We start from the raw sequence: 66,281 nt of genomic DNA, 5'->3' as shown, positions 1-66,281 counted from the left end.
TCTCCCAGAGCAGCCTGCACCTCATCCCTCTTATGTTCTCTCCTCCTGCACCTCATCCCTCCCATCTCACCTCATACCTCCAATCTCACATCTCTTCCTGCACCTCATCCCTCCCATCTCCTCCTGCACCTCATCCCTCCCATCTCCTCCTCCTCCTGCACCTCATCCCTCCCATCTCCTCCTCCTCCTGCACCTCATCCCTCTTATGTTCTCTCCTCCTGCACCTCATCCCTCCCATCTCCTGCACCTCATCCCTCCCATCTCACATCTCCTGCAACTCATCCCTCCCATCTCCTGCTCCTCCTGCACCTCATCCCTCCCATCTCACATCTCCTGCAACTCATCCCTCCCATCTCCTGCTCCTCCTGCACCTCATCCCTCCCATCTCACATCTCCTCCTCCTGCACCTCATACCTCCCATCTCACCTCATACCTCCAATCTCACATCTCTTCCTGCACCTCATCCCTCCCATCTCCTCCTCCTCCTGCACCTCATCCCTCCCATCTCCTCCTCCTCCTCCTGCACCTCATTCCTCCCATCTCACATTTCCTCCTGCACCTCATCCCTCCCATCTCCTCCTCCTGCACCTCATTCCTCCCATCTCCTCCTCCTCCTGCACCTCATCCCTCCCATCTCACATCTCCTCCTCCTGCACCTCATCCCTCCCATCTCACATCTCCTCCTCCTGCACCTCATCCCTCCCATCTCACATCTCCTCCTCCACCTCATCCCTCCCATCTCCTCCTCCTGCACCTCATCCCTCCCATCTCACATTTCCTCCTCCTCCTGCACCTCATCCCTCCCATCTCACATTTCCTCCTCCTCCTGCACCTCATTCCTCCCATCTCACATTTCCTCCTCCTCCTGCACCTCATTCCTCCCATCTCACATTTCCTCCTCCTCCTGCACCTCATTCCTCCCATCTCACATCTCCTCTTCCTCAAGACGCGCCCCCTGGGCCGCGTGGGGAACTCGGAACCGGGCCCTTTTGTGGGATGCTGGGGGTTGTAGTCACCGTGGCGGCGACCTGGTCCCGTGGCTCAGGGTGGTCAAACCAGTGGCAGTCAATTTATGGGGTTTTTGTGGTTTAATGTCCGACTACGCCACCCGTGGATTGCGGTTAGTGCGAACCGTCGCTGCAAGGCAGACCGCTGGGGCTGATGGTGTATGCAGCTGAGGTAGTGTAACTCCCCACGGGAAGAGTGCAGCCCCAGGGCAGTGTAGTAGATGGTGGGGGTGATGGTGCGGGCGTCCCAGCACTAGTAGTGCTGTATATGGTGAGAAAGCACAGAGACAAGGTATTGCAGTTCAAGTTCTTTACTCACAGTTCTCATCCAGGTCACTTGTGCGCAGGTAGGACCGCCCGAGCCATGCTGCATCCACCAGGCAGGGGGCTCGGTCAACCCCCAGGTAATTCCGGAGTGTGGCACAGGACTCCCTTCTATCCCTTCGTCTGCCGTGCCCCACCAGTGACACTACCTCTGTCCAGCTGCCTCGGGTCTTCTCCTGGGAGGACTGGGTGTCCACTTCCCTGACCCTATGTGGTGTGCCTTTCTGGTAGGTGTAGTGAGGGGTCGCACCAGTAAATGGTCATGACCGCCGGTCCTTGGTTAAGGATTAGTCGCCTCCACCAATTTGGGATCCGGTACCCTGTTCTGCCAACCCGTCACCCGCAATCTCCTGGGTCCTTGGGGTTCCTTCTGCCCTCGTGTCTCTGGGCCTCTCTTGGTGTTCTGCTCCTTCTTACTTTCCTTTCTGTTTCCATTCCTCTCCTCTGGCTCTGGCCTCCACTCTAGGCCTGCCTCGTGGAGCTTGTCCCAGACTGAGCCACAGCTCCCTGTCAGCCCTCTCTGGCTGAACTCCTTCTCTCACTCCACTGACTGAACTCACCCAGAACTAAGATGGTGCCCACCTTGTATACCTCCCTCTCTGTGTATGAGCCCAGGTGACTTGCAACCAATGGGCTCCTACCTATGCCCAGAAACCGTCCCCTCCTGCTCCTACATCACTGGGTTTTCCTCCCCCCTCCCCACTCCAGCCAGGGACAGATTCTGTCGTGCCTGCATTACTGTACTAATGGGAGCACCCTTGAGCTGTCCCCCGGAAATGGGGTGTGTGTGATGCATGCAGCTAACCGAGCCCTGGTCCACACACCATCCTTACCCGGGAGTGGGATATCGCACCTCTGGTTGAGGTGCAATACCTCTGTAGCGACCGAACCCTCGGGGCGCTACATTCCCCCCCGGTAAACCACAGCATGTCCTCGGGCTGGAAAAGAGCAAAGACATTTGATTACCAGACATGCAAAACTTTTTCAAAACATTTTTACAGTAGGAAACGGACGACATTGTTCAATTCCCTTTATGGGAAACATTTTCCTCTTCTTTAACACTTTTCTTTCATTAGATATTGTCAATACTACTGGAACTCTTTTGTCATATAAAACATTTGCATTATCACCTAGCAGCATATAAAGCTTTTCCATATAAAACACTTTCAAGCAAAACATATTCTTGGATCCTGGCCGCGGTGCAACTTGCGACCAGGTGTTCATTCTTCTTTTAAGTGCAAAAACTTCAGCAAACTTTTAAACGTGAGGAACTCTCTGTCCCGAGGTAGACGTTGCAGTCTTTTTATAAAACCAGTAGGGGGCGCTTTAGGAAGCGCAACTATTTACAGGGGCGGCCGCTCTCAGTCCTCGGCCAGATAGGGAAAAGGGATGGCTGTTCTCAGTCCCCAGCCAGATAAAGGATATAGAGGGCAACTTTCAAACAGGTAACAGTCTCATAACAGTCCCAACGGGGACCACTCTCTCAGTAGAAACAGCTCCACAACAGTTCTCATACCCTGACGGGTAACTATTTACAAAGGCGCTTTCTCTCCTTTACTGCAGGCGACGTCCTCCATATGCGCCTTGCTCCTCCTGGTAGTCTTCAGGCCCGTCCGGACCCTCTTGACTTTCTCCACAGTTGTATTGTAGCTCCTCCTCTGTGAGCCGGTGGACGTGGAGGGCATATAATCCCTTTACGCCCTTGTGCCGGGTGTAGGTGACCACGTCACCAGGGTACAGGTCACGTCCGTGATGCCCCTCTGGCAGGTGACTCTCGACGTCCCTTCTTGTCACGAAGACGTCGTTCGCGGCCTCCGGGTCTCTAATTAAGCCCCAGCCCTGCTCCAGCTGAAACTTTACTACGGTCCCGGTGGCTCGGGGACCGCGGGCGGCTTGGGGATCCTGACGGGCTCTCCGCTTCTGTTCTGCGCTCCGGGCTTGGAGTCGCTCCTCCCTGATACACCTCTCCCGCCGCTCTGTCTCAAAGGTCGCCAGCTGCTGACAGCAGGACTCCAGGCGACGGGCTGTGTCCGCCCGGGTTTCCTGGGAGAACCCCATTAGGTTTTCGCCAGTAGGGTCCCACTCGAACTGGACATCCTGTAGTGAGGGCTGGGTGACTTCCACAGGCTCCGGAGCCGGTATCAGGGGCTCGCGTGGGGGTTGCACTCTCTATGGGCGGCCGCTGGTCAGCTCGGCCGGCCACACCAGGGGCAGTCCATCCGGGCCGGTGTGCTGGGCGAACAGATCCGCGCCCAGGGGTGGTATGGCAGGGGGCCCCGGCTGGGGAGCAGCGCCCAGGGGCACTCGGCCTTGCGACCAGGCCGGTGGTCGCCTTCTGGTCGTGCCCGGGAGTGGTGCAGTCAAGGTAGGGGGCGCTGGTGAGGCAGCGACGCCCGGGTGCACTAGGCCTTGCATCCCGGCCTGTCACGTCTCTCTCTTTATTGCGCCCGGGGTTAAAGGGCACGGTGCGGGGTGGGACGTAGCCGCGGCTCTTGCCGCCTGAGGCCTAGCTGGGAGTAGCAGAGGCGCGGCGGCAGGTACGGTTCCCGGGGCTTCGGGTCCCGCAACGGGAGGCGGGGGCAGGCTTGCGGCCTCAGGGCTTGGGGTGATGATGTCCCCGTTACCTGCCTCGGTCCTTGTGGCCTCCTCCGCGGCGGCGTCTTCAGCCACCGGTCCACCTTCACCGCCCTCGGAGACGGGCGTGCTGCTCGGCCCTGGTGATGTCTCCTGCTGGTAGGTTACAGGCCGCCGGGCCAACTCCTCCTTCCACCCGGCAAACACATCCCGCTGAGCCCGGACCATCCTCCGGTCCAAATCCTCCAGCGCAGCTCGCGCACACTCCGGGTCTCTGGGGAGCTGTGCCAGCAACTCTGTTAGGCTGCACGGTGGTTCAGCCTGCAACAGGCTACGGGCCAGGGTGCTGGTGGGGTTCGTTGCTCCTTCCATTCCCGGGTGCGGTATGTCCAGACTGATCCAGACCGCACCCTGCCCCACGGTTTTCTTTCCTGTCCGCCCCCATTGGGGGTGCTCCTGGGGCCATCTGCTGACAATCACTTTCAGGGGCAGCCCCCCCACGCTGATAGACATCTCTACAATCGCACTCATGGCTGTTGGGGGCGGGCTCCTTCTTTGGCGCCATTCTGGGACCTGGCCCACGATGGGAGGAGGCTTCCTGCTGTCTTTTGGCGCGCACATTATGGCATCCGTTCTGCTGGGGCGGGCGCCATTTTTCAACACAGTCCATTTCGATTAAACAGTTTCTTTCTCTTCAGGCGCGCAATACCCGTTTGTGGCGGGTTGGTAACGATCCTGTAGACTACGCCAAAAGTTGACGCGCCCCCTGGGCCGCGTGGGGAACTCGGAACCGGGCCCTTTTGTGGGATGCTGGGGGTTGTAGTCACCGTGGCGGCGACCCGGTCCCGTGGCTCAGGGTGGTCAAACCAGTGGCAGTCAATTTATGGGGTTTTTGTGGTTTAATGTCCGACTACGCCACCCGTGGATTGCGGTCAGGGCGAACCGCCGCTGCAAGGCAGGCCGATGGGGCTGATGGTGTATGCAGCTGAGGTAGTGTAACTCCCCACGGGAAGAGTGCAACCCCAGGGCAGTGTAGTAGATGGTGGGGGTGATGGTGCGGGCGTTCCTCTCCTCTGGCTCTGGCCTTCACCCTAGGCCTGCCTCGTGGAGCTGGGCCCAGACTGAGCCACAGCTCCCTGTCAGCCCTCTCTGGCTGAACTCCTTCTCTCACTCCACTGACTGAACTCACCCAGAACTAAGATGGTGCCCACCTTATATACCTCCCTCTCTGTGTATGAGCCCAGGTGACTTGCAACCAATGGGCTCCTACCTATGCCCAGAAACCGTCCCCTCCTGCTCCTACATCACTGGGTTTTCCTCCCCCCTCCCCACTCAAACCAGGGACATGGTCAGTCGTGACTGCATTACTGTACTAATGGGAGCACCGTTGAGCTGTCCCCCGGAAATGGGGTGTGTGTGATGCATGCAGCTTAACGAGCCCTGGTCCACACTCTATCCTCACCCGGGAGTGGAATACCACACCTCTGGTTGAGGTGCAATACCTCTGTAGCGACCGAACCCTCGGGGCGCTACACTCACATCTCCTCCTCCTCCTGCACCTCATTCCTCCCATCTCCTCCTGCACCTCATTCCTCCCATCTCCTCCTGCACCTCATCCCTCCCATCTCCTCCTCCTGCACCTCATCCCTCCCATCTCACATTTCCTCCTGCACCTCATCCCTCCCATCTCGCCTCTCCTCCTCCTCCTGCACCTCATCCCTCCCATCTCGCCTCTCCTCCTCCTCCTCCTGTACCTCATCCCTCCCATCTTGCCTCTCCTCCTCCTCCTGCACCTCATCCCTCCTCGAGATGCTCCAATCAGACACAGCCGAGATGTTCTTTGCGATATGGTCACACTCGCCCGTCAGGCTGGTTTTACAACTACAACCTTCGAAGCGGTCATGATTGTGGAGCTGTCCGTACTGACACAACCCAGTCTGTTCTGTTTAGAATGGATTTTGGGTTGAATAATTTTAACATCTAATAATTGCCGTCTAGATAAGGCGAGCTTATTGAAAGATTTGTAACGTGTTTTTTTTTTAATTATTTTTTATTACATTTTTCTCCAAACCACCCCTTTTACCTCTTCATCCCCAGGCAATTTTTACATTTTTTTCCTCCCTTTCTTTCAAGTTCCGTAATTTTTTTTCTGTCCTCATAGCCATATCAGGGCTTGTTTTTTGCAGGACGGATTGTACTTACCACAGTGTACTGGAAAATAGGGGGAAAAAATTCCAATTGAGGTGAAATAGTAAATAAAAATAACAATTGCGGAATTGCACTTTTTTTTGGCAATGTTCACTATATGGTAAAACTGACCAGGCAATATGATTCTCCAGGGTCAGTACAAGTACACAGATGCAAAACTTAAAAAAAAAAAAAACTATGCAAGTGATGAGAAACTTTTGGAGACCTGTAAAGTTTACATTTTTCGTGATCTGGGGCTGGGTGACTGCTTATTTTTTTTTGTGCCCTGAGCTGATGTATTTACCCCAAAATGGTATCAATAAATACGATGTTTTGATTGCAATAAAATGCAGTAAGAGGCAATGTTGCAGCCAAAAAACACAAATTCTGGCTGTTTTTTTTTTTTTTTCATTGTCATTCATCGGTAGGATTCATTTATTCGATATTTTGGTAGATTGGACATTCCTGAACACAGCGAAACCAAAAGTGCATTTTTTTTTTTTTTTTTTTTAAAGGGACAAAAAAGGGAAGATTTGAAGGTGTTTATTCATACTTTTAAAATAACTAAAAAAAAATCACTATTTAAATCCCTTTAGGGCAGGGTTCCCCAACTCCGGTCCTCAAGGCCCACCCACAGGTCATGTTTTCAGGATTTCCTTAGTATTGCTCAGGTGATAATTGTATCACCTGCACAGGCAATAATTCCACCACCTGTGCAATACTAAGGAAATCCTGAAAACATGACCTGTTGGTGGGCCTTGAGGACTGGAGTTGGGGAACCCTGCCTTAGGGGACTTGAAGCGGCGATTGTCCAAGCTATACATAGCAGGACTACAGCACTGCTATGAAGGAAATAAGTATTTGATCCCTTGCTGTTTTTGTAAGTTTGCCCACTGACAAAGACATGAACAGTCTATAATTTTAAGGGTAGGTTAATTTTAATAATGAGAGGTAGAATATCCAAAAGAAAATCACATTGTATAAATTAGATGCATTTTGCAGTGAGAAATAAGTATTTGATCCCCTACAAACCATTATGAGTTCTGGCTCCTACAGACCAGTTAGATGTCCTAAATCAACTCCTTACCTGCATTCAAGACAGCGGTCTTACATAGTCACCTGTATAAAAGACTCCTGTCCACAGACTCAATTAATCAGTCAGACTGTAACCTCTACAACATGGGCAAGACCAAAGAGCTTTCTAAGGATGTCAGGGACAAGATTATAGACCGGCACAAAGCTGGAATGGGCTACAAAACCATAAGTAAGAAGCTGGGTGAGAAGGAGACAACTGTTGGTGCAATAGTAAGAAAATGGAAGATATACAAAATGACTGTCAATCAACATTGATCTGGGGCACCATGCAAAATCTCACCTCGTGGGGTATCCTTGATTATGAGGAAGGTGAGAGATCAGCCTAAAACTACACGGGGGGAATTTGTTAATCACCTCAAGGCAGCTGGGACCACAGTCACCAAGAAAACCATTGGTAACACATTACGCCATAAAGGTTTAAAATCCTGCAGTGTCCGCAAGGTCCCCCTGCTCAAGACGACACATGTGCAGGCCCGTCTGACATTTGCCAATGAACACCTGGATGAGTCTGAGTTATTTGGAGAAGGTGCTGTGGTCAGATAAGAGAAAAAATGAGCTCTTTGGCATTAACTCAACTCACCGTGTTTGGTTGAAGAGAAATGCTGCCTATGACCCAAAGAACACCATCCCCACTGTCAAGCATGGAGGGGGAAACATTGTTTTGGGCGTGTTTCTCTGCTAAGGGCACAGGACTAGTTCGCTGCATCAATGGGAGAATGGATGGAGACATGTACCGTAAAATCCTGAGTGACAACCTCCTTCCCTCCACTAGGATATTAAAAATGGGTCGTGGCTGGGTCTTCCAGCAAGACAATGACCCAAAACATACAGCCAAGGCAACAAAGGAGTGGCTCAAGAAGAAGCACATTAAGGTCATGGAGTGGTCAAGCCAGTCTCCAGACCTTAATCCCATAGAAAACTTATGGAGGGGGTTGAAGCTCCGAGTTGCCAAGCAACAGCCTCAAAATCTTAATGATTTAGAGATGATCTGCAAAGAGGAGTGGACCAAAACTCCTCCTGACATGTGCGCAACCCTCATCATCAACTACAAACAACGTCTGACTGCTGTGCTGCCAACAAGGCTTTTGCCACCAAGTATGAAGTGTTGTGTGCCAAAATACACTGCTTAAAAAAATAAAGGGAACACTCAAATAACACATCCTAGATCTGAATGAATGAAATATTCTCATTGAATACTTTGTTCTGTACAAACTTGAATGTGCTGACAACAAAATCACACAAAAATCATCAATGGAAATCAAATGTATTAACCAATGGAGGCCTGGATTTGGAGTCACCCCCCAAAATTAAAGTGGAAAAACACACTACAGGCTGATCCAATTTTGATGTAATGTCTGTAAAACAAGTCACAATGAGGCTCAGTATTGTGTGTGGCCTCCACGTGACTGTATGACCTCCCTACAACGCCTGGGCATGCTCCTGATAAGGCTGAGTATTGTGTGAGGCCTCCACGTGACTGTATGACCTCCCTACAACGCCTGGGCATGCTCCTGATGAGGCTCAGTATTGTGTGTGGCCTCCACGTGACTGTATGACCTCCCTACAATGCCTGGGCATGCTCCTGATGAGGCTCAGTATTGTGTGTGGCCTCCACGTGCCTGTATGACCTCCCTACAACGCCTGGGCATGCTCCTGATGAGGCTCAGTATTGTGTGTGGCCTCCACGTGACTGTATGACCTCCATACGCCTGGGCATGCTCCTGATGAGGCTCAATATTGTGTGTGGCCTCCACGTGCCTGTATGACCTCCCTACAACGCCTGGGCATGCTCCTGATGAGGCTGAGTATTGTGTGTGGCCTCCACGTGCCTGTATGACCTCACTACAACGCCTGGACATGCTCCTGATGAGGCTCAGTATTGTGTGTGGCCTCCACGTGCCTTTATGACCTCCCTACAACGCCTGGGCATGCTCCTGATGAGGCTCAGTATTGTGTGTGGCCTCCACGTGCCTGTATGACCTCCCTACAATGCCTGGGCATGCTCCTGATGAGGTTGCGGATGGTCTCCTGTGGGATCTCCTCCCAGATCTGGACTAAAGCATCCAACTCCTGGACAGTCTGTGGTGCAACGTGACGTTGGTGGATGGAGCGAGACATGATGTCCCAGATGTGCTCAATCGGATTCAGGTCTGGGGAACGGGTGGGCCAGTCCATAGCTTCAATGCCTTCATCTTGCAGGAACTGCTGACACACTCCAGCCACATGAGGTCTGGCATTGTCCTACATTAGGAGGAACCCAGGACCAACCGCACCAGCATATGGTCTCACAAGGGGTCTGAGGATCTCATCTCGGTACCTAATGGCAGTCAGGCTACCTCTGGCGAGCACATGGAGGGCTGTGTGGACCTCCAAAGAAATGCCACCCCACACCATTACTGACCCACTGCCAAACTGGTCAGCTGAAGGATGTTGCAGGCAGCAGATCGCTCTCCACGGAGTCTCCAGACTCTGTCACGTCTGTCTCATGTGCTCAGTGTGAACCTGCTTTCATCTGTGAAGAGCACAGGGCGCCAGTGGCGACTTTGCCAATCCTGGTGTTCTGTGGCAAATGCCAAGTGTCCTGCAAGGTGTTGGGCTGTGAGCACAACTCCCATCTGTGGATGTCGGGCCCTCATACCACCCTCATGGAGTCGGTTTCTAACCATTTGTGCAGACACATGCACATTTGTGGCCTGCTGGAGGTCATTTTGCAGGGCTCTGGCAGTGCTCCTCCTTGCACTAAGGCGGAGGTAGAGGTCCTGCTGCTGGGTTGTTGCCCTCCTACGGCCCCCTCCACGTCTCCTGGTAGCGCCTCCAGCCTCTGGCCACTACGCTGACAGACACAACAAACCTCCTTGCCACAGCTCGTATTGATGTGCCATCCTGGCTGAGCTGCACTACCTGAGCAACTTCTGTGGGTTGTAGAGTCCGTCTCATGCTACCACAAGTGTGAAAGCACAACCAACATTCAAAAGTGACCAAAACATCAGCCAGAAAGCATTGGTACTGAGATGTGGTCTGTGGTCCCCACCTGCAGAACCACTCCTCTATTGAGGGGGTCTTGATAATTGCCAATAATTTCCATCTATTGTCTATTCCATTTGCACACCAGCATGTGAAATTGATTGTCAATCAGTGTTGCTTCCTAAGTGGACAGTTTGATTTCACAGAAGTTTGATTCACTTGGCGTTACATTCTGTTGTTTAAGTGTTCCCTTTATTTTTTTTGATCAGTGTACTTATTTCTCACTGCAAAATGCAAATAAATTTGTCTAATTTATACAATGTGATTTTCTTGATTTTTTTTTTTGGGATAGTCTAGCACTCTATGTCAAAATTAACCTACCCTTAAAATTATAGACTGTTCATATCTTTGTCAGTGGGCAAACTTACAAAAACAGCAAGGGATCAAATACTTATTTCCTTCACTGTATAGCAAAAATCACAATCTATGAACGCCGGCTACGGGCTAGCTTTCACAGGAGGAAAGACAGGCACGGGGGTGTCAATATGTCCATGCACTGACAGCTTTATCTACAGTCCTCTTACATGCTCAGTATAGGCCCCTTGACAAAGACTCGTGACAAAACGCGCGTCAGGGTTGACGCACAGGTTGTGGACTCTCCAGTGGCAGGCACGTGAAGCAGGTATTTAACCATCAAGTTTTGTTATGTGCTCCACTGTGTTCTAGCCTCCATGGCCTTTATTTAGGACCATATGATCAGTTTGAAGCCCTGGAGTGGTCGTGTATATATACATATACACAGGTCTAACTGTACCTTTACATGGGAGACTAGATAGAATTGGAACATATATGTATACTCCTTCCCGCTGTGTTGATTCTCTCACATGTGAACTGTTTGTACGTGTCTTTATCCCTTCAGCCGTCTGTATGAATTTTTATAATAAAGTTTTTCATTGTTTACATTTATGGACGTTTTGATCAATCAGGTTTCCAGCCTCGGAGGAGTGTCCATGATTATTTCCTCCAAGCTGTCAGTGGTGTTGCAGCTCAGCCGTCATACCAGACACAACCAGGAGACTGGTGGAGGTGCTGTTTCTGGAAGCAAGTGGCCATGTTTTTCTACTTCCCCTTTAAGGTGTCAGGTCACATGTCTGACCGCAGTGTGAAGCTTAACTGCTGTCTGTTGCCCAGGGCAACTGGAAGAATTTTTGAAAAGTTGTGAAATAGCTAAAAAAAAAAAAAAAAAAATTTTTATATATATATATATATATATATATATATATATATATATATATATATATATATATATATATATATATATATATATAAAAATAAATAAAACACCCTAAAAGTGGAACAAAAACAAATATGTTTGTAAAGATCTTCCAGTTTCGATGTCGAGTGGATCGGAAATTTAGTAGACATCATAAGAAAGCGCATAATTATTTTTTTTTTTGCCCTCTTTAAAGTTTAACCCATGCCCTTCTCTTCACTAACTTAAACATCCTTAGACCTCATGCAAGAGTCATTAATGTGGAGAGCGGGAGGCCAGGACTCCTCAGGGAGGCCAGGACTCCTCAGGGAGGCCGCCTTTTCTCTTGGGGTTTCACTCTTGACTGTTGAGGAAAAAAACCCTTTAAATTTTCCATAATAATCCAAAAAGTTGAACGCGCTCCACCTCAGGATTCATCTGGCTTGAGCCTTAAAAAGTGGATATCTGTATATCAAGCTCTGTGATTATCTCTGCATCAAAAAAAAAACCCACACAGTAACCCCTATATATTTATTAACGAGAAATCACAATAATTAGGAAAAACCCCGCCCCTGAGGAGCACCAGAATCAGCCGCTAAGTGCCTAAAGGCTACATGTACCCCTGTAACCATGCATGATGGACATGCCCTTTCAGACCAACGTAACTTTTTAAAGTGTTTTGTCTTCTCTTTAAACAAACCTTCAACACGGATGTAATAAAGCTTCTGTCCGCTCTCTAGACAAATTAAAGTGGATGTCCAACTCCGAGAGAACCTGTGGCCGTCATCATGTATAACATACGAAACAACAAGAGCTTCCAGAATATTCAACGAGAGTGGAAAAAAAAAAACAATGTAAAGTGGCCCTTAACAAGAGGCTGCCGAATCCGCCAACAGCCGCAGTATTCCTCGCCCTCGGGCTTTGCTGATGGGGGCCGGGGTCACCCCCCTCATTCCCTGAAAACTTTCTCCTGAAAAAGATGAAAAGAAGAAGTCGATTACATCCTCCTCCTCCTCTGGGCAGAAGCCGTCTAATCATATAGGATAATAATGTGACATCTGAAATACCTCCGGCGGCGCCTAGAAGGTCTTCATTCTCACCGACAAACTGATGATCCGATTTTTTCTGCAAAATATCAAACAATGAGACAATGATGATGATATAGAGTGGAGGAGGGGAGCAATGTACTAAACAGAGAAAATCACCGCTCTCTAGTGAATGGATAGGCCGCATTCTCAGTGATGTCACTGCTCTCTAGTGAATGGATAGGCTGCATTCTCAGTGATGTTACCGCTCTCTAGTGAATGGATAGGCCGCATTCTCAGTGATGTCACCGCTCTCTAGTGAATGGATAGGCCGCATTCTCAGTGATGTCACCGCTCTCTAGTGAATGGATAGGCTGCATTCTCAGTGATGTCACCGCTCTCTAGTGAATGGATAGGCTGCATTCTCAGTGATGTCACCGCTCTCTAGTGAATGGATAGGCTGCATTCTCAGTGATGTCACCTCTCTCTAGTGAATGGATAGGCCGCATTCTCAGTGATGTCACCGCTCTCTAGTGAATGGATAGGCTGCATTATCAGTGATGTCACCGCTCTCTAGTGAATGGATAGGCTGCATTCTCAGTGATGTCACCGCTCTCTAGTGAATGGATAGGCTGCATTCTCAGTGATGTCACCTCTCTCTAGTGAATGGATAGGCTGCATTCTCAGTGATGTCACCTCTCTCTAGTGAATGGATAGGCTGCATTCTCAGTGATGTCACCGCTCTCTAGTGAATGGATAGGCTGCATTCTCAGTGATGTCACCGCTCTCTAGTGAATGGATAGGCTGCATTCTCAGTGATGTCACCGCTATCTAGTGAATGGATAGGCTGCATTCTCAGTGATGTCACCGCTCTCTAGTGAATGGATAGGCTGCATTCTCAGTGATGTCACCGCTCTCTAGTGAATGGATAGGCTGCATTCTCAGTGATGTCACCTCTCTCTAGTGAATGGATAGGCTGCATTCTCAGTGATGTCACCTCTCTCTAGTGAATGGATAGGCTGCATTCTCAGTGATGTCACCGCTCTCTAGTGAATGGATAGGCTGCATTCTCAGTGATGTCACCGCTCTCTAGTGAATGGATAGGCTGCATTCTCAGTGATGTTACCGCTCTCTAGTGAATGGATAGGCTGCAGTCTCAGTGATGTCACCGTTGTCTAGTGAATGCATAGGCTGCATTCTCAGTGATGTCACCGCTATCTAGTGAATGGATAGGCTGCATTCTCAGTGATGTCACCACTCTCTAGTGAATGGATAGGCTGCATTCTCAGTGATGTCACCGCTCTCTAGTGAATGGATAGGCTGCATTCTCAGTGATGTCACCGCTCTCTAGTGAATGGATAGGCTGCATTCTCAGTGATGTCACCGCTCTCTAGTGAATGGATAGGCTGCATTCTCAGTGATGTCACCGCTCTCTAGTGAATGGATAGGCTGCATTCCTCAGTGATGTCACCGCTCTCTAGTGAATGGATAGGCTGCATTCTCAGTGATGTCACCGCTATCTAGTGAATGGATAGGCTGCATTCTCAGTGATGTCACCGCTCTCTAGTGAATGGATAGGCTGCATTCTCAGTGATGTCACCGCTCTCTAGTGAATGGATAGGCTGCATTCTCAGTGATGTCACCGCTCTCTAGTGAATGGATAGGCTGCATTCTCAGTGATGTCACCGCTCTCTAGTGAATGGATAGGCTGCATTCTCAGTGATGTCACCTCTGATCTCTAGTGAATGGATAGGCTGCATTCTCAGTGATGTCACCTCTGATCTCTAGTGAATGGATAGGCTGCATTCTCAGTGATGTCACCGCTCTCTAGTGAATGGATAGGCTGCATTCTCAGAGATGTCACCGCTCTCTAGTGAATGGATAGGCTGCATTCTCAGAGATGTCACTGCTCTCTAGTGAATGGATAGGCTGCATTCTCAGTGATGTCACTGCTCTCTAGTGAATGGATAGGCTGCATTCTCAGTGATGTCACCTCTGATCTCTAGTGAATGGATAGGCTGCATTCTCAGTGATGTCACCTCTGATCTCTAGTGAATGGATAGACTGCATTCTCAGTGATGTCACCTCTGATCTCTAGTGAATGGATAGGCTGCATTCTCAGTGATGTCACCGCTCTAGTGAATGGATAGGCTGCATTCTCAGTGATGTCACCGCTCTAGTGAATGGACAGGTCGCATTCTCAGTGATGTCACTGCTCTCTAGTGAATGGATAGGCTGCATTCTCAGTGATGTCACCGCTCTCTAGTGAATGGATAGGCTGCATTCTCAGTGATGTCACCGCTCTCTAGTGAATGGATAGGCTGCATTCTCAGTGATGTCACCGCTCTCTAGTGAATGGATAGGCTGCATTCTCAGTGATGTCACCGCTCTCTAGTGAATGGATAGGCTGCATTCTCAGTGATGTCACCGCTCTCTAGTGAATGGATAGGCTGCATTCTCAGTGATGTCACCGCTCTCTAGTGAATGGATAGGCTGCATTCACAATGGCATCGCTGTAATCTATATATATTATATATACACACACATTAGATATGTGGGATTATTTCACCTGCGGTGCTTTACAGTTTCGTTTTTTTGCCATCGCAATTCAGCAGATGTTTTCTATCAATGTTAATCCGTAACGACACTGACCTGAAATCTCTTCGCATCGAGGATAACAGTTTTACTGGTTTCAGACTTCTTGGTCTCGTTCGCCAGCAGATTGGGTAAGTGAGCGGATGTAAGGACCACATCATACACGGAGGCCAGCGCTCGGCTGATACAGTAGCTACAGAACAGAAGGCAGAAGACAAAGAAATAACAGATCTACATCAGCAAGATCAGCCCGATTGTGGAGACGAGAGGCGTAAGTGCCGGGATCGGAGATTTCTCTGATCCCAGGTGATGCGGTCGGGGTATTGCTGTGTATTTCAGAAAAAGAAAAATGGCGACTAACATAATTCTTTCAGATCCGTAAACTATTTTTTTTTCTGTTGAAGGACCTGAGTGAGGATTCTTGATTTTTGTGGGTCACAAGCTGGCGTTTTTATTGTTAACACTTTTGGGTAAATACAACATTTGGACAGCTTTTTATTTCATTTTTTGGGAGAAGCGGGGGAAGGAATAAAAAGATGGCAGCTACAGGAAAGCCATAAGGAGTCCCATGGGTGTCGAGTCAACCCATCAGCGCCCTGCGATCCTGACACTGACGGGTGCGCAAGCCATAGTCATTTAAATGCCTCTGTCTGTGTTAGATAGCGGCATTTAAGTGGTTAAACAGCAGCGAGCGGAGCCCTTTCTGATTGCAGGCGATAAAGTTAGGCGTCGGCTGCAAGGCTACCATCCAGATGGCCAGAGACTACTGACCTGGACGAAGTATCAAGGTCCTTCTAATCGATTCGCTCATCTTTACTGATGACCTATCAGTGTCATAAGATGGGAAAGTGCATTTTATCCATCATGACCGCCTGCTCCCGGCAAATCCTCACAGAGTGCGCAATGTGAGGATTCCCAATTGTACAGTCACAGATTGACTACAGACTTGTAGCTAAAGGCCGGACAACCCCTTTAAACTATTCTACAATGTTGCTAACATAAATCAGAAACATTTCTATCATTTTTTGCTTCAATTTGCAGCTGATGTTCCCTTCCTCTGGCCAGAATCGGCCTCCCCCCTCCCCCTTTCCCCGGCCAGAATCCGTCCCTGTCAGGCATCACCACAGCAACAACAGCGGGGAGATCACGCAATATCTCGCTGTTGCTGTCACGCTGTCAGTATTTCATCCGGAATCGCGAGCACACGATCCAGACTACTCACTACGTAGCTATCAGCAAGCGACCAGTGAGTGTATGGTGTCACACCTCTGGGTTCCAAAGCATGGAATCCGTGTTTACGCCCTCTGTACGGTCACTGTCAGCTTCACGATAGCCCAATTATTATTATTGTCTGCCACACCGGCCGAGTTTCAAATATATTATAGGCCTGGCCGGACGCCTGCGCTTTGGTAGCATATATGGCTTCAGGGGAGGGAACGATTACAGGACAAGAGAAACCGAACTATTACATTTTATATTTAATCCAAAAGGGAGGCAGCGTTTAAGAAAAATACATACAAGGATGTTATAAAGAAGACATTAAAATACATAAGCAGTTACTTAAAAAACAGGATAAAAGAAGATAACTTACACTATAAAGATCGCTGCAACAATTCAATATAGGTGGAGGAGGGGCTCCCCAGTTTGACTTGAGCGTTATCGAACGCGATCCTTGCTTATAATCCTTATACCCCCCTGGCAATGGTCTACTGTCCATGGGTTCTCTTATATCTAAGGGGAGATCTGTCCACACGCCCCTTGTGGTGAAATCATGTGGGCCGGTCTCCAGCCTGCACATTTTTCTTAAAAACGCCAACTTCTGCAATAACTCATCGCTTGTTGATCGCAGAAGCTTTCAAACGATGCCATTTTTTCCGTTATGATTTTACCATCATTTAGAGACCACACATCGCATAGCTGCAGTCTGCTATTCTGGGGTTTTTGCGCTACAGCTCCCCGATTCTGCTTATAGCCATGAAAACTATGGATACATTCCTGGGCTGATTCTGCCACTAAAAAATATAGGTCCCATAATTGCCGGACGTATGGAACTCACAATATTTCATATTGGATTCGGCGTGTCTATAGATTTCTTCTTTGAAGCTCAGGAAGCAAGCTCCAACAGTTATACGCAAATTATTGCAATCCTGCGACTAATTACCCCCTGCGTCTTTCAGGGACAAGATGCTGGCATTCTAAGTAGCTTGGTGGCACCTCTTGGCTGCCATTTGTTTGTGTAAGCTCTTACTCATGGCTGTGTTAATTGGGGCTTTGTGCTGGGCAAAAGGGGAATGAGGGAGGAGGGTGAAGAGAGGTTTGGGAGGAATGGTCAGTATCTATGACAGACTTTCAATATTTCCCCGACAGTCCCCTTTCCCCTCTGACCAGAATCAGTCCCCTTCCTCCTCTGGCAGATCAATTAAGAAGAGGGTCCAGAGAGAGAGAAGACTAATTTCTTTATTTACATCTTCTCCAAATATCTCACTGCCGTTAATCCTAATTCTTGTCAGGTTTTTTTTCTCCTGGAGAATAATTTTCCCTGACATCCGGTCATGTAGGACGATGCGAAGACCAATCAGCAGAGATTTACCTTTCTATAAGATTTAAATTATTCTTTGTTTTTAAAAGCTCGAACAAATAATAAAATGAGAGTACAAGCGGTAATCACTTACGTGATCTTCTTGCAGCTGGCGAGTGCGCAGTACCACATGTCATTGTCCTCGTGCCATTTACACCTGTTAGGAAAGAGGTGCAAGTTTTTATTACTGAAGGCCATCACACGGACACATGTACCTGGTAATATAAGGCTGTGTGCCCACGATGAGTTTTTTAAGCGTTTCCGCAGCAGCAATACCGCCGTGGAAACACTTAAAAAATGCTTGGTGGAAGGTCCGCAATGTTCCCCAATGATAATCCGCATGTGCTGTGCACAGGCTGCGGAGATTTGCGCTGCGAATTATGATTGCTGAAAAATCCGCAGCACTACCATTAATTTTGCGTAATCGCAGCGGTTTCGCTGCCATTGACTTGCATAATATCCGCATGACTACATGTGCACATGAAGATATTAAGCGATTCAATGTGCGGATGGTACCCGGGTCTGGAGAAGGGGAGACTCTCCTCCAGACCCGGGTACCATAGTACCTGTAAAAAAAAAAAGAATTTAATTAAAAAACATACATATACTTACCTTCTGATGGCCCCCGGTCTCCTTAGCGATGCGCCCTGGCTCCGCGGTGGCTCGCGATGGTCTAAAAGGACCTTCCATAAAGTCATTTAGTCATGTGACGTTGACGGTCGCGTGACCTGTCACATGACGTCATGGAAGGTCCTTTTAGACCACCGCGAGCCGCCCAACACACCGGACAAGGAGACCGGGGGCCATCAGAAGGCGAGTATAATGTTTATTTTTTACCATTCTTTTACTATTAACTTGGTCACACTATATAAATCCATGCCGTTTGCATGGATTTATACAGTGTGACTGTCATGAAAGTTAGCCGCCATCTTAGGTATGATACGTCATACCTGAAGATATTCCCTATTGTCATTTCTAAAAATCCCTCACACAGCTCCTACCATGTCACAATTCTCCAGCCCCTGGTAAACAGAGCAATTCGCCCCCACCTCTGGAGATCAGTCTCAAGGAACTTCTTGGATATGGTAAATAGATGGGCCAGCTCTGTTGTGTCCAAGCAGGACAGAGTCAGCGAGACCCTAGGGGGTAATTAACACCTTGATGTCACTTGAAACCAGAAGCAAACCATTTGTGCAAGCCTGCAAACCTCTCCATTGTCCCAAGGAACCATGTGCTTTCTTTGTGGAAAATGGCCACCAAAAGTTACAGATACACTATCAATTCATAACCACACGATACAAGTTAGGGAACCCAAATAAAATATATCATGTGGGTAAGGTGCCCGTGGACACAATCACGGGACTTATAAATCCATGAGGGCCCTGGAAAGCTAGATATTTAGAAGAACCATATACAAGGTCCCAGGGGAGGCATGTTTAGAGTCAATGGCTTCCCCAGAAGAGTGGGATCACGACGAGACCTCTGGTGATACGATGAGATCTCCCCAGGGAAAGTTATGGGTACTTTTCCCAAATGGAGCCAAAACTGGCATTGGTAGGGGGGCGGGGCTTAGTAAACTGACATCACTAAGAGTGGGCGTGACAGGACTTTAGTATAGCCGACAGCCAGAAACCCCCTCAGTTTGGACCCAGGAGATGATGTGAACAACTCCCAACGTCGGGTCCAGGTCTCTGAGTGGGAGGAGCACCTTTGCCATGTGCTACTGAGGCCTGGATGACTGCAACTAAGCTTGAACCTGTGGGATAGCAAATCCTCCCTTGCACCACAAGAACGGTAACTGATTTATCGTGGTTAGTCCTGTGTTTTGTATTTCTAATTGTTATATCTCTTATTCTGGCCAAATACCGTTGTATAGTTAATTGTATAGCCTTGTAATCTAGTGTATTCTTATAATCGATTAAATCATAAATTAATCGTGGGCTGTATCCTTTACTCTGCATATACGAATCCATTGGTCCGGAAACGCTTGGCTGAAACGCTACTGGGTTGGTTCCTGACCCGATACAAGTCTATTAACGGACCGGGCTTGTATCAAACGAGAACTGGTGGCAGCATACCATCTGGGGGATTTGAGGAAGGCTGGCAGTGACGGTCGGAGGTGTGGATATATATTACTGGCGCAGCCAGGGAAATATATACCGCCCTCACTGCAGAGGGCCTCGAATACCCAGTGGGCTACAGGACGGCCTCTCCGGCGACCACTCACTCTAGGTGCAGTACCTTGACTGACCTGAGAGGCAAGGGGGCGCCAGAGAGTTGTGCCTGTATCGTGGCGTCACGGATTGGTGACGTGTAAGGGACAACACACCACCGTGTTTTCCCCCGCTGGTAGCAGCTTCCTGGCACTACTTACTCTAGGTGCAGTACCTTGACTCACCTGAGAGGTAAGGGGGCGCCAGAGAGCTGCACCCACCGGCCGGCATTTCATCATATTGGTGGCAGAGCGGTGGGATTGCAGAGTATAGTGTACGTGGGATCCCTACTCACAGACACTAAAGACTGTCAGTGGTAATTTCCACTGCTGCAGTCTTAAGGTCAGCCCAACACTAGACGGTCAGAGTAAAATTATAACAAGGTGTGTGCAAACTCAGGGTTGCAGCGGTGTCAGTGACCCAAGGTTACCAAGATGGCGGAAGGCACCAGGAACAAGGTGAAGGAGAAGACCAATGCTTTGGTCGGTGAGCAGGCAGGGGAGGACAATGTTACTCATGGCGGGGAGGAGCTCAGCTCGGGCACCTCAGGGAGCCAGTCCCCAGTATCTGGTCCCGCAGTGGATTGCCCACCACCTGCCCACCACAGCCTGTCCAGCATGGATGCCCTCCTGCAGGCGGCCCTGGCCAGTCAGCGGTCTGGGGACACCGCCACTTTTCGGCTCCTCATGGAAGAATGAGCTGCGGAGCGTGCAGAACAAGGTGCGGAGCGTAAGCATCACCTGGACCTGGCTCAGTGTGGATTCCTTCCAGCACCTCCAGCACAGCAGGAGGCGAAGACCTGTAAAGTCCAAGCTGAGGACTTCCCCCTGCTTGAGAAAGATGGAGACCTGGACTCCTTTCTGTTGGCATTCGAAAGGACCAGCCTTCAACACCAACTGGCCCGGGATCCGTGGGCAAGATACCTGACCCCCCGTTTGAGGGGTAAGTCCCTGGATGCCTTGGGGGACTTACCTGCCGGGGACGTACAGGACTACGACAGCATCAAGTGGGCCCTGATCCTGCAGTACAACCTCACTCCGGAGTCGTACCACCAGAAGTTCCGGAGCCTGCTGCGTGGCCCCAAGGAACCCTGGACCGATCATATGCGGGCGCTGTGGAGAGCCGCAGAGCACTGGACCTCGGGTCTAGCGCTTACTACCTGCCAGGAGGTCCAGGAACTATTAGTCACGGAGCAGTTCTTGTGGAACTGCCCAGAGGACCTCCGACAGTTCCTCCGTGACCGCAAACCAACGGGGGCTTCTGCTACAGCCACCCTGGCAGATGAGTATGCCAATAACAGGGCGCCTGAGCTGAAGAAGTCTGCCAGCAGCACCTGGAGAGGGGGTAAGCCCAATCCTGCCCGTTTCCCCAGCCCCCAGAACACAAGGGGGTGTCCCCCTGTTGCCCTCTCCAGGCAAGGAACAGACGTAAGACGTTGTCATCATTGCAACAAGCCAGGACACTTTAGGGCTGAGTGTCCGCAGCGCCAAAAGGCCCCATCCCAGTCCCAGAGAGAGCCCAATGTTCTGTGTGTGGGAGGGGGTGGTGGTAGGTCCCTGGACAATATCCAACCCGTCACCATAGGCCGTTCTGCGGTCATGGGACTGCGGGACACTGGCACTGAACGAACCCTGGTATGGCCTGAGGTGGTGTCCCCTCAAGACTTTGTACCGGGAAAGACCCTTTCCGTCTCCGGGATTGGAGGCGTGGAGCCGGCACTTCCCGTTGCCATGGTGTATTTGGATTGGGGTGTTGGGAGGGGGATGCGGGAGTAACACTAAATATTCCCGCAAATGTTTTATTAGGGTCCGACTTGGGGCGGCTAGTGTCGCAGTATGTACCCACTGAATCCCCAAGTTCGGCTCCCCCAGAATGTCTTGATTTATCTGCTTCTAACGCCAATAATGTGTATGGAGTGTGTCTCCTGCGGAGGAGGAGGGAGTGGAACCTGAGTGTAACACAGACACAACACAAACAGGATTGTTAGTGAGAGCAGGTGAGGAAGGTGAGGATGCCCCCAGAGGTGCTCAGCCAGCGCACAGGGACCTCTTGTTCTCCGGTGAGGGAGGAGGGGGGCAGGATCCTGTAGAGGGAGGCTCAGGGATGGAGAGGAAGGTTGCTACCGGCAGTGTAGGGCTTCCAGGAGAATCCAGGCCGCTGAGTCTAGGGCCTCTGCAGGGGGGAGAGTGAGCCATGGGGGGTGGGGGCGTCCCAGGAGAGGAACCGCCAGGTAAGACCCCAGAGCAGGAGTTCCCCACGTCCGGGATGTCGACAGGCCTAGGAAGCCTGCCTGATCTGGTGGCTTGGTCAGAAACCCAGGGGAAGCGGGCACTACCCACGGTCACAGCGGTCATAGCCGCTGTCACCAGGAGTGGGAGCACGGGAGCCCAAGTTGCCTCGCAAAGGTCCGAAGGCTTCCCCATTTCTGACCAAGTGGCTGCCGGGTCAGACAGCGGCCAGGAGACCTGTCCGGAGGCGCTGACGGAAGATGTGGCAGTTTCTTCGATTCTTGCCCCATCGTGTCAGGAGTTTCGGGCAGCGTTGGAAGCCGACGACAGCCTGAAAGCGCTCAAGGAGCGGGCGGCACAGCCTCCCCAGGACTCAGACGGCGAGCATGTGGTCTGGGACCAGGGACGGCTGTACCGGATGACGGTCCAGCAGGGTTCACCGGAGGCGTGGCCCAGGGACCGACAGTTAGTGGTACCCTATCCGTTCAGGGCGGAATTGTTGCGGCTCGCATACGAGTTTCCGATGGCCGCACACCTGGGGATCGCTAAAACCAAGGCCAGGATAGCTCAGCATTTCTACTGGCCTGGGATGGGAGCCAAGGCGACGGCCTACTGCAAGTCGTGTGTCACCTGTCAGAGGGTGGGGAAGTCGGGGCGGCGCTCCAAAGCCCCACTGATACCTCTGCCAATCATTGGAGAGCCTTTCTCGAGGTTGGCTGTGGATCTCGTGGGACCCCTGCCCACTGGCCCCCGCGGGAAACGCTTCATACTGACTGTAGTAGACTGCGCCACCAGGTACCCGGAAGCGGTAGTTTTGTTGTCCACTAAGGCCGACAAAGTGGCAACCGCTTTATTGGAGATTTTCTCCAGAGTAGGATTTCCCCAGGAAATGCTCACCGATCAGGGGACCCAGTTCATGTCGGAGCTGATGGAGTCCCTATGTAAGCAAATACAGGTGCAACACCTGGTGGTCAGCCAGTATCACCCACAGACTAATGGCCTGTGTGAGCGGTTCAATGGCACCTTGAAACAGATGCTTAAGATGTTCGCAGACTCCTACGGGAGTGACTGGGAACGTCTTCTCTCGCACCTGCTATTTGCTTACCGGGAGGCTCCACAGGCCTCAAAGGGGTTCTCCCCCTTTGAGCTCCTGTACGGGCGACGTGTACGGGGACCCCTTGCTCTGGTGAAGGAAGCATGGGAAGGGGATTTAGCCACCTCGGAGGTGTCGGTCATCGAGTATGTCGCGCGCCACCGGGACAGGATGATGGCCTTGGCAAAGCTGGAGCAGGACAATATGGCCCAGACCCAGGCCGACCAGAAGCGGTGGTACGGCCAGAATGCTTATGAGAGGACCTACCAGGTGGGTCAAAAAGTGTGGGTACTGGTCCCCTTACCACAGAACAAGCTTCAGGCAGCCTGGGAAGGTCCATACCTTGTGCACCAGAAACTCAATGCTGTCACCTATCTGGTCACCCTAGACCACGCCCGTGGAAGGAGGAAGGCCTTCCACGTGAACATGATGAAGGCTCATCATGAGCGGGAAGCTTATGCCCACCCAGTGTGCAACCTTCCCGAGGAGGGAGAGGTAGAGATGTGAGGGTTGGCCACCAGCTCACGGAGGACCAACGGTCCCAGCTGGAGGCCACCCTGCACTCCGTCAGGGAGCTGTTCAGCAGCCTGCCCGGAAGGACTGAGATGGCTGTCCACGACTTGGTCACCGACGATCACCCCCCCGATCTGGCGTTCAGCATATCGGGTCTCTTTCGAGGTGCAGGAAAACCTGAGATAGACGAGATGCTGAAGCTGGGGGTGATCCAACAGTGGGCCTCACCTGTAGTCCTCGTTCCTAAAAAGGACCGAACTACGCGGTTCTGCGTGGACTACCGGGGGCTCAACGCGGTGACGGTCCCCGATGCGTTTCCCATACCACGCATCGATGACCTGCTCGATCGTATGGCCGGGGCCAAGTACCTGACCATCATGGATCTGAGCTGGGGATACTGGCAGATTCCCCTGACCCCCGCGGCAAGGGAACGCTCTGCTTTTATCACCCCTTTCGGACTATACGTGTCCACGGTGATGCCATTCGGCATGAGGAATGCCCCTGCCACTTTTCAGCGGATGGTCAATACGCTGCTTGAGGGACTTGGAGGGTACGCGGCTGCGTACTTGGACGATATTGCAGTCTTCAGTCCCACCTGGGAGGATCACCTAGAGCACCTGCGGCAGGTGCTCGGTCGGATCCACCGGGCAGGCTTGACCATCAAGTCGGAAAAGTGCCAGCTGGGCATGAGTGAGGTCCTCTACCTGGGTCACTGGGTAGGCGGGGGTGTTCTGAAGCCAGAACCTGGAAAAGTGGATGCCATCGCATCCTGGCCCACCCCCAGGACCAAAAAGCAGGTGCTGTCCTTCTTAGGGACTGCCGGGTACTACAGGAGGTTCGTTCCACACTATAGCACCTTGGCCAAGCCCATGACGGACCTCACCAAGAAGAAGCTGCCTGTCGCAGTCGACTGGACTGTCGCCTGCGAGAGAGCCTTCAGGGCACTCAAGACCGCCCTAAGTAGCTCCCCTGTACTTCAAGCTGCCGACTTCAACTGGCCGTTTGTGGTACAGACCGACGCCAGTGACTTTGGCCTCGGTGCTGTGCTAAGTCAGGTCAACACGACAGGCCAGGAACATCCTGTCTTGTACCTGAGCAGGAAGCTACTGCCACGGGAGGTGGCCTACTCCATGGTGGAAAAGAAATGCCTGGCAATTGTATGGGCCCTACTTGTACGGGAGCCATCTCACTGTGGAGACGGACCACAACCCCCTCAGCGGGTTACACACGGTCTCTGGGTCGAATGGAAGGTTGCTACGCTGGAGCCTCGCTCTCCAGCAGTATGTATCACTTCTCCATTCGCCACAGAAGAGGCCGTGACCACGGTAACGCTGACGGGTTATCCCGGCAAGGGGAGGGTGCAGAAGGACGCATGGGAGAACACAGGAATGTGTTACCCCCTCGCGCCATCTTATAAGGGGAGGTGTCATGAAAGTTAGCCGCCATCTTAGGTATGATACGTCATACCTGAAGATATTCCCTATTGTCATTTCTAAAAATCCCTCACACAGCTCCTACCATGTCACAATTCTCCAGCCCCTGGTAAACAGAGCAATTTGCCCCCACCTCTGGAGATCAGTCTCAATGAACTTCTTTGATATGGTAAATAGATGGGCCAGCTCTGTTGTGTCCAAGCAGGACAGAGTCAGCGAGACCCTAGGGGGTAATTAACACCTTGATGTCACTTGAAACCAGAAGCAAACCATTTGTGCAAGCCTGCAAACCTCTCCATTGTGCCAAGGAACCATGTGCTTTCTTTGTGGAAAATGGCCACCAAAAGCTACAGATACACTATCAATTCATAACCACACGATACAAGTTAGGGAACCCAAATAAAATGTATCATGTGGGGAAGGTGCCCGCGGACATAATCATGGGACTTATAAATCCATGAGGGCCCTGGAAAGCTAGATATTTAGAAGAACCATATACAAGGTCCCAGGGGAGGCATGTTTAGAGTCAATGGCTTCCCCAGAAGAGTGGGATCACGACGAGACCTCTGGTGATACGATGAGATCACCCTATGCAAAGTTATGGGTACTTTTCCCAAATGGAGCCAAAACAGGCATTGGTAGGGGGGCGGGGCTTAGTAAACTGACATCACCGAGAGTGGGAGTGACAGGACTTTAGTATAGCCGACAGCCAGAAACCCCCTCAGTTTGGACCCAGGAGATTATGTGAACAACTCCCAACGTCGGGTCCAGGTCTCTGAGTGGGAGGAGCACCTTTGCCATGTGCTACTGAGGCCTGGATGACTGCAACTAAGCTTGAACCTGTGGGATAGCAAATCCTCCCTTGCACCACAAGAACGGTAACTGATTTATCATGGTTAGTCCTGTGTTTTGTATTTCTAATTGTTATATCTCTTATTCTGGCCAAATACCGTTGTATAGTTAATTGTATAGCCTTGTAATCTAGTGTATTCTTATAATCGATTAAATCATAAATTAATCGTGGGCTGTATCCTTTACTCTGCATATACGAATCCATTGGTCCGGAAACGCTTGGCTGAAACGCTACTGGGTTGGTTCCTGACCCGATACAAGTCTATTAACGGACCGGGCTTGTATCAAACGAGAACTGGTGGCAGCATACCATCTGGGGGATTTGAGGAAGGCTGGCAGTGACAGTCGGAGGTGTGGATATATATTACTGGCGCAGCCAGGGAAACATATATACTGCCCTCACTGCAGAGGGCCTCGAATACCCAGTGGGCTACAGGACGGCCTCTCCGGCGACCACTCACTCTAGGTGCAGTACCTTGACTGACCTGAGAGGCAAGGGGGCGCCAGAGAGTTGTGCCTGTATCGTGGCGTCACGGATTGGTGACGTGTAAGGGACAACACACCACCGTGTTTTCCCCCGCTGGTAGCAGCTTCCTGGCACTACTTACTCTAGGTGCAGTACCTTGACTCACCTGAGAGGTAAGGGGGCGCCAAAGAGCTGCACCCACCGGCCGGCATTTCATCACAGTGACCAAGTTGTCAAGCACTTTCCAAGTGATGCTAAAATCGCTTGGAAAAGTGCTTGATAACCCGCATGCGAAATCGCATGTGAAAAACGCAGGACATATGCTTGTCCCTGGCAGAAAAACGCATGTACAATCCGCATGTACAATCCGCATGCGTTTTTTCTGCCAGGGAGATGCAGAAACGCTCAGGAAAAAATCCGGAACATTTCTGCATCGTGGGCACATAGCCTTACTGAGACATAGTGAGGAAAGCTGTGGAGGGACACAACCTACATGTGCTCCCTGCCTGCTGACACCATCCTCTGCTCTTAATAGAAGGTCATTTATTTGGCTCTCCCATGTCTCTCCGGAGCTGCACTCCCTATTCTGCTAAGTTGGGGAATAATGATGGTCTGCAAAGAATGCAGCGATTTGCAAATCTCTTATCGCCGTATTTTATTCACAGCGGAACGTGGAGTGCAGATCACAAGTTGAACATTTTTCCATTTTGATAGAAAAAAAAAAATAATTAATTACTCATTTAGAAATTGACGTCAGGAACACATCTCATAAAATTATGGATAGGGTTACAAGGCTGGAAAAGTAAATGGTAATAATGAAAAACAGCCAGAGGGTCAATTTTAAACTAACTCACATAACTGTGTATAAAAAGAGCTTGTTTAGAGAGGCAGAGTCTCTCTGAAGAAAAAGGTGGTCAGAGGTCACCAATCTGAACTGCAGCTAAAAATCGGGGAACAATATATTTTTTAAATGTTCCTCGACGTAAAATTGCAAAGACATGAAATCTCCCACCATCTGATTTTCTGTACAATTTCCACAGAGCTGACCCCGTAGCTACATGTGCGAGTATTTATTCCCAGCATCGAGCTCTGTGTATACGTGAAGATGTCAGATCTCATCACTACACCACAAAGCTTTATTTATCCCTTCAGTGACTGCGTGTGGCTGATGGGCGCACATCTCCGCGTCCCGCCCTCGCTGACCGCGCTCTCACCTGGTGTTGTTGGCGTAATCCCACTGCACGACGTCCAGCAGACGGTTCACGCTGGATTTTGACGGTTCTTCGTTAAGTTTCTCTTGGTAATATCTGATGATTAGGCTTTCTATATCCTGCAGTTCAAAGAGATTCTCCATGCCTGTAAGAGACGAAACGAGAGGACACGTGGGGGGTGAGAGAGCCCACACTCTCCAGACGGGGGCCACAAACAAGCGGACGGTCCATGGGTACACAGGAGCCTACAGAAGACCCTGCATCACTGACACCACTGTGCTCCTGCATAGGAGATTGTTGCCAGGAACTGAAAAACAAGCCCTTATGGGTTTCAGAAAACAGGGACTTCCATCTTTTTTCAGCGCATTACATGGTCAATTGAATGGCGTCATTTAAAACTAGAACTCGTCCTGCAAAAAAAAAAAAAAAAAACCAACCTCGTACGGCTGTGTGCATGGAGTTATAAAGGAATTATGAATCTCGGAAGAAGGGGGAGGAGGGCAAAAATGAAAATTGTCTACGATAGGAAAGGGTCAATAAGGGTATTTTCTGAATATGATGTAGGAGCACCATGGCTGTGGATAACCCATGACTACATACTCACCCGCCTTGATGGCCAGCCACTGCAGACACCATCTCACTCTGTGCATCTCATTTTTCTAAAAACATAGAAAACATCAAGTCAATCTGTCATGTGTACATGAGGAATAACCATTTCTGGCCATTACAGTGAGGAAAATAAGTATTTGATACGCTGCAGATTTTACAAGTTTTCCCACCTACAAAGAATGGAGAGGTCTGTAATTTTTATCGTAGGTACACTTCACCTGTGAGAGACAGAATCTAAAAAATAAAAAATAGAAAATCACTTTGTATGATTGTTGCATAATTAAATTGCATTTTATTGAATGAAATAAGTATTTGATCACCTACTAACCAGCAAGACTTCTGGCTCTCACAGACCTGTTAGTTTTTCTTTAAGAAGCCTCTCTTACTATGCACTCATTACCTGTATTAATTGCACCTGTTTGAACTCGTTACCTGTATAAAAGACACATGTCCACACACTCAATCAATCAATCACACTCCAATCTCTCCACCATGGCCAACACCAAAGAGCTGTCTAAGGACACCTGGGACAAAATTGTAGACCAGCACAAGGCTGGGATGGGCTACAGGACAATAGGCAAGCAGCTTGATGAGAAGGCAACAACTGTTGGCAAAATTATTAAAAAAATGGAAGAAACAGAAGATGACTGTCAGTCTTCCTCGGTCTGGGGCTCCATGCAAGATCTCGCCTTGTGGGGTGAGGATGATTCTGAGAAACGTCATCCCAGAACTGTTCAATGACTTGAAGAGATCTGGGACCACAGTCTCAAACATTACCATTAGTAACACACTACGCCGTCATGGATTAAAATCCTGCAGGGCATGCAAGGTTGCCCTGCTCACGCCAGTACATATCCAGGCCCGTTTGAAGTTCGCCAATGACCATCTGGATGATCCAGAGGAGGCATGGGAGAAGGTCATGTGGTCAGAGGAGACCAAAATAGAAAGTTTTGGCATCAAATCCACCCACTGTGTTTGGAGGAAGAAGAAGGATGAGTACAATCCCAAGAACACCGTCCCATCCGTGAAGCATGGTGGGGGAAACATCATACTTTAGTGGTGCTTTTCTGCAAAGGAGTCAGGACGACTGCACCATATTGAGGGCAGGATGGATGGGGTCATGTATAGTGAGATTTTGGCTGACAACCTCCTTCCCTCAGTAAGAGCATTGAAGATGGCTCGTGGCTGGGTCTTCCAGCATGACAATGACCCAAAACACACAGCCTGGGCAACTAAGGAGTGGCTCCGTAAGAAGCATTTCAAGGTCCTGGAGTGGCCTAACCAGTCTCCAGACATGAACCCAATAGAAAATCTTTGGGAGGGAGTTGAAACTCAATGTTGCCCAGCGAGGGCCCCGAAACCTGAAAGATTATTATTATAGCGCCATTTATTTCATGGCGCTTTACATACGAGAAAGGAGTATACATAGCAAAAACGATTACAATAATCTTGAACACAATGTGACGACGATTGGTACAGGAGGAGTGAGGACCCTGCCCGCAAGGGCTCACAGTCTACAAGGAATGGGTGAGGATACAGTAGATGAGGGTAGGGCTGGTCGTGGCGCGGTATGGTGGCGTGATGTTTAATGCAGATTGTAGGCTTGTTGGAAGAGATGGGTCTTCAGGCTCCTTTTGAAGGTTTCCACAGTCGACGAGAGTCTGATGTGCTGGGGTAGGGAATTCCAGAGTAGGGGGGGGGGGGGAAGCACGGGAGAAATCTTGTATGCGATTGTGGGAATAGGAGATAAGAGGGGAGTAGAGCAGGAGATCTTGTGAGGATCGGAGGTTGCGTGCAGGTATTTACCGGGAGACTAGGTCACAGATATATGGAAGAGACAGGTTGTGAATGGCTTTGTATGTCATGGTTAGGGTTTTGAACTGGAGTCTCTGAGCAATGGGGAGCCAGTGAAGAGATTGACAGAAAGGAGAGGCCGGAGAATAGCGGGGGGACAGGTGGTTTAGTCGGGCAGCAGAGTTTAGGATGGATTGGAGGGGTGCGAGAGTGTTGGAAGGGAGGTTGCAGTAGTCAAGGCGGGACATGTTGAGGGCGTGCACTAGTGTTTTTGCAGATTCATGGTTGAGTAATGTGCGGATCCGGGAGATATTTTTGAGTTGGAGTCAGCAGGAAGTAGAAAGGGCTTGGATATGTGGTTTGAAGGAGAGTTCAGAAACCAGGGTTACCCCAAGGCAGCGAGCTTGAAGACTGGGGAGAGTGGGCAGCCATTGACGTTGATAGATAGGTCAGTTGGGGGGGTTGAATGAGATGGCGGAAAGATGATGAATTCTGTTTTGTCCATGTTAAGTTTTAGAAATCTAGCAGAGAAGGATGAGATAGCGGACAGACATTGTGGGATTTTGGTTAGTAGGGAGGAGATATCAGGTCCAGAGAGGTAGATCTGTGTGTCATCAGCATAGAGGTGATACTGAAAGCCGTGAGACTCTATGAGCTGTCCGAGGCCTAAGGTGTAGATGGAGAAATGCAGGGGTCCTAGAACTGAACCTTGGGGGACACCGACAGATAGGGGGCGAGATGAGGAGGTGGTGTGTGAGTGGGAGACACAATGTCCTGTCTGTTAGGTATGAGGAGATCCAGGATAGGGCCAAGTCTGTGATGCCGAGAGATGAGAGAGTCTGGAGTAAGAGGGAATGGTCCACTGTGTCGAAGGCAGATGACAGATCTAGGAGGAGGAGGACAGAGTAGTGTCGCGTGGATTTGGCGGTTAGTAGGTCGTTGGTGACTTCAGTCAGGGCAGTTTCAGTAGAATGGTGCGGTCGGAAGCCAGATTGTAGGCGGGCAAAGAGGGAGCAGGAGAAGAGGTGGGAGGACAGTTCAGGATGTACGTGTTGTTCCAGTAGTATTGAGGCGTAGGGGAGAAGTGATATGGGGCGATAGTTAGTCAGAGAGGATGGGTCAAGGGAGGGCTGATTGAGGATGGGTGTGATTGAGGCATGTTTGAAGCATGAGGGGAAGATGCCAGTTGTTAATGACAGGTTGAAGAGGTGGGTTAGGGTTGGGATGAAGATAGTGGTAAGGTTTGGGATGAGGTGGGACGGGGTTGGGTCAAGTTCACAGGTGGTGAGGTGTGATTTGGAGAGTAAAGAGGAAAGTTGATCTTCCGTAATGGTGGAGAAGGTGGTTTTGGAGGAGGAGGGTTGAGTAGGTGTGGGGAAGGGAGGGGGGATTTTAGGCAAAAGCTTTGTCTGATGGTATCAATCTTCTGCTTGAAGAATGAGGCAAAGTCTTCGGATGAAATAAGAGGAGAGGGAGGAGGCACTGGGGGACGGAGGAGAGAATTGAAGGTGTTGAATAGTTGTTTGGGGTTGTGGGACAGGGAGGATAGGAGAGATGCGAATTATGTTTGTTTTGCTGTAGTGAGTGTGGACTTGAAGGTAGTGAGGGACTGTTTGACTGCGATGAAGTGCTCATTGGAGTGGGACCTTTTCCATCTACGATCAGCAACCCTGGAGGCCCTGAGGTCCAGTGTGTGGCCGTCTTTGTGGGTGGCTGCGGAAGACCACTGAGTAAGGCCGAAGGAGGAAGTGAGGGATAGAAGCTTAGAGGCAGCTGAGAGGGAAGTGTCAATGGGGATGTTGAAGTAGACCATGAGGATAGTGGGGATGTCAACCGAGAGGAAATGAAGTAGCCAAGTGGTCAAAGAAGGTGGTGGTTGATCCTGGGGGGGGAGGCAGTAAATGACAGCCAGTTGGAGGTTGGAGGGGGAGTAAATGCACACGCAGTGCACTTCAAAAGAGGGGAGAGTAATGGAGGGCAGAAGTGGGATATGGGTGAAGGAGCAGTTATCTACTAGGAGGAAACCTATTCCTCCACCATGCTTGCCGGTGGAGCGGGGGGTATAGGAAAGGTGGAATCCGCCGTACGAAAGTGCAGCAGGAGAGGCCGTGTCGAAGGGGATGAGCCAGGTTTCAGTGATGCCGAGGAAGGAAAGCTTGTTAGTGATGAAGAGATCGTGAATGTAGGAAAGTTTGTTGCAGACGGAGCGAGCGTTCCATAGAGCTCCCGTTAGAGGGACTGCGGAAGCAGGGGCTGGGCGGACGGGTATAAGGTTAGAAGGGTTACGAGAGTTTGGGATAGATCGTGGGTAGGAGGTTGAAGTGATTGTAGGGATGTGGTGAGGAGGGCCAGGATTTGGAGAGATGTCGCTGGCAGTGAGGAGGAGCAGAGAAAGCGTTAGTAGGTGGGAGCAGGAGAGGGCATGAGGTGGCTGTCTGTGTTTGGAGACAAAGGACTGTATGTTGAGGAATAGCTCTGAGGAGGAGGTGAGATGGGTGGGGAGGATGGAGGGAGAGATGAAGAATTCATTACTAGGCGTAAGGATTAGGGGTGGTTGGAAAAGGTGAAGGATTAAGGGGGTGAGAGTGAAAACAAAGAAACATTGTTTACTGTGACTTAGTATCCAGTTACCTTCAGTTCACTTCAGGATTAATTCATATTTCTCACACTTAAGCAATGGACACACTTAAGATGATGGACACAGACTAAAGTCTAACAGACTCCTAGGCCACAATATATATGTAGCAGAATATTCAGCTGTGAACCAGAGGGGAGTGGTCTGTGCTCATCTTGATCAGCTGATTAAGGCTGAAACAGATGCTGGATACTCAAAGGCTAAGTAAATAAGGTCATAAAGGAAATTGGGGGGTAGCCGGTGTTACTTGAAGAACATACCATTAGTAAGTAGAAGCAGAGAGGTACAGAGAAATCTGCATGGAAATCGGGATGGGAAAGCCGAGTCACGTACCATTAGATCTGGAGAAGATCTGTATGGAGGAGTGGGACAAAATCCCTGCTGCAGGGTGTGTAATTACAGAGGTCAGACGTTTCCTGTAGTTTTTGACCAAGTATGCAAACAAAGGTTTCTGGACCAAATATTAAGTTCTGCTTTTCTATTGTATCAAATACTTATTTCATGCAATAAAATGCAAATTAATTATGTAAAAATCATACAATGTGATTTTCTAGATTTTATTTTTTAGATTCTGTCTCTCACAGGTGAAGTGACCTATGATAAAAATTACAGACCTCTCCATTGTTTGTAGGTGGGAAAACTTGCAAAATCAGCAATGTATCAAATACTTATTTTCCCCACTGTACACAACTTGTTTCCTACATTTTTCGCTAGTTTTTCCCTATAAGCGCTATATCCCTGGTTGTTCAGGTGTCTCTGGTGGAAACTAGCTGCAACAGTACTGAGTAGTGTAGCTGTGAATCCAGCTCTGGGGCGAGACAGACCACTAACTAAAAGCTGCAGCACGAGAGACATACATCAGTTCTGAGCACTGTAGCTTGAACCCGGCACATGGTGAGATAAAACACTTACTAGAGTGTAGCAGCATAAAGAACAATATACAGCAGAACTGAGCAGTGTAGCTGTGAATCCAGCCCTGGGTGAGATAGAACACTTACTAGAAAGCTGCGGCTTAGGAGACATTATACAACAGTTCTGAGCTATGTAAGCTGTGAATCCGGTATTGGGTTAGATAAAACACTTACTAGAAAGTAGCCTTCGAGCGTTTCTGCATCTCCCTGGCAGAAAAAACACATGTGGATTTTACATGCATTTTTCCTGCCAGGGACAAGCGTAAGTGAAGCGTTTTTCACATGCATTTCCGCATGCGGGTTGTCAAGCGCTTTCCAAGCGATTTTTTTAGCATCACTTGGAAAGTGCTTGACAACTTGGTCACACTATATAAATCCATGCAACCGGCATGTATTTAGTGTGACCACGTTAATAGTTGAAAAAAAGATTAAAAATGGTAAAAAATATGAAAAAAAAACATTATACTTACCTTCTGATGGCCCCCGGTCTTTTCTCCGCTGCGTCAGGTCTCTTGTACTGCTCGCGGTGGTGTAAAAGGACCTTCCATGATGTCATTTAGTCATGTGACAGGTCACGCGACCGCCGACGTCAGCTGTTGCGTGACCCGTCAGATGACTAAATTACGTCATGGCAGGTTCTTTTAGACCACCGCGAGCCGTACAAGAGACTGGACGCAGCGGAGAAAAGACCGGGGGCCATCAGAAGGCAAGTATAATGTATATTTTTATTTTTTTTTTACAGGTTCTATGGTACCCGGGTCCGGAGGAGAGTCTCCTCTTCTCCAGACCTGGGTACCATCTGCACACTGAATCGCTTAATATCCGCATGTGCACATGTAGGTCATGCAATTTTCGCCGCAGTTACGCAAAATAATTGGTAATGCTGTGGGTTTTTCCGCAATGATAATCTGCAGCGGAAATTTCTGCAGCATGTGCGCAGCGGATTATCATTGGGGACCATTGCTGACCTTCTACCAAGCGTTTTTTAAGCGTTTCTGCAGCGAAATTGCCGCTGCGGAAACGTTTAAAAAACGCATAGTGGGCACACAGCCTTACAGAGAACAATAAACAGCGGCACTCAGCAACGTAACTGTGAATCCAGCATTGAACCACAATACCCGGACTGGGTGGCTATAAGGCTTTAAATTAACTTCTGGGCATTGAGGCACATACACGGACAGTGAAATATGCTCATGTGAACCCGTCCTAAATGATGAGATTTATTGAAAGGACAGTGGCCAATTACAATCACCTCCGCGTGGTGTGAATGGTACGTACCTTGCAGTAAAGTGAGGTGCAGCGTTTGGCGGCGGGACACACAAAGTCGCACAGGGAGCGGAAGAGGTTGTGGTAATCTCTGCTTGCAAGCTCAAATCCAGACACGGGGATCTGATGTGTAGCCGCACCTGGAAATAAGCGAGAGGAGCCATATGTACCATAGAAAGGTGTGACGGGAGGAGGACGACGCAACGGGATACAAGACACTTACTTCCTGCCTGGCAGTGATAGCGGAATCCCAGCGGCAGCACTCCTGGGGGGAAAAAACATGCGGTCTTACAGCAGACAAACGTCTGATACGTGGCCCCAGGAAACCAGTGTCACATCCCCTCCTCTTACCCCGGGGTCCTTACGATTGTCTGTCGAGGACTGAACAGAATAATGAACTAGTTCTTCCCTTCCCAACATTGCATGTAGCAGTACGTCACACGTCGGGTCAGTACGTATCAAGCTGAGCGCCGATCGCTGCCATTAACCCCTTTAAGGAGGAGTGCAGCCCCCAGGAAGTGCCCAGTTACGTGTACTTATTGCCCAAGCATTGCAACGCAATCGCGGCAGCTGGGGTTTACTTTTTTTTTTATACAAGTTTGGCATCACAATAATTGTACCGACCAGGAGAATCGTATTATCAGGTAATTTTCACCGGACGGAAAAAGGCAGAAAAAACAAAACTTCAGAAACAATGGCGAAGTTGTGTTTTTTTTTTTTATCCTTTCACCTTATATGGATTTTTTTCTTTTTACGGTTTTACTGTTAAACTGAATGTTCCCTATCAAAACTAGAACTTGCATCATACATTAAAACAAATTAAAAAGTTTAAAATAGTCTCCTTTAACTCCAAAAACAGTGATAGAGAAATCAAAATAAAATAAAAAAATTCACATATTTGGTATCGCCATATTAGTCCTATATGGTGACGCTGAAATAAAAAAAATAAGTATAAATATAAAATAAATTATAAAAAAAATAAAATATATTAATGTAAAATACATATAAAAATATAATAAAATATGAAAATAGATATAAAAAAAATTAAATATAAATAAAAAAAAAGGGGAAAAATTTCCTTTTTTGCCCTTAACTTCCCAAAAAATTAAAATAAAAATATGTATAGATATCACAATAACCAATAAAAATTACAACTCTCTACAAAAAAAACATGATCTATAAACCACAAAACCAACACGGCACCATAATCCCATGTACTGGAGCCCCCATGTCCTGCAGTACAGACCCCACAGATAGTATCTTCGCTCCTCCGTCTGCTGGTGGCTCCTCACCTGGATCTATGAATTTATGGAAGGAGTCTATAACGCCGCACTGCAGCGAGTAGCGCACACAGCCGATCTCACAGGGAACGAAGCGCTGCTCACAGACGACGGGCATCTCTCCGTGGCTTAATATATTAATGATGTAAATCTCACATTTGTCCAAATCTACAAAATAAAGAAGGTGGCGATAATGTGCCGTTATTAGTCACAGGTGGATCAGATTTCTCTACGCCATTTGCATTGCACACACATCTAAGACATTAACAAAAATATAATTGTCCCGTCTCCAGTGCCGGGTTTTGCTTCCTTCCCCGATGGCTGGCTATGTTCTACCCCATGCCAGATAACTGTGGTAACCTAGCAAGTATCATCCTAGGCCTTGACCAACACCTTGGTATCCAGGATATATAGCACCCTGCAACCGGCCTTATCTTCACTCGGTTTTTACCAGGTGTCTAATATCTTCCCAGCAACTAGCTATTACTTCCAAGCTCAGTCCAGCAACGTCTGGTGCTATTGCACCCTCAGCTCTGCTTGTTAACAAACTCGTCTATCCGGATGCGGTCTACTCTGCTATTCCTGTGAGTAATCACATCTCTGCAAGCAAGTTACCAATTTGCCCATAAAACTCTGCTAGTCTCGTACATCAGAGAGCAAGTTACCAGTTTGCCTATACATCTCTGCTATTCCTGTGCACCCGCAATTCTGCAAGACAGATACCACAATTTGCTTATACATCGCTGCTGTGCCAGTTCTATTCGTACACTTAGCTCAGCTGCATCTAGCGCTAGCAGCTCTGCTTGCTTATCTGCCGTGCTGTCCCTTGCTGATCCATGTGTTTTCCAGCTCCTATGCATAATCACCTCCAGTCCGTGCTGACCTGAGCTATGGAGTAGATAAGCCCATAACAGTACAGAGGACATTGATTCCAAAGGAGCAGCCACATCAACGCCGAAGCCACTGGATATTAAGGACTCATCAGGACTGGTTATAGAATTTGTGAGCCAATGGTAGGTTGTCCATGACCTCCCAGATATGAAAGAATTACTGTGGCAGCACCATTAGGAGAACAAGATGAACCCATGACGCCTTCTCCACCTTCCTTCCGGTCTTCTGTAAAGTGTTTGATGAACCAGGTCTGATTCCATACTGCGGTTTACACAAGGGACCAACTCTTTAGGGCCATCCGGCCCTGAACACGGTCTTCAGAATTGCCTTGGGACAATTCCGCTCTCCTGGGTATATTTTGCGCTGCTCGATCAGGTCAGATCCAGAACAAACTTGGTGGTAGAGATTTGCCATCTTCCGACGATGTCCCACTTTCTATTGCTACCAGTGTGGACTTACAGTTTAAAGAGGAGTCAAAAAAGAAAGCTTCGGATCCTTGTGTACTACACATGAGTGCAACGTCTAGCTGCACCAAGAGGGAGTACAGTGACCCATGCAAATTGGACAGAAAAAAAATCAATGGTCGGCCAAAAGATCTCATCACCTGACCGAAAGACATGGTCTATAATCGTGGTGTAAAGGATCACTCTCGCATGGTCTATGCCAAATTCAAGGCCAAAACGGGGAAACTTCAGACCTCAGGCAAAAAAAAAAGAGGGATCGACTTTGGGTCAAAGGAGGTTGTCCAAACTTGGAACAAAAGCCAACAGTCATTGTGTGTCTGATTTGTGCACGGGAATCATGAGTGGGGTGCGCACATGGTAAAGATTCCCCGCAATGCAAGTGGGTGGTCATGTGACTACATGTATGCGATTTTGATTCTTGCGGTCACATGCCAACTAGACCTGTCGGGCTACTCTTGATTCCCTTGTATGGAAATAAGCCGAGTGCTTTCTGATCTGCATGCGACGGCAAATATGCAAACACACAGTCACGAGACTATCCGTTCACACCAGCAGTCACATAATGACTGCAGACTTTTGTCTCATGCGTAGATAACCCATATAAGTCTTCTACTAAAGACAAACGGTTTGTACCTTTATCCATTTCTTCCAGTTCCGCTGAGTTCATAGGAGCAGCTTTCATTGCTTCCAGAGCTGCAGAGAATTTTATTGGCCTCCCACTAAACCAGAAGGCTGAAAAATGTCTTGTTTTATATGTGGACGCCTCGAAAAATTCTCTCGGTGAATGGTTTTGCAATTCCCGGTGGCTTTATCCAATTCTCGACCAAGAATTCAACTTTTCAAGTTGGAGCATTAAACGTTGACATTTCTTTTGCTCCTTTCTGATGCATCGATGCTCTTGCGACTACCGTGTCTAAGGGTAAATGCTCTAGTTGACTGGTCATCCATCTAGATCGCCCAGTAGGGATCATCTGATTTTCAGAATTGCCTCAAAGTTGGACCTTAACCACATTCTCAAACTCTACTAGCTGTCCATTTCGTCCTATTTGCATGCTTCCTTATCAGACGTCTTTTCCATGCAGGACAAATTTCTACCTCCAAATTGGACATTTGAGTGCGTCATACCTCTTCTTCCAGAGTTTATCCTCCACGGGAGGTAGTTTATCCTCCATCACTACCAACGGGCGTTCATCCGGAAGTTTACATCTCCGGCAGGTGCAGGCTTATTCTTTGGAAAGAAGACTGGTCTCTTGAGACAGTCTACAGACTATTGGGATCTGAAAAAAAATATTCTGAAGGACAGTTATCCATTGACCCTCAGTTGTTTGATCCGATTAAGGGAGCTTCACCAAACTCGACCTGCGTGGAGCCTTTAATCTGACTTGAAGTCCGCGCTCAACACCTGATATGACCACTACTGACTTGCCTTTCGGTTTACGCAACACACATGCCTTTGATAAAACTTTTTGCGATGTCCTGTACCAGTACGTTTTAACATCTGCTTCGTGTTCAATAAACAGTAAAAAAAACATCTTTATGCCAAACTGGAAAAATGTCAAGTGTCATGAATTGTTGTTTCTCGGATAGATCATCTCTTCTGGAGGACTGCATGAAGACCCAGAGAAAGAATTTGCTATTTTAGGTTGGCTAGGCTTTGCAAACCATTATAGTAATTCATTAGAAACTACTCAAGTGGTAGCTCCTCTTACGGTCCTCACCTGGAATGACACCAATTCTTGGAACTGTCCGGATTTTGCTGTTCAAGAAACTTAAATCTTGTTTTTCCCAGTTTTGCACCACCCTGATGTCGACAGATCGTTTCAGCATGGAGTGGATGCAACTTGTGTAAGAGCAGTTCTGTCTCAAAATTCTTCTCAATCTAGAAAATTATCCCTGGGAGGTTTCTTCTGCAAGAAATTCTCTCCGACCAAACGGAATTACACCATTGGTGGTCGGTCGATAACTCAGCTATAAAATCAGCTCTAAAAAGGAATGGCGACATCAACTAGAAAGAGCTTTGTTCTAGATAAAAAAAAAATCTGGAATCCCTTTAGTCAATAAGTTGAATCCCCATCAAGCTCGATGGACACTCATGGTTTTTCATCCCCATCTATCATCCAGCCAGGAAAAATACGCAGGGCTGGTGCCCTTTCCAGATATTTTGATCCTAGGGATACCTTTGAAGACATGCCCTCATGTGTAAACGAGCCTGAACTTATTTTTCTCCATTTAATTCTCCACCGTTCTCCTTCTCAAACACTTCATAAGAAGGTCTTAACTTGGATACACTTTTCTCTTCTTTCCTTCCATCTCGGATTTAAATTAACTACAGAACTTCTCTCCCATTTCTAATGGAAGCAAGACGTGGAAGAGTTTGTGGCATTTTGTCCAGTGTGCACAGCTCTAATCTACACCAAGCGCCTCTTGGTCCTCTCTACCTCTAACCTTTTTTTACAAGAACCTTGGGCTGAAATTTCCAAGGACCTTGCTCCTGATCTTCCTGAGGCGCAAGGGTTCACCACCAACTATGTCATGGTGGACAGTTTTTCCAAGATGTCTCGCTTTGTTCTGCTACTAGCACTTCCATCTGCTCCACAGCTAGCCCAAGGGTTCGACAAAGAAAATTTCAGTCTCCACGGTCTCAAAATTACAGCCCTCAAGTAATGGGCAAACAGAGGATTGATCAGTTTATGGAGCAATATCATTCTCTAATTACTAAGCAAGATAAGCCCGACTTAATTCCTTGGGCCGAATTCGCTCGCAAAAATTCAGTTTGAGTCTTTTCACAAATTTCCCTTTGTCACCATTTATGGTCAAGAGTCTCCATCTTCCTCGGCCAAATACATCAGTGTCATCTTCCAATAGTGTTCCTCAGGACACTTGTGACGTCTGGACTGAGATGCACTCCAATTTGACAGCAGAAACAGGTAAAGCAAAGAAGTGCGCCGATAAACATTGTGGATCTGTTACCAACGGAAGACATTAATACTCCAATTTTACCCAAGAAAAATCATGCCAAGTACCGTAAATCTTTTTCATTTTACAGACATTTTTGAAAGAGGCACGGCTGCTCCATTGCTGGGTTTTCCCTCCCGTTTCTATGGCTGTCTGATGGTCTGCGCCAGGTTACTGTGGTAGACCAGAAAGCACCACTGACGTCATCTTGTGCCTTTTAAAATCCTTCTCAGAAGGTGGTCCACTGCCTGAGTATTCAGGAGGTATAGCACTCTGCTACTAAGTGCTTTTCCTGGAGTACTTCATCTTCCTCTGGACTTTGCTCCTGCCAGGTATCTAATTATCTTCATAGCTACTACTGACAGCAAACCAACTATTTCCCAGCTCAGTTCAGCAATTCCTGGCGCTATAGCACTCTCAGCTCCGCTATGTCGAGTTTTGTTAACAAGCTCGTCTCTGCTATCCTGATGCTGTTCACATTTGCAACTATACTATTCCTGTGAGTAACAACGTGGGGTGGTGACCAGCTTTACCAAGGCTTCTGGCGTGTTGGAAGGACCACTTGTAGTATAAATGTATAGGCAAAAATCCAGCTTCATGAAATTTGCAAAAATTTTTTTAGAAAAGTGCATTAAAAACAGCCTAGTATTTGCCTTCAGAACAACGCGTTTCGAATCCAGGCAGTGTTCTTAATCAGAGCTACAAATCAGACTGAATGCAAAACCTTATATACTAGGAAACACCAATAGGAGTGCAAACTACAATCACATGATTAAAACAGACTAATATATATACATGGAAAAAAACATACAATCCAAGCAAAACAAGAAATATATGTGCGCCAAAGAAGCACAAATCAATAATGGAAGAGAAGATCTCCGTGTTAATTTAAACCATTCGGATGACACGTGTCTACATGAAACATCCAGTTTGCTTCCCGATCACGTAAAGTCCTTTTGGTATCTCCTTCCTATTCCAAATGCCTAGAACGAACGAGTCTCCTGATTGTGGTGCTGGATAAAATGTCTAGAGGCGCGAGAGAGTGCGCGATTAGTCTGTGTTACGTTTTTTTCATTTCCTAACTGTGCACCCTATGTACATTTCTGTAAGTGCTGAACATTTACAAATACATTTTTTTGCCCTTTTAGGGACCAATTGGGGCACCCTCTCTTCTTCAACTTATTACAATTCAATAGTTCATCCTCTAGCCCGTTAGCATCATTGCAATTGTGCTTGATGCGGGTAAACTCACCCACCAAGACCGCTTTATCGGGATGTTTGGGATGTCCACTAGCCGCATGTAAGATCCAGTCTAAGATCAAGAAAAGAAATACAGGAATTATGGCGTTGAGATGTGAAAGACAAATTGTAGGGATTGCGATTGAAGTATCCAATAAAATTTGGTATGGCAGATATATCGCCCCTCCAAATGAGCAGCAGGTCGTCGATGTATCTGCCATACCAAAAGAGATGTGGGGAAAAAGAATTAGAAGATGCATATAACCAATGGAGCTCCCAAAGTGACATAACCAGATTTGCAATCAATGGCGAATATTTAGCAGTCACCCTTACATTGCAGGTAAAACTGCTGTTCATAGGTGAAATAATTATGTGTCATTAAAAAATGCGTGACCTGCAAAATATAAGCACATAAGTCAGACGAGTTGGTTATATGCGTCTTCTAATTCTTTTTCCCCACATCTCTTTTGGTACGGCAGATACATCGACGACCTCCTATTCATTTGGAGGGGCGATATATCGGCTATACCAAATTTTATGGGATACTTCAATAGTAATCCCTACAATTTGTCTTTAACGTCTCAACGCCATAATACCTGTATTTCTTTTCTTGATCTTAGACTGGAAGGAATTAAATCCAAGATTGTGACGTCTACTTTTTCCAAGCAGTTATCTGGCTATAGCTATACAATCTTACATTTGGCTAGTGGACATCCCAAACATCCCGATAAAGCGGTCCCGGTGAGTGAGTTTACCCGCATCAAGCACAATTGCAATGATGCTAACAGGCTAGAGGATGAACTGTTGAATTGTAATAAGTTGAAGAAGAGGGGGTGCCCCAATTAGTCCTTAATCAGGGCGGCAAAAAATTTAGTAAAAAAAAAAAAAAAAAGAAGGTCGAACTGATTTAATTGGGGGAATATCTTAAGAATCAAGTTTCATAAATAGTAAACCAGTTCTGTCTTTGCAGTTCAGTCCACAGTTTTAGGACATTAAAAATATTTTTTAAAATCTCTACCTTTATTGCATGATGACGCTGTTCTTTCTAAAATTCTTGGTGCTGGTTGCTCTGTGGTCACACAGAAAGCTAAAACAATAGGCAATATATTGTCATCTAAATCTGCGACGTTACCATCTAATCGCCACTCCAGGCTTAATTGCACTGTTTTTTTAAATGAGGAGATAGTCGCAGACTGTAGGTTTGCATTGGTCACAAAACATTTTTCTAACTGACGAATCACAATGGATTGACATTAAGCACTATATTAATTGTAATAGTGAAACACCAAGGTTACTTACAGTTAGCCGGTTTTTCCAGAACCCATGACAGCACACCTGAGAGAGGATCCGCCCATCGAGGACAGGAAACCATCTGAAATAAAAGGGCGGCACCTCTCCCCCGCTTCAGTTGGTTACAGAGCATTGAGAGGACCTCCAAAAAAAAAAAAAAAAAAAAAAAAGTGATATATACAAAATCCAACACCATATCAAATAATATCCAACAAACGTGCACACCCATATGGTGAGAAAGAAGGGGGGGGGGATATACGGGTGCTGTCATGGGTTCTGGAAAAACCGGCTACCGGTAAGTAACCTTGGTGTTTTCCCTTCACCCATGACCGCACACCTGAGAGAATTTTGGAGAAAGAAACACCTTAGGGAGGGACCACCGCTTGCAGCACCCATCTACCAAAGGTTAAGTCAGATAGGCAGGATACATCCAAACGGTAGTGTTTGAAAAAGTTAGATGGTGATGACCATGTAGCAGCCTTACAGATCTGATCTATCGATAACTCTGCCTTCTCTGCCCAGGGGGTAGCCACGGCTCTGGTGGAGTGAGCCTTGATGTCGTCAGGGATCGGGGTGTTACTAGTCGTGTAGGCTAAACAAATGGCCTCCCTAATCCATCTGGATATAGTTGCTTTTGTCACCCCATAACCCTTCCTACTCCCCTGGAAGGCTATGAACAGGGATTGGCTACGTCTCCACTGGCTAGCTACATTAATGTATTGTAATAGAGCCCTTCTAACGTCAAGGTTATGAAACTTTTGTTCCCCTGGGGTCTTCGGGTTGTTACAAAAGTAGGGTAGAAAAATTTCCTGAGATCTATGAAACTTGAGCGAAACCTTAGCAAGGTAGGCTGGATCAGGCCTCAATACTATTCTATCCTCAAATATTTGTGTATATGGAGGGATTTATGGATAGGGCCTGCAAATCCCTTACTCTACGGGCAGAGCTACCAAAATAATTGCTTTGGGAGTTATGTATTTTGCAGACAACTCCTGAACTGGTTCAAAGGGTTCCATAGTTAGGGCGTCAAGTACCAAATTCAGGTTTCATGGAGGAACTTTAGGTATTGAGACTGGCCTAGATCTACCACAAGATTTAATGAACCTTGTAATCCATTTATTGGTTGCGAGGTTATGGTTATACAGTGCGCCCAAGGCAGAAACCTGGACCTTAAGTGTACCGGTAGCCAGACCTAACTCAAACCCTTTCTGTAAGAACTCCAGGATGGAATTAAGTGGAGGTTTTCGGCTTAAAGGCTTTCCTAGGAAATCTAAAAGTTTTCTCCATGTTCTACCATAGATTTTGGTGGTTATGGGATTTCTACTTTTTAATAGAGTAGACACTAAACCTGATTAAAAACCTTTGCCCCTCAATATTGCCCTCTCAAATTCCACACTGCTAGGTGGAAACCCTTCACTTGAGAGTGGAATATTGGTCCCTGAGCTAGAAGGTCCGGGGTCTCTGGTAGCATCCATGGGTCTGATCGTGACATCATCCTCAAAAGGGAGTACCATGGTCTCTTTGGCCAGAAAGGGGCTATGAAAATCACTCTTGCTTGATCCTTCCTGATCTTCCTCACTACCAGAGGCATCATAGCTATTGGAGGGAAGGCATAGGCCAACTTGAAGCTCCAAGGAATATGGAGAGCATCTATTGCCAATGGGTTTCCCCTTGGGTCTAGTGAGCAGAACTTCTCCACTTTCTTGTTTTTGTCGGCGAACAAATTATCTCTGGTAGACCCCACAGCTGTACTATCTGATGGAATATACTGGGATTCAGGGCCCATTCTCCTTGTCTCAACTTGCTGCGGCTTAGGAAGTCTGCTCTCGTGTTTTCTATGCCTCGTATATGTAAGAAGGAAGACTTGTCTAGGGACAGGTGCGGAGATCCGGCGCCGGTACTGCCAGGGTCCAGCCCAGTGTTGCCAGGGGACGGGATTAAGAGTGCACGTGGGGACTTCCTGGAGAGTGCTGGGGGACAGAGGAGAGGGACAGAAGAGAGGAAGTCAGGTGTCTGGGCTCGGGCGAAAGAGACAGTTGGTTGTGGAGAGCAGACCGGCAGTTGGGGAGAAACAGTCTGACCTGCCGACAACGAGAGAGACGTGCTACCCTGTCCTCGGTGAAATAGAGACGTGCTGACCTGTCTGCGGTGACGGACGAACGGGTGACACAGCTTGCCGCAAAACAAGGGACGTGCGGTCTGTACCGGGCCTACAGAAAGTGATCGTTTAGTTACCTGCATCACCACAGTTTTCCAGACATCTGACGGTGACCTACGGGTGAGGACGCACCCGGGATTAGTGATCCTAACGCAGTTTGTTGTACGCCGGAGAAGCTTGCTACGGCTCTTAAAGGAGTCGTGACCCCTGTCATGTGGTCAAAAGGACTGGGGGCCCAGTGGGTGAGACCCGAGACCGCCCACTGCAGCCAGAAGACGGACACCCTCCGGCGTGAGTGTCTGAAGACGGACGTAGTTATCGCTAAAGGACAGATAAGTGCAAGCCTCCAGTAATCTACCTTCTCTTATTCAGCCTGAACTTTTGGGACTGTGCCGTATTGTTCATCCTTTCCGTGTTATAGTTAAACCACAATCGTTTATTGTCCGATTTTACTGTTTTATTGTTGTGTTACTTAAATTTACACTCCCTGTGTGGAGAAAGCAAATCTTGAATTAAACCTCTGCCATACTCTCTACGTGCGGCATCCGAGCCTTATAACATATATGCTTCCAGAAGAGAATGAGATCTTGTTTTCCCCTGGTGGTTTATGTAGGCCACAGTGGTTCTGTTGTCCAACATAATCCAAACATGACGACCCTGGAGTAAAGGGAGGAAGTCTTCTAAAGTTTTCCTTACTGCCTATAGCTCCTTTAGATTTGAAGACCCCTTTTTCTCTGGGAATGACCAATAGCCTTGAATTATGTGATTTTCCAGGTGTGCACCCCACCCTGAGTTGTGTGCATCGGTCGTGATGATGTTTTGTACTTGTCTGTCCCACTGGACCCCCAAAGATAAATTTGACCTGTCTGTCCACCACAAGAGGGCGTTCCTGGTTCGCAAGGAGAGATGTACCTTTCCTTCTAAATACCCTTTTAACAATCTTTGTGCTGACAAGATTGCCCATTGAAGGTTTCTTGTGTGAAATTGGGTCCACTTGACTGCCGGAATGCATGATTTTGAGAGTACCTAGCAGGGACATAGCCTTCCTTAAGGACATGTATGGGGTGTGTATGGCTGCTGAGACCAAATTTGTGACTGTCTATTTTGCTGTCGGGTAGAAGACAAGTCTGACACTCGGAGTTTAGACTAAACCCCAGAAAGGTCTGGATCCTTGCGGGTTCTAGCCTTGATTTTTGGGTATTGACTATCCAGCCTAAGTTTTGCAAGACAGCCATGACTTGTTTCAGCTGTGAAATACAGTAGCTCTCTGAATTCCCCACTATAAGTATTATTAACTGTATTCTGAATGCGAAGAAAGACAGTCACCGCGGCTATCAGCTTGGTGAATACCCTTGGAGCAATCGACAACCCGAAGGGAAGAGCTTGGAACTGGAAGTGTCTGTAACTTCCTTGCATGTAAAGAGCAACCCTTAGATACTTTTGATGATCTTGGTGAATTGGGAGGTGATAATACGCGTCTTTGAGATCTATCACTGCCATAAAGCAATTGTGAAAAAGAAGCTTTATTGTTGACTTTATTGATTCCATTTTGAATGTATGGTCGTCTACAAATCGGTTGAGGCCTTTTAGATTTATAATAGTTCTGAATGAACCGTCCGTTTTGTTTTTTTTTATTAGAAAGAGAGGGGAATAAAATCCCCTTCCTTTTTGATTGACCGGAACTTCACATAGCACTCCTTTGTTCAACAGGTTCAAGATCTCTGATTCTAGGGCCAGCTGTTCGTCTGGGAATTTTCTTTCCGGAGTTATCACAAAAGAGCGGCGTTGAATCGTTAGTCCATCTCTCACTATGTTGAGGACCCAGGGACTGGAGGAAATGTTTTTCCAGGCCTGAACAAATTGAGAAAGTCTCCCTCGAACTTGTAGCCTGGCATCATTGTGGAGGTTTTTTGGAGGCGGCGGAGGGACCTCCGAACATATATCCAGACTCTTTCTTGTTCTTGAAATCCCACTTTCTTTTTTCTCCCGGGAGGCGACCTCTACTAAATTTCCCGTTCCGAAAATAGGTCTTCCTGGCGTCCGCCAAAAACCCAGGGAACCTTCCTTTTTTGTCGCTCGCTTTCTCAAGGACATAGTCCAATTTTTTGCCAAAGAGAAATTGGCCGTCACAGGGGATAGAACACAATCTAGATTTTGATTGCAAGTCCCCAGGGCATCCCTTGAGCCACAGAGCTCGTCTAGCCGCGTTCGATAGTAAAACTGGCAGCTAGGTCGGCTGGTCTGAGTCAGCAGAGGTATCTGCTAGGAAGGCAGTTGCACCATGTAACAGGGGGAGGTTGGCTAGAATTTTTTCCCTTGAGGTCTTTTTATCTTTCAGCTGATCTTCCAACTGCTGTAACCATATCATAAGGGAACGAGCGGTACATGTTCCTGCAATGGCCGGCTTTAGACCTCCTGCTGCGGATTCCCAAGTATGCTTTAAAAAGGTATCCGCCTTTTTGTCTAAGGGGTCTCTAAGTACCCCTGAGTCTTCAAGAGGGAGTGCCGATCTTTTTGATGATCTAGACACCGCAGCGTCAATTTTTGCCACCACCTTATCCCAGTTTTCAGAGTCCTTTAGGTCAAAGGGATACTTCCTCTGAGGATGAAGGCAAGGCTCCTACTTTCTCAGGCTTCCTCCATTCTATATTGATAAGTACCTGGCCCTTAGCGTTCACCGGGAAGGTGCGTTTTTTTCTTTTCTTCAAACCCTGCAAACATGATGTCTTCTAGGGACTTAACAGATTTATCTTCCTTTAACCCCATAGTGGTTCTGACAGCCTTTACCAATTTATCTGTGTCTTCTATAGGGAAGCATGGTCTCCCCCCTCTATCACTGTCTGAAGAGGATGAGGATGAGGCCCCACTATGACACTCTCCATCCGATAACAGAGGAGTCAGAAGAAGGATCAGATACGATTTTTCTTCTTTTCCTCAAAATTGTTTTAAGGGAACCCTCTACCTCCGATCTGATGACAGAAGCTAGCTGCAAAATCCGGGGTACCCTCACAAATAGTTTTCTGAATGCAGTCCTACCAGAGCTCCTTCTGCCAGTCTATCGCTAGCGGCCATTTGCATATCGCACATTCCCTGTTCCGCTTCTTGGCGGTAACTTTCTTGGGTTCCTCCTGGCGATTTAAACACACAATAGGAGTCCCATTAGCAAATATATCTAGTGACACTCACGAAGATCACTCACCCCGACACCGCAGATATCGGAATTGAAAACTGTTTCAGGATACGCGACGCATCCCTCCTGGAGACCGTGGAGTCCTGAGAAGCTTTACCCTTCTGACTGGGACGACTGCTGCTCCTTCCGCTGGACCCTCTAGACCGGCGAGCAGACGGAGGTGGTGTTGAAGGTGGTAGAGACTGTGGCCGTGGCGACAGCTGCTGCTGCTCTATGTCAGACATTATGTCGGGACTTTGAGCAGCGTTCTGACCCCAGGTGCTCCTTTAAATAGGGAGATGGGCGGGGTCAGCCATCTCCAGGTCCCTGCGGTCTCCTTCCGGTGATTAGCCCCCTCCCCCTGGCCGCCATTTCCGCAGCCGCCGCCAGCATTTTTGCCATGTCGGCCGGCATTACACAGGGCGCCGCCATCTTTTTTCCGGCGCCGCCCTCGACGTCATCGAGGTACGCCCTACCCAGCGTGCCCCGCGCCATGACGTCAGAGGCACATGACCGCGGTCACTTTCGGTCACATGGGCGGTGTACAGAAGCCCAGGACCTCCGCACCGCCTGCGCCCGCAAGTGCGACAGGTCCCCGGGGAAGCTGCAGATGGTGCTACGAGCACCTGAAGGCCGGCGCCACGGACAAGAGCCCGCTCTTGCAGCGCCGGGACAGGCCTGGGTAAGGATCTTCAGCATGACAGCCGCCTGGTACTTCATGAGGATTCCCATCAAGGACAGGAAGTCAACTGAAGAAGGGGAGAGGTTCCGCCCTTTTATTTCAGATGGTTTCCTGTCCTCGAAGGGCGGATCCTCTCAGGTGTGCTGTCATGGGTGAAGGGAAAAATGTAGTGTATATTGTCAGATGTTCAGCATGTGCAGAAAAGTACGTAGGATGCACAGTTAAAAAAATGTAAGACTAATCGCGCACTCTCTCGTGCCCCTAGACATTTTATCCAGCACCACAATCGGGAGACTCGTTCGTTCCAGGCATTTGGAATAGGAAGGAGATACCAGAAGGACTTTACGTGATCGGGAAGCAAACTGGATGTTTCATTTAGACACGTGTCATCCGAATTGTTTAAATTAACGAGGAGATCTTATCTTCCATTATTGATTCGTGCTTCTTTGGCGCACATATATTTCTTGTTTTTTTGGATTGTATATTTTTTTCAATTTTTTTCCATGTATATATATTAGTCTGTTTTAATCATGTGATTGTAATTTGCACTGCTATTGGTGTTTCGTAGTATATAAGGTTTTGCATTCAGTCTGGTTGTAGCTCTGATTAAGAACACTGCCTGGATTCGAAACGCGTTGTTCTGAAGGCAAATACTAGGCTGTTTTTAATGCACTTTTCTAAATAATTTTTTTGCAAATTTCATGAAGCTGGATTTTTTTCCTTCACATTCCTGTGAGTAACACTTCTGCAAGCAAGTTACCGGCTTGCCTATAATTCTCTGCAATTTCTGTGTAATCACAACTCTGCAAGCAAGTTACACGTCTGCATATAAATCTCTGCTGTTCCTGCGCGTGCCTGCAATTCTGCAAGCAAGTTACCAGTTTGCCTATACATCTCTGCTGTTCCTATTCTATCCACACATCTGGTGCTTCCATTTCAGCTTGCACATCTGCCATCCTGCATACTCTACAGTCCTAGTCCTCATCTGTACCACATGCTGTCCGGCAAATGTCCATCTCAGCTGTATCATCGCCCTCAGTCCATGAAGCATACCCTGACCTTCGGCTTAGAGAATCCATCTCACCAAGTAAACCCACAAAAATACTTCCCAATAATGTCTTCATGCACATTACCCCCCTTGCTACCCTAAAACATAATATTACATGTCAAGGAAGTTGGTTAATGAAAGGGAGACGTACTATTAGGGCACAGCAACGATGCAGATAAGATACCACTATCACGTGATAGATCTAAAACTGTTCCCTCGCAGCCATATTACCCCAATGCGGAGTATGGCATCTAACTGGGCCCCTAAGCTACAGTATGTAGACGACGCCATTGCACCAGCGAGGAGATACAAGAGGTGAATATTATGTTATGTAATCACAAAAATGCTATTCATAAAAGCCTTGACACCTTTTCACAAAGATAGCAACTAAAAAAAGTAAAAACTAATATCCCGACCTTTAACTTTCTGCTGTGCTCCTGCATTGCCAGCACGTCTGTCTCCCATCAGGTCGTGCTTATTTGGGAATGGAGGCGACAGGTCGTACTGGACATGCGACTGCTGCACCCAATTTCTGAGCAGAACATCCTGTCCTTGCTGATGCTGGGAAATTCCTTTAAGACAAAAAACATGTGTTCTAGCGTAAAAGAATTCTGTATTTGGGCTCAAAAGCAACTTTTTGAGAACAGATTTTCTACGGCTATGTTCACACCTGTGATGTTACATTCCCTCGGTGCAGCACGGAGCGTTAGTCTTGCACTCGTCTCTGTGCAGCTTGCAGTAATATATGGCAGATGTGAACACGGTCTTATAGATCTATGGTTTATCTTAGACTAAAATATATACAGTTGATCCGGAGGTGGTGTGAGGATGCTCATACCTTCACTTTTCTTGAGACTCCAGTGTTGATCCGGAGGTGGTGCGAGGATGCTCATACCTTCACTTTTCTTGAGACTCCAGTGTTGCCCTCTCTCTTCTCCTCTATCCCAAGCATTGAACGACAGCTCCTGTATAAGGACAGTCATATCATCAGTGATAACCTGCACACAAATATAGCACCGGTCAAAAAGTTTTGACACCCCTGTGCACACAATGGCTTTCCTCATTCATACTGGAATGTGCATACTGTATATTCAGACTGAAGGCAGCAAAATCACGAAGGAACATACAGGAGCATCTCACTAAATTAGAATATCATCAAAAAGTTAATTTATTTCAGTTCTTCAATACAAAAAGTGACACTCCTATATTATATAGAGTCATTACACACAGAGGGATCTATTATATAGAGTCATTACACACAGAGGGATCTATTATATAGAGTCATTACACACAGAGGGATCTATTATATAGAGTCATTACACAGAGGGATCTATTATATAGAGTCATTACACACAGAGGGATCTATTATATAGAGTCATTACACACAGAGGGATCTATTATATAGAGTCATTACACGCAGAGCGATCTATTATATAAAGTCATTACACACAGAGGGATCTATTATATAGAGTCATTACACACAGAGGGATCTATTATATAGAGTCATTACACACAGAGGGATCTATTATATAGAGTCATTACACACAGAGGGATCTATTATATAGAGTCATTACACACAGAGGGATCTATTATATAGAGTCATTACACACAGAGGGATCTATTATATAGAGTCATTACACGCAGAGCGATCTATTATATAAAGTCATTACACACAGAGGGATCTATTATATAGAGTCATTACACACAGAGTGATCTATTATACAGAGTCATTACACACAGAGGGATCTATTCCAAGTGTTTATTTCTGTTAATGTTGATGATTATGGCTTACAGCCAATGAAAACACAAAAGTCATTATCTCCGTAAATTAGAATACTTTATAACAACAGCTTGAAAAATGATTTTAAAATCCGAAATATTGTCCTACTGAAATGTCTGTTCAGTAAATTCCCTCAATACTTGGTCGGCTCCTTGTACATCAATTACTGCATCAATGCGGCAATGTGGCATGGAGGGATCAGCCTGTGGCTGCTGAGGGGTTATGGAAGCCCAGGTGGCTTTGATAGCAGCCTTCAGCTCGTCTGCATTGTTGGGTCTGGGGTCTCTCATCTTCCTCTTGACAATACCCCATAGATTCTCTATAATAGATTCTCTATGGGGTTAAGGTCAGGCGAGATTGCTGCCAATCAAGCACAGTGATACTGTTGTGTGTAAACCAGGTATTGGTACTTTTGGCCGTGTGGACAGGGGCCAAGTCCTGCTGGAGAATGACATTTCCATCTCCAAAAAGCTTGTCGGCAGAGGGAAGCATGAAGTGCTGTACAATGTCCTGGCAGATGGCTGCGCTGACTTTGGTCTTGATAAAACACAGTGGACCTCCACCAGCAGATGACATGGCTCCCCAAACCATCACTGATTGTGGAAACTTCACACTAGACCTCCAGCAGCTTGGATTGTGGCCTCTCCACTCTTCCTCCAGACTCTGGGACCTTGTGGAGTGTGTCAATGACTGCCTTCTGGACATCTGTCAAGTCAGCAGTCTTCCCCATGATTGTGAAGCCTACTGAAACAGACTAAGGGACCTTTTAAACGCTTAGGAAGCCTTTGCAGGTGTTTTTTGTTAATTATTGTAATTTACTGAGTGACTTTTGTGTTTTCATTGGCTGTAAGCCATAATCATCAACATTAACAGAAATAAACACGTGAAATAGATCCCTCTGTGTGTAATGACTATATAATAGATCCCTCTGTGTGTAATGACTATATAATAGATCCCTCTGTGTGTAATGACTCTATAGAATAGATCCCTCTGTGTGTAATGACTCTATAGAATAGATCCCTCTGTGTGTAATGACTCTATAGAATAGATCCCTCTGTGTGTAATGACTCTATAGAATAGATCCCTCTGTGTGTAATGACTCTATAGAATAGATCCCTCTGTGTGTAATGACTCTATAGAATAGATCCCTCTGTGTGTAATGACTATATAATAGATCCCTCTGTGTGTAATGACTCTATATAATAGATCCCTCTGTGTGTAATGACTCTATATAATATAGGAGGTTCACTTTTTGTATTGAAGGACTGAAATAAATTAACTTTTTGATGATATTCTAATTTAGTGAGATGCACCTGTATATGGCAACAAGGAGTAAAGAAACACGTGAGAAAACAAACAAGGATCACTCCTCTTGTACTCTGATGACGGCTTTTGCTTCCACCTGGCATCTCCATCAGGTGTCTCCTGGAATGGCTTCCAACAGTCTTGATGTTCTTCCCAGAGATGCTTAGCACTTGTCAGCTACTTTGCCTTCACTCTGCGGTCCAGCTTACCCCAAACCATCTCCATTGGGTTGAGGTCGGGTGATTGTGGAGGCCATGTCCTCTGACGCAGCCCCATCCATCTCCTTCTTGGTCATTGCCCTTTTTGCATCACAAATGATGGTCCTACCAAGTACAGACCAGGTGAGATGACTGTCACTGCAGCGTTGTGGTAGCCATGCCGATTGCCTTGAATTTGGCATAAGTCAACAGCAACACCAGCAAAGCACCCATCATCACACCTCCCCTTCATATTTCACACATGTTGAAACCATCTTAGCACCTTTTTTGCATCTCACAAAGATATGATAGATGTTGGTACCAGAAATCTGACATGTTGCCTCATCAAACAACGATTTCCACTGATCTAATGGTCAGTCCTTGCCTTGCTCGGTCCAAACAACTCTTCCTCTTGTTTGCGGCCCTCAGTCGTGGTTTCTTTGCAGCAATTCGAGAATAGATGCTGCCTTCTCACAGTGTTATGTGTCTGATACTTAATGTCTGTGCATCATTTATTAGGGCTGTTACCTAAGGTGCTACTAATTTTCGATTTCAGAGACTGGAAACGTTGATGAACTTATCCTCTGCAGCAGAGGTCATTCTTGTTTTTTTTTTCCTAGAGTGATCTTCATGAGAGACATTTTCGTCATAGCCATTGACGGTTTTCATGACTGCACATGAGGATTCCTTCAAGGTTCTAGCATTTTTCTCCTGAAATGACTGATCTTCATATCTTACAGTAATGATGGGCTGTCTTTTCACTTAGTTCTTGTCATATTCTGGCTTAGATCAGTTGTGGAACTGGCTGAGCGCGGTATGGATGTGTACTAACTGCCTCTGCAAAACACACCTGATGGTCCCAACCAATTCGTGAAGGCCGGTGATTCCACAAAAACTCTGCATAAAGTGACTTGTTCATTGGAAGCCATTCCAGGTGACACATGATGAAGATGCTGGAGAAAATATCAAGGTGAGGGGGTGTAAAGTCGACATCAGGCAGACAATCTGGTTTGTGTCACACGTTACTTTACGCCTTGATTCCAGATGTGTTCCTGCCTTCGTGTTTTTGCTCCCTTCCGTCTGAATCTACAATGTGCACATTCCAATAAGAACAAGGAAAATCATTGCAGGAACAGGGACGTCCAAACTTCTGACTGGTACTGTATAGAGAGCAGACGGGGGCATGAGGATAGTGCACCACATATGGCTGCCTGGACTCTGCAGCCAGGTAATGTATGCTACTGGATTAGTAGCCCAAAGCCCGGTGTCAAAGAGCGTTCCTGTCCAGTCACAAAAACCATGTAGTAAGAAAAAAAAAGGTCTTGCAGCACTAATCTCAAGGAAAATCTAGTTTTGATGCACATACCAGTCTTAGAAATCTAGGTCTTGCCATATACTCTTATTTCAGGGTGTGGCTTTCCCTCATCAGCATTCTGCTAGCACTACAGGTGCTGGAACTTACGTTACCTCTCTTCACAGCATCCACTGCTCCTACAATGGGCTTGCCTGCTCAGAACTTAATGTCCACCTCCTTGCTATAACTATATGCAGTTTGAAAGGCAGAATCATAGAATGGTAGATTTGGAAGGGACCTCCTGGGTCATCTGGTCCAACCCCCTGCTCAAAGCAGGATTCACTAAATCATCTCAGACAGATGTCTGTCCAGCCTCTGTTTGAAGACGTCCATTGAAGGGGAACTCACCACCTCTCGTGGCAGCCTGTTCCACTCATTAATCACCCTGTCAAAAAGTTTTTTCTAATATCTAATCTGTGTCTCCTCCCATTTAGTTTCATCCCATTGCTTCTAGTCTTTCCTTGTGCAAATGAGAATAAAGATGATCCTTCTACAATGTGACAGCCCTTGACATATTTGTAGACAGCTATTAAGTCTCCTCTCAGTCTTCTTTTTTGCAAGCTAAACATTCCCAAATCCTGCAACCGTTCCTCATAGGACATGGTTTGCAGACCAGTCACCATTCTGGTCGCTCTTCTCTGCACGTGCTCCAGTTTGTCGATGTCTTTTTTAAAATGTGGTGCCCAAAACTGTACACAGTATTCCAGATGAGGTCTGACCAAAGAGGAGTAAAGACCGATAATGACTTCACGTGATCTAGACTGTATGCTTCTGTTAATACATCCCAGAATTGTATTTGCCTTTTTTGCTGCTGCATCACACTGTTGACTCATGTTCAGTCTATGATCTATTAGTATACCTAAGTCTTTTTCACATGTACTGTTGCTTAGCTCTATTCCTCCCATTCTGTATATGCTTTTTTCATTTTTAATTGCCCAGATATAGTACTTTGCATTTTTCCCTGTTAAAAAACATTCTGTTGGTTGCTGCCCACTGCTCCAGTTTATTTAGGTCTTTTTGAATCCTCTCTCTCTCTTCTCTAGTATTAGCTATCCCTCCTAGCTTTGTGTCATCAGCAAATTTAATCAGTTTACCCTCAATTCCTTCATCTAAATCATTGATAAAGATGTTGAACAATACAGGTCCCAGGACGGAGCCCTGTGGTACCCCACTTGAGACATTCATCCAGCTGGATGTGAAGCCATTTACAACCACCCTTTGAGTCCGATCACTAAGCCAGTTATGAATCCACCTAACAGTTGCCTGGTCCATTGCATACTTGGTCATTTTTTCAATAAGGATGGTGTGAGATACTTTGTCAAATGCTTTGCTGAAGTCAAGATATACTATATCTACAGCATTTCCCTGATCCACCCAGTCAGTAATTCTGTCATAGAAGGAAATTAAGTTAGTCTGACATGACTTGTTAGTTACAAACCCATGCTGACTCTGGTTAATCACTTCATTCTTATCCATGTACTTACATACATGTTGTTTAATAATTTGTTCAAAGATCTTTCCTGGTATAGAAGTCAGACTCACCGGCCTATAGTTCCCTGGGTCCACCTTCTTCCCCTTTTTGAAGATAGGAACAACATTTGCTCTTCTCCAGTCTTCTGGGACTTCTCCTGTTCTCCAAGAATTTTCAAAGATTATGGAGAGTGGTTCTAAAATTTCTTCTACAATCTCCTTCAGTACTCTGGGGTGTAATTCATCTGGACCTGGAGACTTGAACTCATTTATGTTAGCTAAATATTCCCTCACAATCTTTCTGTTTACAGATAACTTGGATTCCTCTATTCCTTTAAAAGGACAGTGAAGATCAGTTGATGTTACATTTTCTTTCTGAGAGAAAACAGATGCAAAATAGGAATTAAAAAGTTCGGCCTTCTCAACATCCTCTCTTACCATTTCTCCATTTTCATCCTGTAAAAATCCTATAGCATCTTTGACTTTTCTTTTACTTTTGACATACCCCCAAAATCCTTTTTTATTGCTTTTGACATCTCTTGCAAGCCTTAATTCATTGTCAGCTTTAGCTAACCTGATACGTGCCCTGCAGGATCTGCAGACTGCATTATAATCTTCTTTAGATATGCCTCCCTCTTTCCATTTAATAAACATTTCTTTCTTTCTTTTTAGCATGTGTTTAAGTTCTGTGTTCATCCATCCTGGTTTCCTTAAATGCTTCCCATTCTTCCTACTTTTCGGGATTGTTAACGATTGTGCTTTGAGAATCTCATTTTTAAAAATTTCCCATCCTTCCTGGACATTTTTGTCCTTAAGGACATCCAGCCATTGGATCCCTCCTATTCTCTTTCTGAGTCTCTTAAAATATGCCTTTCTGAAATCTAACCTTGAAGTTTGAGTCTTCACATGTCTTCCTCCTCTAGTTATCCAAAATTCTAGAATAGCATGATCGCTGCCTCCTAGGGTCCCAGCCACCTTTACCTCCTCAACCATTTCCTCCCTGTTTATAAGGATTAGATCCAAAGTAGCAGATCCCCTTGTTTCCTCCCCTACCTTTTGGAAGATAAAGTTGTCAGCAAGAGAGGATAAGAATTTGCTTGACCTGTTAGTTTTACTTGCGAGAGATTCCCAACAAATGTCTGGATAGTTGAAATCTCCCATGACCACTACGTCATATTTTTTGGAGAACTTGGTCATTTGATACATAAAGAGTTCATCCATATCTTCAGCTTGCCCAGGTGGCCTGTAGTAAATGCCTACAATGGTGTCCTTTCCGTTGTTGTCTCCTTGTATTCTTACCCAGTTTCCACAGAACTCCCAGTCTCTGAAGCTTCAATCTCTGTGCAGATATTCGCTTTTCTAACATACAATGCGACACCTCCTCCTCGTTTATCAACTCTGTTTCTTGCAAATAAGTTGTATCCTTTTAGCCTTTTATTCCAATCATGTGTATCGTCCCACCAAGTTTCAGTGATTCCAATGACATCATATTCCTTTTCCTGCGTTAGTAGTTCCAGTTCTCCTTGTTTGTTGCCCATGCTTTGTGCATTTGTATAAAAACATTTTAGTTTGTGATTGGTTTCTCTTCCTCCCATATTTTTATTATTTAAATTGTTTTGTCTTTGTTCTTCCTTTCCACTTCCAGTAGCAGAGATCTCAATAGTATTTGTCAGCTGTATGGCTTTTTCTGGCCTTTTGCTTCCCTTCCCACATTGTTCTAGTTTAAAGCTCTTCTGATGAGTGTAGCAAGGCGACTTCCAAATACACGTTTTCCAGTCTTCGTAAGGTGCACCCCATCTCTAGCAAGTAGTCCATCGTATAGGTAATTCATTCCGTGATCCAGAAATCCAAATCCTTGTTGACGGCACCATCGACGTAGCCAGTTGTTCACCTGTAGAATCTTATTCCACCTCATTGTTCCATGGCCATCCACTGGGAGGATGGATGAGAAGACCACCTGCGCTCCCAATTCTTTCACTTTCTTGCCTAAGTCTTCAAAGTCACTGCAGATGGTTTCCAGGTCCTTTCTTGCGGTGTCATTTGTCCCCACATGTATTAGCAGGAATGGGTAGTGATCTGTAGGTCTGAAGAGTCTTGATATCCTGTCAGACACATCTTTAATTTTTGCTCCTGGAAGACAGCACATTTCTCTTGAGGTTATGTCTGGTCTGCAGATAGCGGCCTCTGTTCCTCTTAACAGGGAATCCCCCATGACCACCACTCTCCGTTTTTTCTTCACAACATTCTTCTTTCTCCATCCAGGAGGATTCTGAGGGCTTACAAGGTTATTCATTGCTGGCAAAGTCTTATCTTGCTGTATTTCTTCCTGGTTCTCCTGCGTGAGAGCCTGGTACTGGTTCCTGAGCAGTATGGGTGCTGACTGCCTCTCGATCCTCCGGCTTCTCTGGGTCACAGGCTTCCATTCCTCTGTTTCCTCAGGTGCAGTTCGAATTTCTTCTCTTTCTGAATCATGAAGAGATAATTCTGCTCTGTCTAAGAACTCTTCACCTTCCTTAATGATTTTCAAGGTAGTTAACCTCTCTTCTAGATTTCGCAACTTTTCCTCCAACAGGGACACAAGCTTGCATTTCTGGCATGTGAAGTTTGGCTTTTCCACTGGCAAGTCTGTGAACATGTAGCAGGATATGCAGCTCACCAAATGGCTCCTGGACTCTTCCATGTTCTTATTGTTAATGTTCTGAAAACAGTGAAAAAAGCTTAAAAAAAAAAGCTTCAAAAGGCGCGCGGTTTACCGATGTCCTCTTTTCAGCTCCAACAGCCAAAATCCAGTGTTCTTTGAGCTCGCGGAGACTCTTCACTTACCCCAAAATGCAGTGGGAATATGCAAATTATCTCCTCAGGACTCCTCCCCTGAGAAGAAGAGAAGCTGAACGACAGATGCCCAACGCCCCCCTCCACCTCCTGCAGAGCGACAGAGGCCCGACGCCCCCCACCTCGTCTAAATGTTCTTCAAATCTCTGCTTTATGATTCAGACAGGATATCGGAGAGAGATATTTATACACTACAGGCTGATCCAAGTTTGATGTAATGTCCTTAAAACAAGTCAAAATGAGGGTCAGTATTGTGTGTGGCCTCCACGTGCCTGTATGACCTCCCTACAACGCCTGGGCATGCTCCTGATGAGGCTCAGTATTGTGTGTGGCCTCCACGTGCCTGTATGACCTCCCTACAACGCCTGGGCATGCTCCTGATGAGGCTGAGTATTGTGTGTGGCCTCCACGTGCCTGTATGACCTCCCTACAACGCCTGGGCATGCTCCTGATGAGGTTGCGGATGGTCTCCTGTGGGATCTCCTCCCAGACCGGACTAAAGCATCCGCCAACTCCTGGACAGTCTGTGGTGCAACGTGACGTTGGTGGATGGAGCGAGACATGATGTCCCAGATGTGCTCAATCGGATTCAGGTCTGGGGAACGGGCGGGCCAGTCCATAGCTTCAATGCCTTCATCTTGCAGGAACTGCTGACACACTCCAGCCACATGAGGTCTGGCATTGTCCTGCATTAGGAGGAACCCAGGGCCAACCGCACCAGCATATGGTCTCACAATGGGCCTGAGGATCTCATCTCGGTACCTAATGGCAGTCAGGCTACCTCTGGCGAGCACATGGAGGGCTGTGCGGCCCTCCAAAGAAATGCCACCCCACACCATTACTGACCCACTGAAAAACCGGTCATGCTGAAGGATGTTGCAGGCAGCAGATCGCTCTCCACGGCGTCTCCAGACTCTGTCACATGTGCTCAGTGTGAACCTGCTTTCATCTGTGAAGAGCACAGGGCGCCAGTGGTGACTTTGCCAATCCTGGTGTTCTGTGGCAAATGCCAAGCCTTCTGCACGGGGTTGGGCTGTGAGCACAACCCTATCTGCGGAAGTCGGGCCCTCATACCACCCTCATGGAGTCGGTTTCTAACTGTTTGTGCAGACGCATGCACATTTGTGGCCTGCTGGAAGTCATTTTGCATGGCTCTGCCAGTGCTCCTCCTGTTCATCCTTGCACAAAGGCGGAGGTAGCGGTCCTGCTGCTGGGTTGTTGCCCTCCTACGGCCCCCTCCACGTCTCCTGGTGTACTGGTCTGTCTCCTGGTAGCGCCTCCAGCCTCTGGACACTACGCTGACAGACACAGCAAACCTTCTTGCCACAGCTCGCATTGATGTGCCATCCTGGATGAGCTGCACTACCTGAGCAACTTCTGTGGGTTGTAGAGACCGTCTCATGCTACCACGAGTGTGAAAGCACAACCAACATTCAAAAGTGACCAAAACATCATCCAGAAAGCATTGGTACTGAGATGTGGTCTGTGGTCCCCACCTGTAGAACCACTCCTTTATTGAGGGTGTCTTGATAATTGCCAATAATTTCCATCTAGTGTCTATTCCATTTGCACAACAGCATGTGAAATTGATTGTCAATCAGTGTCGCTTCCTAAGTGGACAGTTTGATTTCACAGAAGTTGGATTTACTTGGAGTTATATTCTGTTAAGTGTTCCCTTTATTTTTTTGAGAAGGATATATAAATATATATCTGCACGCAGGTCTCACCTCATGATTAGAGTTTTCTCCGTCGGCTTCTGGTCTCGGGGGTCCCGGATGTCGGCTTCTCCATTCTTTGGCTCTTTCACTATATTTTTCCTTTTTCTCTGGAGACAGCAGCTAGAATAATATAAAAAAAAAAAGTAAAAAAAAACAAAAAAACAAATGTCAACCCAGCGCAGAGCGCTGCCGGCTGGCACACTGCTGTGTTTCCGGGCAGATATGAGGCTGGTGAGGGGCAGGTGCAAGTCCAGTGAGGTAGAGGAATGTGTGTAATGTAGGTGTAAGAGCAGGAGGCGGGCAGATATCAGAGCTGTGGTGGTGGGGGGGGAGAGGAGGACACACGGTGGGGGGGGAGGGGAGGACACACGGTGGGGGGGGAGGGGAGGATACACGGTGGGGGGGGGCACACGGTGGGGGGGGGGAGGGCACACGGTGTGGGGGGGGGAGGGCACACGGTGGGGGGGGGAGGGCACACGGTGGGGGGGGAGGGCACACGGTGGGGGGGGGGGAGGGCACACGGTGGGGGGGGGGGGGCACACGGTGGGGGGGGGGCACACGGTGGGGGGGGGAGGGCACACGGTGGGGGGGGGGAGGGCACACGGTGGGGGGGGGGAGGGCACACGGTGGGGGGGGGGAGGGCACACGGTGGGGGGGGGAGGGCACACGGTGGTGTGGGGGGGGAGGGCACACGGTGGTGTGGGGGGGGGAGAGGAGGGCACACGGTGGTGTGGGGGGGGGAGAGGAGGGCACACGGTGGTGTGGGGGGGGGGAGAGGAGGGCACACGGTGGTGTGGGGGGGGGGGAGAGGAGGGCACACGGTGGTGTGGGGGGGGGGGGAGAGGAGGGCACACGGTGGTGTGGGGGGGAGAGGAGGGCACACGGTGGTGTGGGGGGGGAGAGGAGGGCACACGGTGGTGTGGGGGGGGGGGAGAGGAGGGCACACGGTGGTGTGGGGGGGGGGAGAGGAGGGCACACGGTGGTGTGGGGGGGGGGAGAGGAGGGCACACGGTGGTGTGGGGGGGGGGAGAGGAGGGCACACGGTGGTGTGGGGGGGGGGGAGAGGAGGGCACACGGTGGTGTGGGGGGGGGGAGAGGAGGGCACACGGTGGTGTGGGGGGGAGAGGAGGGCACACGGTGGTGTGGGGGGGAGAGGAGGGCACACGGTGGTGGGGGGGGGGAGGAGGGCACACGGTGGTGGGGGGGGGGGAGGAGGGCACACGGTGGTGGGGGGGGGGGAGGAGGGCACACGGTGGTGGGGGGGGGAGGAGGGCACACGGTGGTGGGGGGGGGGAGGAGGGCACACGGTGGTGGGGGGGGGGAGGAGGGCACACGGTGGTGGGGGGGGGGAGGAGGGCACACGGTGGTGGGGGGGGGGAGGAGGGCACACGGTGGTGGGGGGGGGGAGGAGGGCACACGGTGGTGGGGGGGGGGAGGAGGGCACACGGTGGTGGGGGGGGGGAGGAGGGCACACGGTGGTGGGGGGGGGAGGAGGGCACACGGTGGTGGGGGGGGGAGGAGGGCACACGGTGGTGGGGGGGGGGAGGAGGGCACACGGTGGTGGGGGGGGGGAGGAGGGCACACGGTGGTGGGGGGGGGGAGGAGGGCACACGGTGGTGGGGGGGGGGAGGAGGGCACACGGTGGTGGGGGGGGAGGAGGGCACACGGTGGTGGGGGGGGGGAGGAGGGCACACGGTGGTGGGGGGGGGGAGGAGGGCACACGGTGGTGGGGGGGGGGAGGAGGGCACACGGTGGTGGGGGGGGGGAGGAGGGCACACGGTGGTGGGGGGGGGGAGGAGGGCACACGGTGGTGGGGGGGGGGAGGAGGGCACACGGTGGTGGGGGGGGGGAGGAGGGCACACGGTGGTGGGGGGGGGGAGGAGGGCACACGGTGGTGGGGGGGGAGGAGGGCACACGGTGGTGGGGGGGGAGGAGGGCACACGGTGGTGGGGGGGGAGGAGGGCACACGGTGGTGGGGGGGGAGGAGGGCACACGGTGGTGGGGGGGGAGGAGGGCACACGGTGGTGGGGGGGGAGGAGGGCACACGGTGGTGGGGGGGGAGGAGGGCACACGGTGGTGGGGGGGGAGGAGGGCACACGGTGGTGGGGGGGGAGGAGGGCACACGGTGGGGGGGCACACGGTGGGGGGGCACACGGTGGGGGGGCACACGGTGGGGGGGCACACGGTGGGGGGGCACACGGTGGGGGGGCACACGGTGGGGGGGCACACGGTGGGGGGGCACACGGTGGGGGGGCACACGGTGGGGGGGCACACGGTGGGGGGGGGGGAGGAGGGCACACGGTGGGGGGGGGAGGAGGGCACACGGTGGTGTTGGGGGGGGAGAGAGGAGGGCACACGGTGGTGTTGGGGGGGGGGGAGGAGGGCACACGGTGGTGTTGGGGGGGAGAGAGGAGGGCACACGGTGGTGTGGGGGGGGGAGAGAGGAGGGCACACGGTGGTGTGGGGGGGGAGAGAGGAGGGCACACGGTGGTGTGGGGGGGGAGAGAGGAGGGCACACGGTGGTGTGGGGGGGGGAGAGGAGGGCACACGGTGGTGTGGGGGGGGGAGAGAGGAGGGCACACGGTGGTGTGGGGGGGGAGAGGAGGGCACACGGTGGTGTGGGGGGGGAGAGGAGGGCACACGGTGGTGTGGGGGGGGAGAGGAGGGCACACGGTGGTGTGGGGGGGGGGAGAGGAGGGCACACGGTGGTGGTGGGGGGGGAGAGAGGAGGGCACACGGTGGTGTGGGGGGGGGGAGAGGAGGGAGGGCACACGGTGGTGGGGGGGGGCACACGGTGGTGCTGGGGGGGGGGGGCACTCGGTGGGAGGAGGGGTGTCTTCTCCTGGTCTCCCCGCACATGTGACCTGTATCCCCCTTATCTGCAGTCGCCCTTCGCTCTCCGGCCGCTCTCCCGGTGTTATATGTGGAGGCCGCCGGTTCCGGTGCTCAGCAGCTGCCGGCACTCCTCACCGCCCAGTCCCCGGAGCACAGCGGGATGGCCTCCTTCACTCCGGACACCGGGAAGCCGCGGCGCCGGAGCTCCGGCATCATCTCCAGGGCGAAGAAGAAGTACGCGTTCCGGGACGCCCGCTTGTTCGGCATGGCGCGTCCTCCTCCTCCGGACACTGCACAGGTCTGGCCTCTCTCTGATGCAGCTCCGCACAGGCCCGGTCTTTCCGCACCACGTGACTCCAGAGCGGACGTGCTGGCGTGACACGTGACCGCGCCTGTCAATCAAACAAGCCGCAACCTGGCGCCGCTCAGGTATCTCCGCCAAGAAAGAGATCTGGTGAGCGCTGCTTTCCATATTTCTTCATATCAATATTTAAAAAAATGCCATCGCTCAGTGCCCCCGGTGTGTATGAATGTGGTGGCCGTGCCAATCGGGCATGAAGACTCCTAAACTTTTACAATATTAAAACAATGCACCACTAGGTGGCGCTGCTGCTCTGCGTTATTACGGCCGGGACGCACTTGTGTCAGGAAAGTTTCTTTACTCCTGTATAACTCCGATTTGCAGGGATTTTCTACGGTCAGTCACCCCCCAAAATGCCTTTTTAAACCCCAGTGCCATTGGGGAATCAGCCCCTATTAAAATCATACCTGTATCTGTTACTGGTGTAGGGCTTGAGAAAATAACTTTTAATGCCCATGTAAATATATTGGGCTTCGGTGCACCCTTGGGGTGGCCGAGAGCTCGGTGCGCCGTTGCACCCCCGCATTTGCATAGGTATTAAAAGTAATTTTCTGAAGACCTGAAGCAGTAACAAGTACGGTGCTAGTATGATTTTTAGAAGGCATAAGTTCCCCATAGCACCGTATTGTTTAAAAGTCATTTTGGGGGTAGAGGCTCCCTTTAAGTGCTTGTCATCGGGAGTAAAAATCATTTTTGTAATTGGATTTCATTCAAAAATGTTGCACTATTTGCCTTCTATATCTTCTGTGTGTTGTACTCTTTATTACTGGCTGTAGAATGAGTTCACTGAGAATCCTTCAGTGAGCCTGCTATGACGGTCTAATGTAAAAGGTTGTTACTCCCTTATCTGTCATTTTCTGAGCTCCTCTTTGATGATTTTTGGCCGCAGACCACATCAAAATTAAATGGTCAAAAGGATAAAAAGGAGCCTGTAAAAGCCAAACGGTGCAAAATCCAAAGGTGAAGTGTCTTGTTGGCATACCTTCCAGCCCCCAGGGCCCCCATATCAAACTGAAAAGTTTAAAAAAAAATGCAAAAGTTCAAACTATATAAATAAAAAAATATTTAACCCCTACGGTAAAGGCCCTAAAGAAATAAGGATCAGAAAGGCCAGAAGTGCAGTTTTTCGCATACTGCACCTCCACAAATAATGCAATAGAAAGTGATCAAAATATCATATCAACCCCTAGTCGGTACCATTAAAAACTACCATTTGACACGTAAAAAAACGAGCCCTCACACAGCTCCATCGATGAAAAAATGAAAATAGTGACAAGGAACAAAAAAAAATGTTTAAAGAAATTTTATGATTTTTTTTAGACCGCTAAAGTAAAATCACTGCAACTTGGAATTGTTTTTTCTTGTTTTTTTCCAGTACATTATATGGTGAATTAAATGGTGTCATTCAAAACTACAATTCATCCTGCAAAAAAAACAACCTCGTACGTACGGCTGTGTGCACGGAAGAATAAAAAAGTTATGGCTGGAGGAAATAAAAAGCTAAAATTGGCTGCGGCTAAAAGGGGTTAAGGCTCTGAACTTTTGCTGCCGCTGAAGGGCAACCTCGGACATCAGAGTGAGTCATGCTTGTAATGAGCACTCATCTAGAATAATCCATTCCTTTAGGCTACGTGATTGGAAGAAGATGGAAGTGCTGCCCACGTTCCCCCCTTGAAGACATATTTGTTGTTGTAATGTATATTGTGATATGCTTTGTTAGTGACGGCGTTGTAGTTTGTCTGACAGTAGGTTGGGACTAGCCCAGAGTTGGGAGGGGATAAAATGAAGGGACAGAGACAGTTTCGTGTCAGGAATTTAGATAGGGCCTGAGTGCAGAGCCTCACGAACTGGGTGTCCCTGACGTGAGAGAAGACCGAGGAAGTGGATAGCGTGATCCTGAGTAGAGATGAGGAAAAGTGATAGACGAAGTGATAGAATGGAGGAAAGAACGAAAGTGTTTAAAGATGTTGCGTGCGTTAAGAGAAACGTCCATAAAGTTTTGTACCCGCTGTCCACTGTACTGTACATAATCCTACCCATGTTGTAGTTCAGTAAAAGACAGTTTATTTTGGAGTGGTGGTCTCTCTCATTGAACTCCATAACATCTGGTCCTGGCTAGCCTAAGTCACCGGCATCACTCCATAACATCTGGTCCTGGCCAGCCTACGTCACCGGCATTACTCCATAACATCTGGTCTTGGCCAGCCTAAGTCACCGGCACAACTCTATAACAGCTGGTCTTGGCCAGCCTAAGTCATCGGCACCACTCCATAACATCTGGTCCTGGCAAGCCTAAGTCATCGGCATCACCCCATATCATCTGGTCCTGGCCAGCCTAAGTCACCGGCATAACTCCATAACATCTGGTCCTGGCCACTCTAAATCAGCAGCATCACTCCATAACATCTGTTCGTGGCTAGCCTAAGTC

General features: G+C 48.4%; 1 protein-coding gene across 1 annotated transcript; it reads right to left on the bottom strand.

Moving 5' to 3' along the window:
- Positions 1-11,920: 11,920 nt before the first annotated feature.
- Positions 11,921-64,048, bottom strand: MAEL (maelstrom spermatogenic transposon silencer). Its single transcript, XM_073670856.1, has 13 exons — positions 63,628-64,048; positions 60,667-60,777; positions 50,840-50,966; positions 50,418-50,573; positions 36,118-36,273; positions 35,049-35,090; positions 34,838-34,965; positions 28,215-28,269; positions 27,614-27,755; positions 17,696-17,758; positions 15,081-15,216; positions 12,471-12,528; positions 11,921-12,373 (listed from the first exon to the last, which is right to left on the bottom strand). The coding sequence occupies exons 1-13, from the start codon at positions 63,757-63,759 to the stop codon at positions 12,270-12,272; spliced, it is 1,410 nt and encodes a 469-aa protein (XP_073526957.1). The 5' UTR covers positions 63,760-64,048; the 3' UTR covers positions 11,921-12,269.
- Between the last annotated feature and the right edge of the window lie 2,233 nt (positions 64,049-66,281).

The sequence above is a fragment of the Phyllobates terribilis genome, unplaced genomic scaffold, assembly GCF_046119375.1.
Source record: "Phyllobates terribilis strain yellow unplaced genomic scaffold, ASM4611937v1 Scaffold_2__4_contigs__length_985480577, whole genome shotgun sequence".
NCBI lineage: Eukaryota > Metazoa > Chordata > Amphibia > Anura > Dendrobatidae > Phyllobates > Phyllobates terribilis.
The sequence above is the reverse complement of the archived record's forward strand: the minus strand, read 5'-3'. Positions and strand labels throughout refer to the sequence as shown.

Bases quoted from the DNA above. Each gene is read 5' to 3' on its own strand.
- MAEL (XM_073670856.1), bottom strand. From the start codon at position 63,759: ATGCCGAACAAGCGGGCGTCCCGGAACGCGTACTTCTTCTTCGCCCTG. The intron at 50,967-60,666 runs GTGAGACCTGCG...GTCCTTATACAG, and splicing joins GAGAAAACTCTAATCATGAG to GAGCTGTCGTTCAATGCTTG. The intron at 27,756-28,214 runs GTGAGTATGTAG...CGTCTCTTACAG, and splicing joins GTGGCTGGCCATCAAGGCGG to GCATGGAGAATCTCTTTGAA.